The sequence below is a fragment of the Nilaparvata lugens genome, chromosome X (assembly GCF_014356525.2).
Source record: "Nilaparvata lugens isolate BPH chromosome X, ASM1435652v1, whole genome shotgun sequence".
NCBI lineage: Eukaryota > Metazoa > Arthropoda > Insecta > Hemiptera > Delphacidae > Nilaparvata > Nilaparvata lugens.
In genome coordinates, this window is record NC_052518.1 from 85828472 (window position 1) to 85900560 (window position 72089).

The following is a 72089-nucleotide window of genomic DNA, read 5'->3' on the forward strand; positions in this document are numbered from 1 at the left end:
GCAATTCATGAATGAAAGGTTGCGGATTCGAGACCACTCATATTTCCCTTTGCTGAGAATGTTCAACTGTGATGAAGATTATTCACGTAATTCTAACAAAATAATGAAAAATTATCACATTTTTCTATGTTTCCTATACATAAGAAGATTGCATTTTACAGCACCAAAATTTTGCTGGTGGAAAGCACCAGGGTTACCTGCTAGTATGAAATAATATTCAGAGTATCTTGAAAACAAAACTCGTAGTCTTGACTTGTAACTCATTTTCTATGTACCTACAATAAAGCTCAGTTTCAACAACTCTATGGAAGACCTTCCACACCAAATCTCATCATGATCTAAACAAATGTAGAACTAGATGAATGAAAACATTGTAAAAACTCGACCTAGTTTTAAGATCGTATTCTTGTCATGAAACAGAGAATGATTCAGCACAGAATATGCAAACTTTACACAACTGTCGCTACCCCATTCATGCTTTCAGCAAATAAACGAGTTGGTAGAAGCAGGAGAGCACGACAAAGCCGATCTCCGGGGAGCACGCATATGTCCTGCACTTGAAACCGTCAAGCACCTAGCTCGAGTACCCATTTTCAATGTCGACAATTCTGATTAATTCAATATGTCATCGATGTTTTCACATCGCATTCAAGTCTTCCATCTTCCATGCGAGTACAACCTGTTCTGCACGCTTGGTGCTATTACTAATACAAGTGCATACAGACGGGTTCACACAGTTAACATCTACAATGGACGGCAAGGTGCACAAGTAAGATTGTACACTCTGATTTCGTTGAATGAAGATGAAAATAAATATATTCATCTTATAATGCTTGAAGTCAATTATGCTCGTATTCAAGTTACATAATAGGAGCATTATACGTTATTTGGATTAATTATTATTTGAATTAAACCTGTTAGAAACTTAACCTCTTATTGTAATAGAAACTGATAGGATGATTTGTTGGTGTAGTGTATTTCCCAGAGCTCAATATGAGGTATCATACAACCTCAACCTCATGTTGAGGTCAATAAAAGCAAAATGTGTGTGTAGATGCACTCTAAACATCTAGAGTACCATAGCATACTGACACGTGATTGGTAAGTAGTGTGACTTGGTAAATCATTGAGCTAATGCTAAAATAACACCAGCTAATAGCATTTGAGAGGAGCGTTCCGTGAGCTGAGAGATCGTTTCTTACATTATGAATGTGTTACAATGGTATATTTTTCTTGAAATACTTGATCACTATATGCATTCTTGAGTATGATGAACATTTATCAGAGATATGCACTCTGGAATCATTAGAACACGTAATGTCAATGGGATTTGGTAATATAACCGGAAATAAATATTTTACAATTTCCGAATTCCAGCCCAGCTCTAGTAATATAGGATATAATATGTGAACAATACATTCCAATGAATAAATTAGTTTGAGAAAGGTTTTCGACTCATAAAAGCACAAATATAGGTAATATTTAAGATAATAGTTAATTTTGTTAAAAAATGGCTTGATATTAATACATTGAGTATAAATACATCAAAACTAAATATATTACATTTTCTCCTACAATAGTTGGTCAACCAAATGATGCTATGAATCTAAAAATACATACAAATTGTGATTTTGAGAAATGGAAGGATTGTGCATGCCCTCAACTAAAAAATGAAAAATCTATAAAGTATCTGGGCATCATGGTTGATTGTAACCTTAAGTGGGAGCCTCATATAGAATGTATTGTAAACGCTTGAAATTGATTTCCTTTATCTTTTATAAAGTCCGTAAAATATTAGACATTAAATTACTTAGGGTCCTTTACTTTGCCTATGTTCAATCGGTGCTGCAATATGGGTTAGTGGTATGGGGAGGAGCGTATGATGTTTTCATGAATAAAATTTTTACATTTCAAAAAATGATAATAAAAGCTATTCTTAATAAGCCAAGGGCTTTTTCTAGTAGTGGAACATTTGCCGAATTTGAAGTGATGACAGTACGTCAAATTTATATAAAGAAACTTCTCTACTATGCATGGATGGGGATAACGTTTCTATGTATAACATGAGAGTTACATCTCATAACATTTATAATATTAACTATTCAGATTTGACAATAGTGCGAAGACAATTGGGGTATCTTAGCTCGAAAATAATAAATATCATGCCAAATGCATTGTCAGAATCTCTACAAAAATTTTTCTTCGACATCAGTCAAATATTATAATTATCATTATAATTACTAGTAATTTATTGTTAACTTCGATTTTTTGTAGCTTTGATTATTGGTAAATAAATTTTTATATTGTCTAAACAGCTGATACTCTCACTCAGCGGTCAGGGTTTTGCCCTTGCTGGGTGGTGCCATGTAATTTTAATTTATTTGTAAAATAGCATAATATTATAATCTAGAATATTTCTTCTGTAAGTTTTTATTTTGTATTTTGTTTTTATGGGCAATAAAGATGTAAAAAAATTAAAAAAAAAAATAGTGTACATGTGTATGATAAAATGTATGCATTTATTAAGTTGAAATGTAAATGTAATATTTATAGGTAATTTACATATTATTGAGGTGCGTAGAGACTCAAGCGCCACGAACACGCGCATTTCACTATTCATCGGCTGATTCTATGCGTATTACATTTGTATCTTACTGTTTCTGTACATATGCAGATATAATAACAATAGCACCAGCTGGTGAGAAGTGGAATGCGCGTGTTCTTGGCGCTCAAGTATGTACGCACCTTTCCAATTACATTGACACACTCGCATGTAGATTATTTGAACGAGCGTAGCGTGTTTCTACTTTTGACTTGTGGCTATAATAATAATGTTTTATTTTCAACAAAAGTATGGCAAAACAATGTAATACAGTTGAATAACGTCACAGATAAATAAAAGAATAACAGAAAATATCAGTCATAAAATAAAACTCTAATAACATTTAACAACTCATGAAAGTTGCAAAATTTTGATAATAATCTTTCTCACTCTTAACAAGAATTCGTCAACATCATAGAAAGCCTTCTTACTTAGAGAAGAATATAGTTTTGTTTTGAATTGTTTTTCCTCAAGAATACTTCTCAAATCAGCCGGAAGTTTCGCAAAAAACTTTTGTCCCCTGTAAGTAGGTGTTTTCTCAAATACACTCAGCCTATGTCTCTCAACTGAAATGTTATTCTTTTTGGCTCGAGTCGTTGTCCGTTTGTGGGTTTGTTTGTATGTTCGACGGTAACTTCCAAATGCTTTCATCAACTTCAAATTTTAACACATTTTTTTTTGAACCATTGTACAGATCGATTGAACATTTCTGCGTTGTTGTGGTAAATATCCGTATTAAATGAAAACGACTTGATGATGGCAAAACCACTGATTCATGGAAACAACATGAGATACTAGTTTCGGTTGTTACACCATTATCAATCTCCAGTAACTAATAATCCCTATTCAATATTCAATTTACTAGAGATTGATAATGGTGTAACAAACGAAACTAGTATCTCAGATTGTTTTGATAAACTAGTGTTTTTGACAGAAGTCGTTTTCATTTTATATCAGCAGCATTTTGAGAGAGCTCTCGAGCTTGGGGGGCTCACTAGTATACTTGATGTTTGACTTCTCATTATTTAGGATATTTTTGGAGTTGAGAACGACTTGAAATCCATTTCTCATTAACCGTTTGCAAAGAAGCATTCCAGTTACTTTTTATGTCTCCATGATGTTCAAAATTCTTGCCCCATATATAATATCATTTTTTGTCATAAAACCATATTTCTTTTAAACAAATGAAGTACAACAGCATCACCTTTCCAGAACTATAACTGCTCCACATTTATAGAGGTGATAAAAATTTTTGAAATGAAAAGGTGGCGGATAGGGGTTCACACAGCTCGGTTTTCATTGTTTTTGAGAGGCGAACGTGCGGGATTTAAAAGGAGGCAAGTGATTTAAAGCCACCACACGCCTTTAGAATATTTAACTAGCTTGCTGGAACCAACGAATGCCTCTGTGGAATTGTTGTACTTTCATGGCTTCCCCTTCCCTAGGTGTTATCATCCCTTGATGCATCGTTGGACCGAATAGAAACGTCATATTATAAAAAAGTCGCGCCATAACGCTTGTGGAAGGCGCGAGGTGTTCTGGGGGATTTTATTGAAGTGCAATAAACAGAGCAGCTCAGTTATGTATTCCTGCAGGCTTTGAATCCATTGCCTTAGTCAACAGTCTGGGAGGAGGGTGAGGATCACTGGAATTCTGACGGCGGAATGGGGATTTCAAGCTGAAAATATAGATTTTTGGCTACAATCCATGTGAATTTCATCTTGGTATATCATTATTGGTATCTGTCTCTATACTGAGATTGAAATTTTATCCATAACGTTCCAAAACACCCCCATTTCTGAAGTGTCCTGATATACACATAAATATGATGTTTGCAAAATTAACGGATTAAAGGTACCATAACTTTATATTCATTCATTTATTTATTCGGTAATTGATTCAATGAAATACAGTAACTATTCATTGAATTGATTGAGGGAGGACCAACATGAACAGCCCAAAACTGTATTTCCACCGAACACGACAATTACCCGATAATTACTTGCAGTTTGTAACAAACAAAGGATAGCGGCCCTGCATGTGTACGTTCTATTTTATTTTTGAGTAATTTCTCTAGATGAGTCAAAAATAAAAAAACCCAGGATGAATGATGGTGGAATTTCTTGGTTTTCTTGACAAAACTACTCGGACTGATTATGTTGGTAGCCGGCAACCTCTCTCATATTACACTCTCACATTATTCATATTACCCTCTCAAGTATGGAATCTACTAGAGAAATGTAGAAAAATGCATTGGAAACTCAATACAAAACTGGAGAATAGAAATATCTGATTTACACCATCATTACCTAAGCTGAACCTGTGTTCCGAGTTTACACTTTCAGGTTCACTTGTTCCTGAAAACCCTGAAAAAACTTCAAAGAGCATAAATCTTCAGCGAAATATTGAAGTCCTCTCAACATGAGATTTCCCAGTGGAACTAAAATTTCTGAAGAGCTATTATTTTGATTTCAAGATTGAACTCTGTACCTTATTTAAAAGTTTTCTGTTGATTTGGTCTCTAAGAAGCTGAGAAAACACAGAAGAACGCTGACACCGATATTGGGCGTATCTCTGGCGTTATTTTAAAGCCCTTACAATACAACATTTGTACACCTCAGATGAACCTGTTTACCTACCAAATTCGAACATTCTCTGACAATTATTAGTTTTTGAAAAAGCTAAGAAAACGCAGAAAAATTCTTGAAACGCTGGGAAAAACAAAAAATACGCCAATTTTGGATTTATTACGAATTCTTTTTGATACAGCATTTTCACACTCTAGCTTAGCTTCTGTACTAATTTTGAACATTTTCTGTTCATTTGTTCTCGATAGAGCTGAAACGCAAAAAACGCTGGGAAAACACAGATGTTGAGTGTATCTTTGTAATTTTTTTTTCAAATTCGTTCTAAATGCGTCTCTAGAGGACCAACTGAATATACCCAATTCAATTTTTTTGGCCTGGTATATTTAATTATGTTTATGAGTGAGTGAGTAGTGCTATTTCGCTTTTTTGTTCGTAGATATATCTAATGAACCGTAAAATTCAAAGTGAGCAAGATGTCAACTATTCAATATTATGAATAATTCATGTGTTAGCAGGTTTTTCGTTCCTTGATAGAAAGTTTCACATGAATATTCAATAAATATATCAATACAGTTCAAGTTTAATCGAGTCAATGTTATTGGTGAGTATTTTTTTCTTTAAAAAATTCTATTGAATTATTATATCCGTTATTTCTGTCTATAATAGAATGAAGAACTTATTAAATGAAATTCATATGGATAACCCAGTGAGTATAGAATGTGAGTAACTTTATTACATTCTAATAACATTTTAATGAATTTATAACATTTAGTACATTCTATACTCACTGGGTTAACCACTATTCCATTGTGAATGAATAATACACTTACAAATGTATCATTCCTTTGTTTATGATCAAAGAACTTTGTCTTGTTTTTCTATTAATAAGAAAAATGTTGCCTAGGCCTACTATTGTTTTGAATTCTCAACCTTTAAATATAACACCTATGAAAATAATACTTATATGACACTGGGGTGTAGTACACCCAAAATTATTTACGAATATATCAACATTTATTTTGCCAAATACAAGAAATATTTTCACAAATAAAATTAATCATTAAAATACAATAATTTTTGTAAAAGTTTTCATTTCTTATAATAATTCCTATAAATTTAGAAAATTTCCGGAAATTGTTCCCACAGATCTTTTTTCTGTTATATTTCGATGGCCTGATACCACTTTTAGTGAAAAAAAATCATGTATAAGATCTTATTTAAATTTTCTTTGATCATTGCACTTTCATCCACTAAAATGTATTGGTTTGAGAGAATTATTTTCTACAATATTCATAAATTGATTTTCTATAATTCACCCACATCATTTGAAAGTCGAAAAAATGGAAGTATTTCCATTCAGTACTCATGCGTCTGCATAAAATTATAGGTTTTTCTTATAATACCCAACTTAATGTTCAGATTTTTCTATGGAAATTATTGAAACACTCATGCATATTCATATTCATATTTCATACCTGAACTGGTAAAATATATAGAAAATCCATAATAAAATAACTATTTTGCATATCCATTACTTCTGTAACTAGATTTATTATTTATTCAATTTATAAGTTTTTTCTTAGAGAAATCAAGGAGAAGTCAAATCTGGATCATCCCGTGAATTGTGAGTAATTCTGTCAAGTGGAACACTAGAACATATAGATAACTAACAAAAACCAACTAAGAAAAAGTAATTTTTCAAACAAAGAAAAAATCTGGGGTGTACAACACCCCAGAGCCGACAGTTTTCTTCACTGACTGAGCAGTAGCAGACTGAGAGTTTGTGCCAATGGGGCAAATACATCAGAATAATGCAAATTGAATTTACATAGGTGTGAAATATCCCAATACTTTGTTTTAAAGGGGAGAGAACTCATATAAAAATGTCGGGGGTGTGATACACCCCAGTTTTATAAGGTTAGTGATTGATAAAATTAATTGTATATTGACACCTGGTCATATGGGACAAATATACATATATAATAATATACTTATCTCATATTGATCAGGATTTTAGAGTTATAAATTGTTACGTGATATTCAACTGTAGTTCCCATTGGTGATGCAAAGCTAATACAAGCAAATGGCTGATACAAAATCCAACAGCTGAAAAAAGAAGCTTACATGAAACATTTTTGAAATTTGTCAGCTGTTGAATGATTACAAATGAAAATGAGCTTTCTTTTTGTAATTATAGTGTCCAGCTGTTAGATTGCATATATCACTACATACTAGGAAAAATCCATTTGTCTGAATAGGACTTTAGCCTATAGTTGAATTTAATTTTTATTCAGTTTTGTGTAAAATTATTGTAAAGTTAGGGTAGAGAATTTACTTCACATTATATTGTGGTTATTCAAAAGTTTTATAAGATTTATAGTTTTTTAATGTAAAAATAAAGAATAATTCTTTTCAATAATTGAAAAGGTTATTTATTCAGAATAATTAAGGTAATCCTTCTCCATCTTTTCACGATAAAATATTGTAAAAATGTATTTTAAAAACGTTATTTTCATGTGAATTTTTGGAAATTTTCATGTGAAAGAAATGACCAAATGTGGGACAAGAAATGCAGAAAAACCCGTTTTATTCATGTTCTTTTCTGAGAGTTCAGTATAACGTGAAAATGTAGAAACAAAAAAAAACGTTATTTTCAAGTTTCAGTTTCACGTACTTTTCACGTGAAAAGTTGGAACATTTACACTTTTTTTCACGTGAAAAAATGTGATTTTCTCGACTTTTCCACCAGAATATGACGTTATAATGTAAAACTGTGAGGACATAATTTTCACGTGAAAAAAACGCTCTTGTGTTATCTTGGACTTTCCTTTCAGGAGAGGGAGAGTCATGCATATTTAAATACATTTTTAGGTTATTAAATAAATTTGCTAGCAGGTTAATTCAAGAAATAAAATCCTTATTTTCTAATTTGTAAAGATTGTATACGTTGAACTGTTATTTGTTCTAGAAATGTTCAAACACCGGATCCTGGAGGAAAATCTGAATGCTACAAAAATTGAGATTGAATTGAGGTGCAGTAACATAAACTAGTATGTAGCTCAAAAAATTGCTACTTTAAACAGGAAGAGATTAAAGTATTCTGGAGCACCACAATAAGGACCTTTCTTAATAGATAAATGACATGCATATGAGTTATTTCAATAAACAAACTTCTCACATTATTCATGTCTTAACTATTTACATCCCTTAAATTTCCATCAATATATCAATAGACATCTATTCACTGAATCCAATTTACTTATATTGATTATAGATAATTAAACAGGTATACTCTCTTGTCTGATGCCAGTTGCAGCTGGGTTAAAATATTATAATCCTTGCAAATGTTATCTTCATCCTAAGCTGCTCTCCTAGATTTAAAAGAAGATTTTTTCTATAAAGGAGACAGGCTGCTTATAGATGGCTATTGATATCAATACAGCTGGTTATGTATTGATATCCATGGCTACCTACTGATGTGTATTGATATCATTAGGTATTTGGGCCAATACATATCCATGGAAATGTATTGATGTGTATTGATATCAATATAATGTATTGATATCCATGGATATGTATTGATTTGTATCGATATCAATAGGTATTTGGGCCAATACACATCAATACATATCCATGGAAATGTATTGATGTGTATTGATATCAATACAGCTGGTTATGTATTGATATCCATGGATATGTATTGATTTGTATCGATATCAATAGGTATTTGGGCCAATACACATCAATACCGTACATATCCATGGAAATGTATTGATGTGTATTGATATAAATACAGCTGGTTATGTATTGATATCCATGGATATGTATTGATATCAATAGGTATTTGGGCCAATACACATCAATACATATCCATGGAAATGTATTGATATCAATACAGCTGGTTATGTATTGATATTCATGGATATGTATTGATATCAATAGGTATTTGGGCCAATACACATCAATACCTATTGATGTGTATTGGCCCAAATACCTATTGCTATCAATACATTTTTTTTATTGATCTCTATTGATCACTTCCACTAGGGTTATTGTTGTGTGATAACATGTTTATGCTGGGAGTTATAATAACCAAAAAGGAATAGGAAACTCAATGAGCCCAATAACATTGAATGTGGTACTTTTATTGAATAGTATTTGTGCATACACATGAACATGAACATGAAACATACAATAGGTACCCCAATCTATATTGAAGGGTATGTTTATCCGCACAGCCCTGCATTGACAAGCTCATAAGAATATGTTTCTTTCCTCTACATACTATATTATTCTAATCATATCATATACAGTAGGTATCAATACTATAAATAATCAAACTTGGAATGAGTTTCTCAATTTTTTTACATTGTTTCTTTCTAGCTTTACATACTCTTCGAATCAAACAATCAACCAATCATTCATATAATATCAATAATATTCACCATTTCAGATTAAAATGCAATCCAATAGTTTACAACTTTTAATAGTATTACCAATTCATGAGTGCATTGCAGACTACTGAGACAGTAGCATATTCACAACATTTATACTAGCTACTATCAATGATAAAATACATTTTTTTAATAATTATTTTCATTTATAACACATTATAAATGACTGAAGAATATTCAATACTATTATCAAGTAAATCACGAGCATAGTTAATATGATTTGCATTATTACATCCATGAGACATATTGTTACTAGGCAGGTACTTTAAAAATTAAACGCATTCCTTTGCTATGGATGTTCTATACATTATCAGGGGTACATTAATTGGTGGATCTTGATAGATTACTGTAAAAGTCTTCTCCTTATTATGCGATTATGAGACTAAGATGGGAAACATTCCATATCAATACAAATTATAAACGGTGTTTAAGTAGTACGGTAACTTGGGAATTATTTTTTTCCTTTTTTGGAATTGGAAGAATAATGGAGTGGACCAATTGACAAATCAACTCACAATTTTGGTGTAAAAAAATGTTTTGTTTTTCTTTTAATTTGTGTGTTGTCATGATGAATTATTGGATAACTTGATAAATTAATGCATTTTCCAATGGTTGGAAACCAGAATGAGAGTTTTATTATTTTTCACTCTGAAACTATTGGATTGCATGAAAAATTCAAATATTAACTTCCCAAAAATTTAGTCTTAACTATGATTGTAGCAGGAAAGATATAATTTTTCCATGAAAATGCGTTTTGACAGTGGGCTATATTAAGAGTTATTGTGAAAATAAATGAATGCCATGAGTACAACAGAGAACTTTAAATTACATTTCAAGAAAGGTTGAATTGAAACACTATGTGTATCTTTATAGTTTTCGTTGTGGTATTTCATCAAGAAAGATTATTGATTCTCTCTTCATATCAGTGTATCTTCCACTTAGTTGTCACATGTAATACTAATAGTTCATATTCCAATACCTTTTATGTAATCAACAATTACTTAACTCTTTGGTCTAAAATGAGATATTCAAGCAAAAAAACATATTTCAGGCACGTGTATTGAATAATTTAAAAGCTTTGATTGCCCAATGTTATGGGAAAAATAAGTTTAGTATCAAAAGTTTAAGAACGTTATTTCATACAATTATTCTGAATGAGGTAAAATATGGGGAAAAACACGGAATTTATCTGATTTGATTTCATTGCTTGGTATTTTCGGAATATGCAAATAAAATCGAATTGCAGACCTCTACAAGATAATGTAATTTTTTCACCGAGATCATTACTTAAACATTTGTGACATTTCAATCGGATTATTAAAATAGTTATAAATGATAGAGGAAATGAGTGATTCGTGAAGCTTTCGTTGGAAAAATGAAAAAAAATATTGGTAAACCTAATTTGAGTTATGTTTTTAAATTGTGAATGAAATTGAATTTCAAGTAAAGTTGGTCTACTCAAATAAAAAAAATAAAAAGTAAAGAAAAATCTTTTGTTTATTACTTTTAATATCGTCCCTATTCCACTCGTAAAATGTGCAGGAGTAATGAATGACTAAGGTGTTTAGAAGTTGATGAAATAAAAAAAACTTGTGTGAAAGTATTTTGAAGCTCTAGTTCATTATTGTACGTTTTAAACAAAAATAAATTCATCCGTATTATGACATCAACTTCCATTTAGCAATTGTCTATGTATTTCCTTTGACTACTTTACATTTACCAACAACATCCACTGCTCTAATCATATAATTCAATGTGCATGGCAAATTCAATCATAATTTTCCACATTTTCTTTGTATGCTTTCCAAGGATTTTGTACATTTATGTTTTTCTATATGATTCAAATAATGGTAACTCATCAGATAGAATAAGAAGTTCAGAAGGGAATGGGGAATTTGAGCAAGAAATTTGTACTAATACCTACCTACATCTACGTCTATGATAGTTTGGAAATGTTTACTATAACATCAATAAAATCACATGGACTCTTAGAAATGCCACTTTATATAACATACATGTTTTACATACTATAATTTTCTTTGATGAAGTTTTTACATTAATAGTAATATGCCTCTACTCATCCTAAACACCAAATAGGCTCCTCTACAGTAAAATCTATGGAATCTTCTCAAATCGACACACTGATAACACTGACATTTATTTCATTTTTGATCGACAGAATATAAGATGAAGTAGCGTCAATTTAGTTGATGACGTCTTGAAATGTTTAGCACCTTTTGAAATTCAGCGCAGAAATATCCAAAGATATTTCATAAACCTTCGAGCAAAATTATTTTTGATAGAACATTTTGCCGTATTATTCTATTCTTTCTCAATTTAGTCGATTTCCAATGATTTTAATGATATACCAGCATCTTTCTTGTCATCTTTCTTCTTCTTCTGCTTTTTCGGGCGCAAATTTTCTTTCACAGTAGAAGCAAGTTCCTCTTTCAGCATAATATCAGTTAGGTCTTTCATCTTGGAAATGTATTGATCTGGAATTGAAGGAAAACAAAGTTAAAATTCAATAAAATCATCCAATATTAATTCAGAAATTGATAAAGCTAATCTATGCCAGCAATGATTGTTTGTTTTCAATAATAATACTGTTTTTCAGGAAGTCCAAAAAATAGTTATTGGAAATTGAAATAAATTCAATAAGAAATGAGCTCTGTAAATCATTGATTTATCAGTTTGAATTCTCGAATAAAATATTGAAGTACCTTGATTCATTCATGAAACTGACTAGAAGTACACTTAGTATATTTAAGACAAGTTAATTATTTCATGCCATACATAAAATACTCAACTTCTAATCTGATTTATTACTATCTATTTCAAATTGAGAGAATTAGAAACTCTTCAATCATTTCTAATAAAATTGAATTTGTCACAATAGTGAAAATAATATAATTAATAATTCATCTCAGTCATTCTTTATATGCAATACTATAAATACTGTAAATCATATTTTCTATAGATATTTTGTACTCCATCTACATTTTGTCCTATTGCTTTGAAATAGTAAAATAAAATTCAAATAGGCTACTCTTCTTATTAACTCCTCATAAGATATTTTGGATTTGGATTAACTGAAATATGTATTCCAAGTTCATCTTGAAAAATATTCTTTTTTCAAATAATTGAGAATCTATTATTATCTTTGGGATGTAGAGGATAATTCATTAATTTTCTACTGATGTATCACCTTTAAATAATATTCAGTGGACATCAGATGTTATTTTTGATCATTTATCCAGAAAATATTCGCTTTTCTATCAATAGTGTTATTTTTAACATTATTTTTCAAAATTCAAAAATCTCTTTCCACACATTTAAGCATTCCATTTTTTATTTTAAAACTCCATAAATGCACCTAAAAATAATAGAACTTGAGAAACATGTTTTTAATTGAGACTGAATCTCCATGGATCCCCATGGATCTTGACTGGATCTCGCTCCATTATCATAAAGTGTACATTACGACCCACCATGAGAGAGTAAATTATTTCACACATTTCAAAAGTTCAGGGCATGATGAATACAATAAGAATTATTATGTGGAATATAATAATTAATTAGTGAATTTATACACATAAAATGTTTATTTATGAAGGAATTATTTATCTTTGACTTGTGTAATGCCCTTGATGTCCTCAAGGGTTTCTACAAATAAAAAGTTTTTGAATTTTGAATTTACAATAAGGCGCACCTTTCAGGTAATGTGTGGTTTCCAGTGAGCCTCCATAGTCAGCTGGGAGACATTCAGGTGGAATGAATTTGTGAACCTTTTCCAGTTCTCCTTCCGGATAGAAGTGGATCTGTTTTATTGGAAAAAAATATTTCAATTGTTGATATCATTAGTTTTGGTACAATAGCGAATCAACTTATAGTAACAACAATGGATTTAAAGTAGAAGTAATAAAGTAGAATGGAAGAATTTTTGTATAGTAGCGCTCATCAAATTTCCATATAGCTGTTGACCCTGTTGTCAATATTTGCAGTAGTGGAAGTCTTCAGGGTGATTTACAGCATTTAATTGGGATTTTCGTTTAAAAGATTTTTTTTATTAATTAACAAATTTATTAAAGATGCAATGGAAGTTCAATTATTGTGATTTTTAAATAACTATGTGGTGAAATTACATTATGCTCAAAAGTCAAGAGATTATTATGATTCATATTTTTAAAAATTATTTTTGAAATAATTCATCCAATAAATACTCCATGAATACTCCACTCATTGATTGATGTTTCGTTCGGATGATTTGGATTTAAACGTCACTTCACTCTTAAATTGAAGTTCTCGATCAACCCAATAGTTACTATACAATTGAACAGCTTTAATTTTTTGGTGAAGATTTGAGTAGTGTGTCAAGAGTATCTTCCTCTATGGTGGGTTTAAGGCCGAAGAAATGATACTCGATCTGCAATCTAGCAGTGATTCATACAACTAGCTTCTGAGTAGGCTACTTCCCAATGTAATTTTTAGAAGTCTGGTTATATGAAGGGAAAATACTTCTAAGTTTGTCTTGGACATGTATTATTAGCTATAAATTCCATATTACTGATGAGAATTCATGCCTATAGTCTATTATTCACATTCAGTAATCAGTATCATACTCCAATTAACGTTTTTGCATCCAGTACGCCTACTGTTCTACTTTATTTTTGTTGATGAATTTTATATAAATCAATATAATACTTCATCATGAATAGTGAACAAGAAGAAACAAATTTATTAAAATTTTGTCACCTGAATATCAAAATAAAAATATCGATAGAAGAATACTTTACCAGGTTATAAAGCTCTTTGTTCATGAAAGGCTTCACAAAAGACATCACTTTCTCAATAAAGTAGTTCATATTGATCATGTGGATGGATTTAAGTCTGACTGGAGCTGCTTCCTAAAAACGTTATATAAAAATGTATAATTCTTATCACACTCTAATTATTCTTAGTAGAGATAAGTCTTTATAAAATCATTATACCTTAGATATGCTACAATAATGTACATTTCTATCAAAATCTCATTGACTGTAACAATAAATAAATTAACTACATTCCATATTTTCAATTTTTTGGGAATTATTGATTTTTTCATGAACTGCTGGAGATGTGAAAATGACTGAAATGGAATTCAAATAGTAAAGCAACTAGAAATGTAACTGCAGTGGTTTATGCATACCGTACAAAGAAAAAATACAGTGTTTATTTCATAACGTATAATTATTCCAGAAAATATAATATTATTTATAGGCCTATTATAAATAATAATAAATTTATTATTCATCATTTATATTATATTATTTTATTTCATAACAATATTCAAACTTATACGAATTTCCAACCAATACATATTTATGTAGCTGCACTTTTGAGACCTGACTCAAACGCTTATAAAGCTTATTCTACAGAAAAACAATATCTAATAGCAATCATTCAACACCTCAACAAGTTCATAAAAAATTTAGGTATTGTTTTTCAATCAATTTTGTAATCATACGGTAATGATGGATATAATGTAGGTGTAATGATCTAATGATATTGAGCCTCCAATGCTAATACGGTAATGGATGGGTTTTTTCTTATTTCTTTGAAGAGATAGATACCCAATCCGATATTAAGATGGTTCGAATCTCGTGGAGGGTAGAATCTTTTTGTCGTATTTACAGTTATTGATAATTACCAGTTTATGATACTTCAATGTCATATTCAAGTAAGAATGACATGTAGATGCTGTATTTTACCTAATGTATTTAATACACGATTATGTTTTTGTTTTGTATTCCTAATGATGCATAGAAAAGTTGAATTTTTCAATAATTGTTTTTGTGATGTCTTTTACTGTAAGCATTTATAATAGAATAGTTTTAATTCATTGTAATACTTGAGAAAATGGAAAAAAATCTTAGAAAATATTATTATAATCCAAATTTGAGAACGATCTAAAGAATTCATATACAATATCATAATGATGATAGTGATTTTCTGTGATTTCAATGAAAGAACATGGATTTAATATACCGTAATGAGTGATTAATAAAAGCTGGTACCTGATACCATACTGTATTTTCATGTTGAAAACTCTTATATCCATACAGTGAATATCTCAAATATTTCAGAATAATACAGTCATTAAAAAACTATCATTGTAAAAATAATACGTATTATTATGTATTAATAATTATTGAATTATTATTTACATAATATATAGGCCTAATCATTGAAATATCATTGGTTCTCTAAAAATTATCCAATGGATGATTAGCTTCACACCTGATTATAAAGTAGGTCCACCTACCCAATTCAATACATCACTGGTAAAAAGTATTTATACAACTTATTTGATGTTTTTTTTAAATGTATACATTTAGCCTAATCTCATAAGACTAATTATAGGCATATTCATTGGAACACACTTTACTTGAACTCTATGTTATAATATAATATGTGTGATTTACCTGTATGTACTTGAACATTTTCTTCAGAGTGGACATATTCGTCTTAGCCAAATGTCCAAGCCGGACATTTTTGTAGTCCAAGAGGATCATGTAACCTGGCAAGGGACCTTCTTCCCTGATTACTGAATCCATACTCATGATGAAAAGCTTGCAGGCTTCATCAAAGTTGTAGATTGAATAATCTGTACTCTGGATTTTTTGGAACAGTACTTGATAGCCTTCTGGTGTTTTCTTTGGGATAATCACGTTTGTTCTGTAATTGAAATCATTATTATTAGATTGAAAAACATCTATAGTAAGGTCCACGTTATAATGACAGTGGAGAAAGATGTGAGAAAAACGTTGCCGATCCTCTGTCTTGTCAATTCCTTCTATAGACGGTAGTTGATACAGGTTCATTGATATGATATAAATTGTTCATTCTCGTTTAAGATAATAAATTATATTTTTCAATAATTTAATAATGAATTTTCATAACTAAGATGAAATATTTTGTTTATCAATAATTAATTCCACATTGTTAAAAGACAAACTGGCAACAGAGCAAAGTGAGAAAGAGATAGCGCCATCCGCTTTGTTGAATGATAGACAAGGATAGCAATAACATTGCTAATCAAACACTGCCATCATAACGTGGACCTCACTAAAGTTACATTTTTCCTCCTGTGGATTGGAAGAAATTTTATTCACAATAAATATTCATATGGAAATGAAACACATACTTGATTGCAAACATTTAGAATTGAATGAAGAATAATACAATATAGCCTATTATAAATTGAAGATTAAACCGTTCATGAATTTCTTTTTACATAAATATTCATCAATAGATGAAGATTCATAAATTTTCTATAATATGCTTATATTCAACATTAATGAAACATTAATAAATTAATAGATAGTTACCGTACTGAAAAATATTCATACAGGAAAGTAATGAAATTAATGTTATTCAATTACTACTTTGATAGTGCTTTTCTTTCAATCAGCTACTTTTAAAATCAAATTTAATCAAAATATCTAAATATTTCCTTTGAAAAATGAGTCTCTCAGTGGAAAAAACTTCACTTTAATATGAGTTTTTTTCCTACATAAACGTTTATTATGACAACTATCCACATCCCCTATCTGATCACAGACTATTCATTTCTGCTTTATTGGTTGTTTATTGTGAATTAGGTGAAATAAACTGACTCTAAAAAGGTCATTAAAGCATTCCACTATAATTTATCACTTATTAAAATAAACAATAAAATAGTATGTGTATGTGATTTTTGGCGATAAATTCAATTCAATTAAAATTCAAAAGAGAAATATTTCCAATTCAATACTCTCAACTCATATTCACACTTTTTTGAGTTACGTTTGGAGTAAATTTTAAGTAATAAAAAAATGTTGTCGAAGGAATAAGCTCAAGTCATACATTACTCAAGTCACTGAACTGAACACTAATTGAAGTGGGCTATCGTATATTATGCTTTGTCTCCCTGATAGGACAGGAATGGGAAATTCCCTGAATACTGAACAATAAGTTCTGGTACAATAATTCATCATTCTCATTTGTATATTCCTTAGAACTTCAAGGTCTTATAATTCACTTTTTTATATCTTACTGAACTTGTTGAGATTTATGGTTCATTGTGGCTGACTGGAAACTGATAAATACACCAACAGTACTAACAATTAAGATAAGAACAATGAACAATTTCACATCAACCGTCAAGCTCTCATTATTTTTTATACTGATTCCTGCCAAGCGTTGAGTCGTTGGGTCTTATCAAGCTTGTTTATTTTAATTTTTTTCAGTTGTCTTCCAAAATCAGAAAATTCTGAGTACAAAACTTGCATTCTTCTATTCACCTATAAATAAGTATAGATTAGTGTGAAGATAAAGTGAGAGGATGATTCTCAAGTGAGTGATTAAAAGGTACTTGTTTCAATAAAGTACATATACAAGGGGACTCAAAACTGCTTCGTATCCTGCTCTGAGCTTGCATTAGCATAGTACCCTATTTTTCAAATATCTTCTAGAGAGAAATAGCCTACTTCTCATAGGTGGCAATATAAGTATATATTTATCTCATTCTACCAAACTATTCAAATAATAAATTATTTTAGAAATCTAGGTACCTCAAGTTATACTTAATTAATGTACACATAGATATTTTTATAAGAAAAATTCTCAATCTGATAAATAATGTTCATTAGTTTCCAATGGAAATTTAGGAATGAGTGGACTCACATGTTTCCAATACTAGTTTCTATCTCTTTCTTGTTCACATCTCGATTGCAAAATATTTCAGGAAGATTTGCACGTAGAGAATAATATGTGTCAATACAATCCTTTGTTTTTGCCAGTTCAAAAAAGCAGCTATGATGGAATACTCTCAGCATTTGATCTGTAAAAAATTGGATTTTATTCAGTAACTTATTTTTATATGCTTAATTATTAACCTTGATAATTTTAGAAAATGATACAAGAGAATCAAATGTGAATGTTTTTCAAACTGTGGAAAAATATTTAAAAATAGAGTGATATTCCGTTTCTGCAGTTCAAGAGACAAAAACTGACATATATATGAAGCACAATAGGAATAAATAATTCTGTATCGTAATAAAGTAAAGTGTTAGAAAGGATTCTTTCAATGATAGCAAATCCTATTAGGTTTGTTGACTCAGTGAATTGTCAGTGGTTATGCATTCACATTGGAGTGAGAACATGCACGCAGCTTGAAGTGAGATATATAGCCTATTGTGAATTCAAGCAAATATGTGTGTGGCCTATAAATAAGAATAAATAAGTATATATTCAATCGTATGGTGACGCAGTGGTTTAAAGGTCAATAATTAAATATGTATGTGCAAACATACACACAAATAAGCAGCCTCCTAGAGGATTTGTCAGAATAAAAATAAAATAAATGAGTAAATGAATAATGTGTGCAAGTGTAACCCAATTTGTAAACCAAGTGGATTCTACATTGATGCTTCTTAATAAATAAAATTGATTCTCATTGAATTTTAATTGAGAAGTGATACATATCGTCGAACAGACATAGCCCAGCTAAAAACAAAATAATATGGAAAAGACGAAAACTTCATGACAATATTTAAATTTAACAGTAGCCCATGGTGTAGTAGGCCTACTTATATCTATCAAACGTGCTTCTACTATTCATTTCAACAATCCACACATATTATTTATTGTTCTACTAATGAAATAACCAATATATTTACTATAACAATAATTTGAAGATATATGCAGTATTCAATCCATTTAGAAAAAAACAATATTTATTAGCAATGGAGTGGATGAATTATAAGAAATAAATAGTACCTACAATAGGTATGATAAAAACTTTACAACTTCACATCCTTAATGAAAAATAAAATTCTCTTTGGATGAAGTTAGTGTCTAGGTGGGCACTATCTGGTATAGTTTTTTAACTAAGTATATATTATAGTGAATGGGTTTCCAACCGAACGAATATGATAGATCTCTTTTATCAATACGCATTTCTCAGCAATGTGTAGCCTATTATTTGCACTTATTGTCAATCTTGTTGAATATAAATATTTTTGAGTTCAAAAGGCCTATTCATCATGAAAAATTCAGATTGTTTCAAGCATGACACCATGAGTTTTCAAGTCCATCTGAATGTACTGTAGTAGATTAAAATGATTTATATGTTATTATTATTTTTTTTTTCAATTGATAGATTTATCCATTAACTTTTTTTTGTAGGCTCAGAGTCAGAAGCAGAAGTGATTCACGGAAGTGTTTGTGCTCTATCTAGCAACACTAATCGTAAACGCACTCATGGATATAGTGTTTACTGGTTCGATATTGAATTTTTATCGTACACAGATTTTCACCATACTTATGAGCTTCGAAGACCACCAATCTCCATACAAGAGTAGAAATTATTTTAATATCATTGTCCACTTCATCTTTAATCGCTGCATAAAACAAAACCATTATTTTTCAATCGCCAGACATAAAAACTAAGATTATTTATGTTTCTATATCAGTATTTTGATTAAAACCTATTGTTTTTGTCACGTTCTCGTTAATGTAGCAGCACTTCAGTCACGATCAGTGATATTCATCACTAACATTTGATAGAACGGCGTTTCATGTCAAACTCCATTACAGATGATTCATTTAATTTGAAGAATGATTAGATATGAATAATTAATTCTCTATTAAATGAGTGATGAGTCATCTATTATTTTTTAGTACAATTGGTTAATTTTTCTATACTGTTCCAAGATTCTCATGTCACAAATTCAAATTAAAGTTCCACTTTATCTTACTTATGTTAGATAAAATATGTTCCACATTTCATCAAATAGGAATAAGTATCCAAGGTTCACCTTATCATAAATTATTATAGAGATCACATCAAAGATGAGGAAATTGGCCAAGTGACTTGTGACCTATACCTACGTTGGTTCCTCTGGGTGCCAAATTTGTAATATAGAGTGGAATTAAGAGACATCACTATTCAGATTTACTTTTCTATTATAAAGTGAAACATCGGTCTATTATAGTGAATGTTTTTATATCCGAGATTCCACTTATAGGTTGAAATCAGTCAGTTATTGTTATTGCAATAATAAACTTATTTCAAAAAAAGAGATTTTCTTTTTTTCATTAAGTTTCAGTTTTAAAAGTTATTCATAACTTTGTTTTAATAAGAATTTCTTTAGCATAAAAGAATACCAGTATCTGTATATTTCTGTCCAGACATACGACATACCGGTAGGAAATAATTATTATCTTTGCTCACTGATGTTGTTAAACAATTTGACAATGTCTCTTTCATAAGCATGTATAGTACATTCATAATATATTTTGTTCATTCTTTATATATATATATATATATTATATTTATTTATTTACTTATTAGGTTAGCACAAACAATACAATGATCGGAGAAGAAAAAACAGGCTATTGCCCAAAACTTTATTGGGGACACTTCACTCTTTCTTTCTACTGTAATGTTATTTTTATGTATATTATTCACACTTTTTCAAGTAGTATGTTATACTTGATTTGCATTATATTTATTTTAACAGTAGAATTTGTCCAAGCTCGATAATTTATAGAATAAAATACACAGCATTCAATGATAGGTTCAATTTATATTAATAATCCCAACTTCTTTTTTAAAGATTGATGTTTTATAACACACCTAGCCGTAGACCACTTTCAAATTCATTGAATAATATAATCAATTATTATTTATTTTATATTGTTTAAAAAATATTGTTGTCCTGTTATTTAAAGTGGATCAAAGTTTTTGAAGTTGTATATTATCAATACAACCGAGTTGAAGCTATAGTAACGTTGTAATCCATAAAAATATTAGTGATTGAACTGTAGCCCTTATTCAAAGCTTATCACATTCAACACTTTAAACACTCCATCAGAACATATAAATCTAGATTTATTCAGTTCTTGAAAAATGAAAACAACTTCTCAGACGAGTTTGTAAGAGCTCTTTCAAAAAATGAAATAAAAACACACATATATCGTCAAATTCTACAGTTTTATTTAGTAAAAAAAAATATTTGAAAAAATCATTGAATAATATCATCAATTATTATATTATATATTATTTCAAGAATATTGTAGTCCTGTTAGTTGAAGTGGAACTTCTTGAAGTTCAATATCAAATTATTAATACAAGGACATTGAAGCTAGTAACGTTGTAAAACATAAACAATATTAGTGATTGACCTGTAGCCCTTATTCAAAGCTTATCACATATCACACTATAAACAATTCATCAATTCATCAGGACATATCAATCTAAAATTCAGTTTGAAAAAAACTTCACAAATGAATTTGTAAGAGCTCTTTCAAATCTTAAAATTATTCGCTCTAAAAAGATAAACATTTATTTAGGTTTTGTTCCAGCTTATTGTTGATTCAATTTATTTTTGTAAGTACCAGGAGCTGAGATAAATTGCGACTCTATACTCAACATTAAAACATGAAAACATTCAAGCATCATAAGCCGTTAGGTAAGTCGCGTGCAAGTTACATCAACTGATATCAACCTTGGAAATACTCTACAATAGGCAGTTAGTAAGTGGATGTGTAATGTGAAATTGAATAATCTAAAGTCTGAGCAAGAAATAATAGAATTATTTATATTTTCCAGGTGCTTACCTGATATTGGAGGAAGATGTGGCTGAGTTGCTAGCCAGTCTCGGAGCTCTTCACTATGTCCCTTTGGCATTTCTGTTGACATTTTTAAGTGCCTATGTTTTCTCAACCTGAAAATTACAAACTCGGTTTACTAGATTTACTGTATAATGGTTGTGAAATATGTGATGAGAATTTAAAGTTGTTTGATGGAAGCAATCAAAATAATCGTCGAACAAACAAACGGACAACGACTCGAGGCTCTAGTCATTTGTAGGAACTCTCGCTAAGCTCGTTCAATTAAATGTTGAACAAATAAAATTCTATAATCCAATTCAGTCTATGATTTTTTTGAAATAAACATATACTAGTAGTTCTGTGAACAGTAGACCTCGCGCTCAGTAAGTTACATTGACCTGTTGTTATATTTCCTCAAAAATTAATAAATAATTTATCAATTTAAAATGTCTAGAAAAAATCCTAAATAAACATAGAGCTTTCTGTCCTATCGTACCGTGACGTGTCGTCCCGGAATGTGAGTGTGAGCGCTGTTATCAGGTCTGGCTGCAACTGTCTACAAAGTTGATGGAAAGATAATTTTCAAGATGTTCGATGTTTTTTGAACGGGTAGTATTATAGTCAACTGTCTACTAGCGTTGATGGAAAGATACATTTTCAAGATGTTTGATATTTTTGAACGGGCAGTATTATAGTCCACTAAACAGCTGATTTATGATGAATAATTCTATAGTATGATTTTTACTCTAATATTGGCGTATGAAGAAGGCTCCTTTTTCCTTTTATATTATCCTTGAAATGCAAAATTTCCAAAAACCTTGTATATACGTCGACGCGCAATTTAAAAAGGAACATACCTGTCAAATTTCATGAAAATCTATTTCCGCGTTTCGCCGTAAATGCGCAACATATTATAAACATTTAAACATTACGAGAAATGCCAAACCGTCGACTTGAATCTTAGATCTCACTTCGCTCGGTCAATCATAGAGATTATTAATTAGAAAAAAAATGACTGTACTTAGATTGAAGACTACATGAGGGCATATAAAAGTTCTACTGTTCAAGTCAAATCTTATTGCAAATCAAATCAGAGATTTTTCAAAATGCAACGATAACCAACTCTTTTAATAAACTTGATGTATCAATCAATTCGCAAAGGTATTGATCGAAAAAACTCATTTCCTATTTATATAATGATTTTTCATCTCTTATTATATCTCGATGGATTTTAATTGGAGTCGATCGCATGATTATTCACTCCTTGTCAAAGCTTCCACTTCCTCCAGAACTTCTGTTGAGTTATTTTGCTCTGACCTAGGATATGGCAAAGTTTAGTTATCCTATGCTGGAAAATAATTTCATGTGTGATATGGGTCTCATGGCCCATAAAAGCTTAATACACACTGTAAAAAGCAGAGAAATAAATAGAAGTATTCAATATTAGAATATATTATCACAAATATTCAGGTAACCTTTATACTTATCCAATAACTTGATAATACCTTAAATAATCAACTACATATTAACTTGCTTCTGTATGTTCTACTAGATTATTTTAATTGATTATATTTTTATCTGGAACTATAAACTGCATTGCTGTTTCCTTTTAAAACTTATATATTATAGTTCATAATATATGACTATTTTTTTCTTTAAATGTATGTATTCAGGGCTATTTATTTTTATTTATAAAATAACATCATAGTACCCTTTATTTTGAAAAGTTTTTAATATAGAATAAAAGATTAAAAACACATATTAAAACAACAAGTTTCGATGTATCACACATATTCAGGTGAAATAAATTTCAAATAAACGTTTAACTCTCTTAAAAAAAGAGACAGTTTTATTTTTTAAACTATATAAATACTAGAGAATCTATTTAATGCCCACCCCTCCAACCTTATGTAGCCCAAGGAAAAACATTTCAATTAGTCCCAGCAAGATTCGAAGGTTTCTAATAATCTAAAGGGATCTTGCAAAGAATCTATACAGACCACTGCAGACTAACACAGATTAAATCAATCACAGATAAATCATCAATAGGAAGATGTTGTAGGCTTACACAGTCAGTACAAGATCAACGCTAAATTTGATCGATTCATAATTTTATTCAAAGATTGAATAATATAATCATCATCTATTCTTGTACTCTATGGTGGCATTATATCTCACCTCACATTTCAAGCTCCTTTGACATTGAAACAGTAGAAGGAAAATGATATAGGCCTATAACAAAACAATACTGTATGAGCCATCATACATGAAAAATACCACTCGATCTCCTCCAACAATGCTCTACCACCATTTAATGAAGTAAATAAGTTATCCACTTCAAATGTGCGTGAAATTTCAATTTCCTTCCATAGTCTAAAGGAAGTAGTACTAATTGATAAGAAAAAATATCGAACGTGAAATACGATCATATTCCTGCCTTGGTGTGTGTTTGTTTTACAAACATCCAATTAGCTGATATTTTGCAGACTGTAGGTACATGCAAGTGAAAGTGGAAGATACTGGTATTGACGAGAAAAAGTTTCACACTGTAAGAGCCCGGAAGTGAATGGAGTGAATCTGCGGACTGAGATCTGCACAAAAAGTGAGTAGTAGACCTTGAGACATGACAAAGTTGTTCCATCCAAGAATCGCAACAGTGGACCGGTTCCTAGATAGTGCCTTGTTTCTCTTTTTGAGATTTTGGCACACTAAATCAGCGGGATTTAGTGTGGAAACTTGCAGATCTCGCTCTAATATTATATCCTTACATATCCTTGTATGATAATAAAATCGTAGCCCTATCGAAATACTTAATAATTATAAAATCATTGTTCCTAATATCACAACCAAATATATGAAATACTTTTTCTCAAATTCACATAATTATTGCAAATATTTCAATTATTTATTTATTTATTCAATCATTCAGAATTACAAAACTTTCAGAAGAGTACCACAGGCTTACGCCCAAAGCGGTTCCAATTCTAATTTATACAACAGTCCAAATGTAGCTAGGTTATCTGTCACTCATTCTCCTATATTACACACTCAATTTACAATTCAAAACACACAAAAATTATTTTTAAATTGAAAATACTTCAAATATACATATTAATATATATATACATATTACATATTGTGACTTGCTTTATGGCACTGTAATTGAGACTCTCTTTTATGTATCCAACGTTACATTGAAGCCTCTCTCCATTGTAGTTTATATCCTGATATGTTGATAACACTATTCATCAACAGGATGTTGAATAATAGAATGACTGTTGGTTTGTGTATCTGAAATGTGTATCTTTGTATGGCAACCAGTTATTGTAATATAGTGGTATTCATTACTATAGTGAGGTCCATGTTATAAAGGCAGTATTTGATTAATATTGGTGTTGCTATTTTTGTCTATCATTCGACAAAGCAGCTGGCGCTATCCTTTTTTAAAGAGCTGACAAACTCTAAATCAAATAAAAATTCTAATAAACGTTCCTTTAATCAAAACATAATCATCATTGACTGAACAAAAACAAGATAACAAACTTTTCTGTAAAGGGTTGCCAGGCAACGAACATTAATGATATGGTACCCATGAAGGGGACTCCCTTCACACTTTTCTAGCTCCGCAACGTTGCCAGATCGTTTTTCATCAATTCAGAGATATATAATCAATTGAAAAATATTTGATCTCAATTATAAACATTTTATTGTTGAATCATTGAAAAATATAATTTATCATTTTAAACAAGAATGAACAGTTGATATTACATCAGATATAAAAGGCACAAGGCAGTGATAATCGGCAATGCTGTTCTCCTATCTTTCTCCACTGTCATTATAAACGTGGGGTCCCATCTGACCGAATCCCAAAAGGTCGAAGAGTATACTTTCCCATATGGTCGAGTCCCATCTAGCCGATGAGATTCGATCAATTGCGACAAACTTCAACATTTTTCTATCAAATGGGATCCGACTGTTTGAGAATCGGTCAGATGGGAAAATCAAATATTCGACCTTTTGCGACAGTTGGGATTTTCGGCCAAATAGGATTACTATTAAAACTTTTCGATCATTTGGGAAAGTACAAGTTTGGTGGCATGCCAAATGACCGATTCCCATTTGGTCGAAATTAATATTTTGTCGCAAAAGTTCGAAAATTGAAGAATCCCAAATGGTAGAATTGAAACTTATACTTTCCCAAATGGTCGAATCCCAAATGATCGAAAAGTTTTAATAGTAATCCCATTTGGCCGAAAATCTCAACTGTTGCAAAAGGTCGAATATTTGATTTTCCCATCTGACCGATTCTCAAATGGTCGATTCCCATTTGGTAGAAAAGTGTTTTAGTTTGTCGCAAATGATCGAATCTCATCGGCTAGATGGGATTCGACCATATGGGAAAGTATAGTTTCGACCTTTTGGGATTCGACTATTTGCGAAAAACTACATAACTCTTCTACCTAATAGGATTCGACCATTTGCGACGAACTGCAACATTTTTCTATCAAATGGGATTCGACTGTTTGAGAATCGGTCGGATGGGAAAATCATATCTTCGACCTTTTGCGACAGTTAAGATTTTCGGCCAAATGGGATTACTATTAAAATTTTTCGATCATTTGGGATTCGACTATTTGGGAAAGTATAAGTTTCAATTCTACCATTTGAGATTCTTCAATTTTCGATCTTTTGCGACAAAATAATAATTTCGACCAAATGGGAATCGGTCATTTGGCATGCCACCATTATAAAGTGGACCGCACTATATCATACAGCAGCCCTGTGATATATTTCTAGTGCTGAAAGTAGAGAGTGACTTGAGTAAGTAAGAGAGTGTTGGAGAGTAAGTAAACCTACATTTCCTGTCAGGATCAGGAAGAGGGAGAAAGTGGCTTATAAGTCATAGACTTCAAGAAAAGATAAGGGCTACCATTAAATCATAGTAATGATGTTATTAGTATTGATGATGTAGGAATAATTTTATCATTGATTATATACTAGGAATAACATCTGTAAAATGTCAGTTCTATCTTTTTTATACATCAATACAATAATAATAATATAGATAATGACTGAACGAGAGCGTGAAATTTTCATTAGAAGATTATATTTTTACATCTAAGAATTTGAGTGCCATTTTATGTTCAAAATAAAAAAAACTGAACCATTTTGATCCAGAAGGCTAAAGCACTGAAATAAGAAATTATAGTATTACACTTAATAAATAACTGATAACTTGATCAATACATTCATCTCCTGTGGACGCTGTGAATAGATGTCCTCACTTCTCTGATGCGCTGCACATCTACGTCATGTTTGTTGATGTATTCACATGCTTCCAGGTAGCCCATAAAAATTATAAGGTGACAGGTCCTGTGACTGAGGAGGCGAGTCCACAACATGTCTAAGCAACGAAATGGGGAGTCCAGGGAAGATAACCTTGCAAAGGCTAAAAATAAACTTTCTACTTGTGATATTTTTCAAAGTTTTTCGATTTGTATATCATCAAGCTATCAAAGTGAAAAAGTTTTATCGGGATAACATTTTTTTCCGATCAGTACTTTTTGAGATATGAGCACCTGAAGTTTGAATTTTTGGGACAGAACATTTCAAATTCGGTTAGATATAAATCCATGAGAATTGGAGGATGGATTCTTCATGGTATTGTTGATCTAATAAAACAAAAATTTTCTGAAAAAATAATATCAATTTTTGAAAAAGTTATTCAATTTACCAGAAATAACTCAATTAAAGAAAGGCTATTTTCAGTAAATTGAATAACTATCTTAGAAACTGATATTTTCAGAAAAGTTTTGTATTACTAGATCAACAATACCATAAAGAATCTATCCTGTAAATCTAATGGATTCATCTCTTACCGAATTTGAAATGTTCTGTCCCAAAAATTTATACTTTAGGCACCCATATCTCAAAAAGTAATGGTCAGAGAGAAAATATTTTCTTGAGAAAACTTTTTCATTTTGATAGCTTGATGATATACAAATAGAAAAACTTAGAAAAAAAACACGAGCAGAAAGTTGTGCAAAGTCTAAAAAATTTTCTACTTGTGATATTTTTCAAAGTTTTTCGATTTGTATACCATCAATATATGAAAATGAAAAGGTTTTCTAAGGAAAACAATTTTCCGATCTTTTCTTTTTGAAATATGAGCGCATAAAGTTTAAATTTTTGGGACAGAACATTTCAAATTTGGTAAGAGATAAATTCATGATATTTGGAGGATAAATTCTTCATGGTATTGTTGATTGAATAATTTTCTTCAAATATCCATTTTTGAGAAGGTTATTCAATTCACTAAAAATGACCAAAAATAACTTCTATTTGAGCTATTTTTTGGTAAATTGAATAAATTTTTCAAAAATCGATATTTTCGAAAAACTTTTGTATTATACAATCAAAAATACCATGAAGAATTTAACCACCAAATCTAATGGATTATCTTTTATCGAATTTGAAATGTTCTGTTACAAAAATTGAAAATTTAGGCGCTCATATCTCAAAAAGTAATAATCGGAAAAAATGATTGCTTGAGAAAACTTTTTCATTTTGATAGCTTGATAATATACAAATCGAGAAACTTTTAAAAATATTACCAGTAGAATTTTTATTTTAAGCCTTTGCACAGCCTTAATGCCTTAGTTTTTTCTCGAATTATGGCATGTTCGAACAATACAGTGATAAAGTTGGTATGTCGTTTTCTCAATTGTAGCGAAAAATTCACGCAGCATTATTAGATAATTACGTTTACTCGAAAAAAATAAAGAAAATTAAATTATGCGATTTCGACTAATGCCACACAAACGGTGAATTATATTATTCGTCATTGCTACAAAAACAGCGGTAATGAACAAAAAACATCAACGTTTCTTCTATGGTAGATGAGGCAAGGTTATCTCTTGCACGGCACTCTATCAAAAACTTCTCACAACGTTTCAAGAGTCTTTGGACAAAAACAGACGCCATTTAATTTCACAGGTTTTGTTTTAGTATCTGGTCAATGATACATTTTTCCCCTTTAATTATTTAAATGGCAACATTAAAGAGACACATCATAGAAAAAGATGAGTTTTATTAAAAAATGAGCGTGTGACTGCTATTTTAGATTATCTATACTTCTTTCTTATCAATCACTATGTATAGAGTTTTTCATTAGGAGTTTCCCAACTTTGACAATTGATTGAGGCCGTATGATTGAAGATTTACATGTAAAATATTGGTTCTCATCCATCCAGTATGACTTGACAAATTAACAAGAGAAGTTATAGCGTCCAAATATAATTAGAAATGCTAAAATTGTTTTATGAAAAATTCGTGCAAGCAATGCCTTAAGAGCTTTTGCTCATTGTACGGTCGCAATAATCGTTCTACCGAGAGGACTGATCGCAACCGTCGCTATGTGGTGGACAAATTTGAGGAGATTGTTCGGAAAATTATCAAACAACACCCTTACTTAATGGTGAATTATCAACACCCCTCAATGGAAGCAAGGTCTGTCAGGAATATTGTCGCTGTACATGGGAATGTGCAGTGCAGGAGAATCAGCGGCAGTCATCACGCATTGGCCTCTCTGACTTCAACTGGCGGATATATCGACTATCGACTTATTGATTATCAAGTTCTTGTCACCTAAGCTATAGAGAAAAGAATACCATATTATATAGTATTATATATTTATATAGTATAGAAGAATAGTAATACAGTAGTTGATCTCTGCCTGAACTGAACGATATGAATGTGGAAAATACGGCAAGACGGTTCAATGTGCCAGAGCAATTGACGTTCTGAATGTGAGATTCTCATCTGTTTTGCAGAGGCGATGTCAACTGGCCACAAAGATCGTGTGATTTTACTCCGCTAAACTTTTCCTTGGAGGGGAGACCTTATGCTAAGTCACATATATGTATGCCTATAAACCGTGGACCATCGTGGCCCAGAAAGTCAGCACTACTCAAGCTATCAATAAGATGCCCAATTTGTGTGTCAGATAAATACGTAGAAAAATGGACTTCTCCGATTCCCGCCACTACAGCCGCTGTTTCAACATTTGAATATTTCATGCAAAATGGCATTGATAGACCTTTTAAACGAGCAATAGTACTCAATAATATCTCACACGCAGCTTATTTTATTAGATTTCAAAGATTGGAAACTGTTAACGGAGACCCCTTTATAATCTATTTTCATATATCCAATTCTAATTCATGTGTACGAAATGAATTTCTAATTCATGGCGAACGCACACAGTAGTAGACAGACGGAGGTGGAATCAAGTCTGCATCCAGACTTGAGCAGAAATGCAGACAGACAGCCGGAGGTATGTGTGCGTTGCAACATTTGAACACCTGGAGAGAGATTCATCCTTCGTCTGTCTGTTGAGTATGCGTTTGCCTTAAAAAAGGTAATGCAGTGCTTGAGTGATGTATGATGTCACTGGGATATTGAAGTGATAGATTCAACAACCGTTCGAACTGGAACAATATTATTGCAGTCTCATATAGCTTGATGTAGAAACTAAAGCATTTTAGATTTTAAAACCGAAATAGAAATTCCTCAAACCTTGAAACGAGACTTTTAGCTACTTGATACTTGAAAGTAATCATTTTTAGAATTAGTCCAAGTTTCATATGAGCTACACAGTTTCCATTCTCGTATGCGGTTTGATTCTACTGCAGTGGAAATAGAAAATCATTGGTGTAGCAGTAAAATACGCATGTGAATTGCAATACACCGAACTGCAGAGACCCAAGACCCAAGTTGGAGTGACGTTAATTGAAGAGCTTTTTAACTACAAGTTGTGAAACCTTAGCGATGCTATTTCGGATTGTTAAAAAACAACAAAACGCGCGAAAGAACCGCTATTGATTTGTCGAAGCCGTACGAATTATTGTTACTGTTTGTTTTAACGGATGTTATGAACGAGTGATCAAAAACATACTATAATTGAACGGTAGAGTCATATAAACAACCTACATTGAAGTTATTGTTTGAAACATATTCAGCAAATATTTTCAAGACGGAGAATGCATGCCGTTTAGCCGCTCAACCATATGCATCATGATAAACATAGAAAATTTTTGTGTGTATTCTCAATCCACGAACGAATTCTTGTGAAAATCTCCAAAAACATCTGATAAATTCAGAATGGCATTCAGTTGATTCGTTGCAGATCAGCAGATCGATGATGAATCCAGCAAACTTATTTTGCTTTATATATTATTATGCTCATCTTGAGAATCCTGATTCATTCTCTTAGTGCCGTTTGCACAGTGCCAGTTAAAACTGAATTTAATTTTAACCTGGATTAAATCCAAATGAAGTCTCTTTTGTTATAATGTGGTTCATATTGAGTTAATTCTCTTCAAATTTAATTAGTTATTCAATAAATTCTCTCAAAAGATTTGCTCCAAATCACAGATTCTAAGACAAATTTGGAAACTACAGTTTTATTCTTTAGATCAGACCTCTTTACTGTATGCCTGATACAGAAATGAATAGTAGGAATGAATATTAATGACCCACCTGCTGGAAAAGCGAGAAAAATATTTATAAAAATAAATATCATGTAGTATCATTCATCATGAATATCATCACAAGAAGAAAATCTGGTAGATAATATGATTATACTTAGGTCTACATTGTGAGGAGGAAAAAATTGTGATTATTATATATTATATTATATATATATATATATATATATATATATATATATATATATATATATATATATATTATATATATATATAAATTCTACTAAGGACAGGAAATTCGAAAAAATATAACTGCTTTACAATAGAAAAACGACACAGTATATCAATTCGAATTCAAATCTTGGAATGTTGAATTTACTGAACTGAAAAAGCATATTTTCATTTCCCAAATTTCATTTAATATTGGAAACACTGGAAAAAGGCTATTATATTGTCACGTGAGAAACATTAAATGTTTCTTTGTTCCTTCAAGAAGAACAACCAGTTCACCTTCAAATATCAGGAGTTTTAAAGTATTCTAGTGCAATTTTCCCTCATCACAGTGTAGACCTACTCTATAATCAAATTATCTACCAGATTTTCTACTTGTAATAATATTCTTGATGGATGATATTGCATGATATTTATCCTGCTTGAGATTATTTAATTTTAGAGAGTCTAAATATCATTAGACTCTCCAACTTGAGAAGAATGATGGAAATCTCTACTCATCATGGTAACGCGTTCATGAATCTTCATAAAATGTTTTCACTTTTTGAGATTGATCAAATTGTATAATTTGAGATTGTATAGAATAGGAGACCCGCAACCAACTAGTTGATCATTCAATCGTAAATAATTTGGATCGTTTCAATTAGTGTAGTTCAATTTGCTAAACGCTACACCACGTCAAAGTTTGTGATATTGATTTACAATGAAATCAACGACAATGCAACACAGAGGTGGAAATGAAATTAGTTGTAAATCACTTTCCCGTCATCAAGAGCATCCAAATTTAATTGAGTATTCATCATAATATTTATTTTTGTGATTTTGGAGAGTCTAATCAATATCGTATAGTTGTCTATTTTAGTAGTAAACGTTGAGATTTACAACTAATATTGATATTTATTGAAATGCTGGGTCTTATTTCAATCTGATTATTCCAATGAAATGTGAATTTTTCTATCTAGAAATCTGTCACTCTTAGCACGATGTATTTTCGTTCTTATAGTCTGGCATGCGAATGTGAAAATACATGTGAGCTTATGATAACCCATATACAAAAATAGAAATATGAACAATCAATGAGGTGGAGAAAGAATGATAGAAATTCATATCATAGAATTAAGTATAATATCGTATATGAAATATTTCTAAAATGCATAACCTAGCATTAAGTAGGCCTATGCCAATTGTTTACTGAGTCAAGTTATGTACTGGCGGTTCCATCGTTGGAAATGGATCACTTCAGACGAGCTACGCTAATTATCAGTGAAACTCACTCAGGTGATCTCTCAGCCAGGTTTACAATTCACCTAAGAACTCAATCAAGTCCTTGTAATTAAACTTGTCAATTCATTTTTCAGTCTCTCATCATCATTCCTCCAATAGAAAATGAATATTCATGCAGAGGAGCTCAAAAGTAAAATACAGTAAAAGCATATTTTTGAGTACCGGTATCATAGAAGAGCTTTAATTATGAAATAGATATTGTAGTTTCATAATTAATGACTAATGATATCTAAGAACTACTAAGTGTGAAATATTGTCAAAAAAAAACTTTTGTTCAGTGATTCACGAAATCATTTTTTCCACTTTTTGTTTAGTTTTCACCAGAGATAACTTAAAAGATTGTTTTATTCTATGGTTTCACATGAAATTTCTATCGGACAAGGATGAAACATTCAGGCCAGGATACATTCTGAGCGATATTTCCGAGAAGCGTTTACCATTTTCCTTATGAGAGCCAGTTATGCAGCTGAAAAATATACCGTAATTGATTACAGAAGAGTTGAGTAATCGATTAAGTTATGTAGTTAAGTTATCAATTTTGGCTGATCAACAACAACGACTTCCTGCTCTTTTTTATGATTGGTCACTACCAAGACAAATATACTTGAATAAAGATCTATTATGATTCTAGAGCAGAGATCATTTTCTTCAACCTTTATTATCCTATCCCCCACGCTCCATTCATTGAAATAATGGAACTGGTTCTGAGTTGTGAGTTGATCACTCTGTAATAGTACGAGCTTGTATCACAGCTCGTCAGTTAAATGCATTAGAGGGCAATACCACTCACTAGTTAACTATATGATTAATATCAAACCGGTTGATTACAATGAAGAGGTACGTGGTTTCAACATTATTTCTTACTTGCGTTTATGACTGGAAGACTCATCAAATGAATGAGTCTGTTAAACGAGCGTAGGGAGTTCTTATTTGGACTTAGTTTGACTCGTGACTCGTGACATGCAGCGTTTTATCATGCTGATAAAAGACAGTGATACTAGCTTGAAAATGTAAATGTAAACAATTCATAAAGTTGATTATATCTTCTTTTGTAATAAAAACATTTTGCGATACCTGAGTTTGGAGTTGGTTTATCGGGTCAATTTACTTTGTTCAGAACTGCAGTTTTTGATTGAAGTTCCAGTAATTATAATGGCTTTCTCTAGTTCCTTACAATAGGCATCCAGTAGGCAGAGTGGGCATCCCAGAGTGCAGTAATTTAACAGGATATTGATATGCTTTTTTTACGTTTGATAGATCAGAATGGTAATTTTTATGTTTAGGCTAAGGCAGTTTCCCCAGACAATTGTGCCAAAATTCTTATAATAAAAAAATTAGGAATTTTGATAAATATGTAAACCTGGACAAAAAATTCATAATCTTCCTATATTTATATTTTTCATGATATATATATTAGAGATTCATGAATTCAGTTCAAGTCTCTGTTTTCATTCAGAGCTCATTGATATGTAATTACAAGCTCCTTGTTTCAAATTATCTCGTTCAAAGTAGTCTCATTGTATGCCTAACTACTTTTTCATAGTGTTTCCAGATTTCACAGCTAATTGAGCTCCATAGGCCTATTGCAGTAGATGTTTTGGACAGAAATTATATCTGCTCACTTTGAAAATGAAAAAATATCAATGAAAAACCATTGTACAACTCTGCTCTTTCAATACCTTGTCCAAGAACATCTTTATTCTTCTTCAGTTATATGCAAAGCGTTACAAAACTTGTGAAATTATGCGAGTTTCAATTGTTCGACTCTCCATTTAGATCTGCTTTAAACAAAAAACAATATACAATGGTCATTTAATTCTTCTTCAACATTATTTTTTCTTCCTCTTTCACATTAATGAACAAATTAATGAATTTAGCATCCATTTTTTAGTATGAATAATATTTGAATAATTTCTCAGTATCAGAAGATTCATCGATTTCATTTTTAATTTTGACATTTTTCTTGGATGCAATTCCAATTAAATGGAATGGTAAAGGCCAGCGCACACAGCAACAGACGGACGAATGCAGACAGACTGAAGAAAATCCCTCTCCATGTTATCGAATGTTACAACGCCCAACGACGCCCATCTGTCTACCTATGTCTGCTCACGTCTGTAAGCAGACGTTTGATTTTGTCTGCATACGTCCGTTGATGTTGCTGTGACCGTTTACTTTGAAATGGCTTTGAAAAATTGAGAAGCGCTGACCAGAGCCATAAAGTATATTTAAGTATGTTGAAGTGAAATTTACTGTAATTTTTATCAATAAAACATTTTTAATAGAAGATTGTTAGGTTGAAATCAACCTCTCCACCTCCAGGATCTTACTTTGTAGCTTGTTCTATAAGTCTTTTGTTCTATTTATTGATTTTTTTGTCGTATGAGCTCTTGATTGTTCGATAGTGATTCAGCCTTCCCTATTTACACGATTATTCTACATGACCTTCAATCATCATCGCCAGTAACTAGTTTCATCAGAATGATGCATTTTATTCATTCATAAAATCCACTAAAAGTTGCTTAACTCCAGCTGAAACTAATAAATTCAACTCATGTAGGTCATCACTATGTTATTGATTATATTATTGCGAATAGTTAAATATACATTCTCCTTCCTAATAAATGAATGAACGATACATGTATATTAATAATAAGCTTTTTAGTGGTATGAGTAGGTATAACAACGGTAATTTTGATCAATGAATGTTGTGGGTTTTGAGTATTTAGAAGCTAGATGAAGAATCGATTAATATTCTTTAGCTTCATCGTTATTATGAGAATAATCGAATTCATAGTAATCCATTACTGTTAGTATACCTGAAATGGAATAAAGGAATTCCACAGGATGAGCAAAATTGTTGCAAGAATACACACTGGACCAAAATCAATGTTCAATAATTATTGGAAAAGTGCTTCAGTGAAATTCAGTGAGGTGCTGGAAAATGCGGTTCCAGTCACATTCGCGGTCAGACGTTTCAGATGAGAGAGAATATCTCTATATCTCACCGTGTAGATGACAATACAGCGATCTTTCAATTTCAATGGCTTCTGTGGATGAAAAAACTGAAAAATCAGAAGACTTATCGGAATTCATTTTTCATCTTTCAACGCTGATGAAAATTGTTTCTAACATGGAAAGCGAATGAAAACCTCAACCGAAAAACCAACGGAATGATATAGCTTTCCTACCTTCACGTCGGAATCATTTGATCACCTCGTATCATGTTGATGATATTGAAATTCCTTTGTAATCTAGAAAAAAATTAATTTGAAATCTTTTCAAAAGAAAAGTGCACAGTAGCAGTCGGCTTCATTGAATTGATGGCCCATAAGATCAATGTAAAAACAGGCAAATAATCATGCATTCTTTTTGTAACACATCACGTCTACAGTGTTTTACACAAGATTTATTTGAATAAATGTTTATTAGATGAAGTATTGAATTAAGCAGGGTCAAATTTATTACTCAATTGATCAATGACTCTTATTTTTTCAATCTTTTCATAAAAATAAACATAATGGAGTAAATTCAACATTTTTACAACAAAAATTAATTGGTAATAGATCAGTAATTGTGAGTATTCTTCTCGGTGTGTCATTTTCTTATATTTGCATACGGGTATTAGAATATACAGTATTTCCAAATAACTCCAATTCAAAGATATATACTCAGCATTGTTGATAGGAAAGGGAATATTGATAGAGTGAATGCACGCATTACACAACACAATAAGGTCTATTGAATTTCAATATTATTTGAATGAATCCGTTTTAGTGAAGAATTGCTTTTGTTCTGTAACTTTTCTCAAAGCACAGTCATGCATTGGGGGATTTTCCCGCATTATCCTCTTTCAATTCTTCGGATTCACTCCACATCGATAGACTTTGCTTCTGTAACAGACTGCATCATTATTACAAAAAAGCTTTTATAACAGAAAAAATCGATAGCAAAAAGTTGTTCAGATTCGAAGTGATTTGATTTTGGCTGAATGGGCATTGTTCGTGCGGGATGCAATCCTCGGAAAAGTGGAAGCCATGTTAACAAGATCAGGATGGATGGAAGCTCTCATGAATAAAATGGTATTTTGAGTGGAAACCTCCACTGACAGCCATTAATCCTCTGAAAAAAGGATGTAACCGTATTGAGAACAATGAGTCATGGCGTTTGATCATTTGGTTTCACGCGACGAAATATTATTGAATTCAAAATCGAGTCTTACGAGATTATAAGAGAGACAGACTGGGATTATGGATACGATAGAAAAAGATCACAAAAGAGTGAGCTTCCAAGCTTACAACGTTATTCAGTTGAATCAAGAATGACCACATTTTTTCGGAAAATTTTTATTTTGCATCAATTTTCTCACAATCAGTATGCAATAGTATTACCAGAATTTCAAATAGATTCAGCGTTTCAGCCCTACAGACTAAAATGCGTGCCTAGAGCTTCAGTATTCTAGAGTGAAATAATAAAAATGATCTATTGAGTATGATTATTTAATTCAAAGTATTTATCTATGGAGCATTGATGAATTACAACAAAAAGTTCTATCATATCAGTGACGAGATCAATATTTTTCTTTTAAGTGGATCTTTTCTTTTCAATAGTTTAGCTAGTCTAGTATCATTTCATTTATCATAATAGTCTTATCCCCTATTTGAAAAATTAAATTTCGTTCTGCATACGGAAGGAAGGATGAGTCATGTAACTGAACTTGTTAGTGACTCCAGTCATTAACAACCTAACTTCTAGACTAATAATCATGTGTACTGAGTTGATAGAGCTCTAAGTTGAGAAGTTTACGAGTAAGCTACTTATCTGCCCACTAAATCTGGTTCTCGGTAGTGCTTTGAAACCTTTCGAACTTTACAGGCAGCAAAAAACAGGAGTCACGTCTCATTACATTATATAATGTTAAGAGTATTCGATACGGAGATGAAGGTGATTGGAAAAAAATCGAAGACCTTAGCAAAGAAAATGACGTTGAGCTTAAACATAAACCTCCAATTGAGGGTGTCTGTAGACAGAGAGCGGTCAGGCGTTCCGAGTTCTGAAAAAATATTTTCTTTGTATGGACAAAAATTACTTGAGCGCTCGTATGTATTTTCAAATGATAAATATATTCAATAAAATACAAGCTTTCTACAATTATTGGAAAAAATACAAATTATTGTAAGACAGATAGCTGGTATCTGTAGTTTCGGTATCAAGTCATTAATATAACAAACTTATGTATACACACCCTGAGATGACATGCCAAAAGAATATAACGTTAGTTTTTTAGGAGGATCATATTTTTTCAGCATAAATATTTATAGAGGTTTTGGAATTATGAGTAACGATATTTCATTTCAATCTCAACAGTGGAAATAAGTTTTACGACAACGAACTCACCAATAATATTCCAAATATAAATAAATACTCAGGAGACTAAGGGTATGTGTACACACAGCAGTCAGCGTTCAGAGCGGTCTTAGTAGGATATAGAATGGTATAGATATCTTAATATCTCTCTGTGTGCACAGCCCCATAATCTCTTGAAAAACGTGATCTCCACTCAATCTCTGAAATTCCGATTCCTCATACAAGTGAATGTATAAGAGAATATCATCCTTTCAGAGAAAAACCTTTTGTTTGCAACAAATAGTTCATTTTTGTAAAACATTGTTACAAATGGAAGAGTTCTTTTGAATGTGTAGTATGTTTCTGAAGAACATCATTGAAGGTAATGCGTCAAGTAGATTCTACTGTAGAAGATCTTCGGAGTTTATCCAAGTCCACGAATATTTTTCACGAATTCGTTGGCGAGAGCTTCGCTCCGCTCCATTGTAATCCTCTTTCATCCCTTCAAACACCACCCAGGATTTAGCCTCACTCGGCGCTATTTTCACTCACGGAAAATGTTTGATATCCAACATTCCACCTATTGGAGCTAAGGTACTCAGCTTCATTGATTTTTGATTTGTAAAACACCGGCGTTTTTCTACCGTTCACTGGAAAAAACCGTTCTGTAAAACAGAAACCATTAGCCCAACAAAATTGGCTTCATCTCTGTCATGAATTCCGGTCTTACTTTTAGGCTGCTCCCTGTTTTCTGTTGCACTCGACTTCCAAATCATGTTAACCCATTATTCATGCATTCCTGAGTTTCACAGTATGTTACTTTCAAAAAATAAATTTTCACATGAGGATTAAAAGTAATTCATTTTTTCTAGTCGAATGATTATTCATCTATCAAAATAATGATCGTTTCCTGTAGTATGTTATGAATCAAGAATTAAAGAGGTTCATTCATGATCTAATGTTAAATGATTTAGAAATATAGAGGTACAGTTCTTTGTTGTTGCTACTGACGATTTCGTGGTGTTGAAGTGGCCATGTACTGAATCTATAATAATTGATTCTCAAGTCTAGTTCTTCTTCATAAAGAAATCATGATTCAAGTGAAGATTTTCATTACATGAGTCGACAGAAAATTCTGCTTCAGTTCACACTAGACCAGAACCTCATCAAGAAATAGTTACGAAACATTTATTTCTGATATCAGTGTGAATATTTTCTATTTCTTCTCCGATGATAATATTCAAGTTTATTATTCAAAAAAGTACACTTTTTCGCAATTCATGAGGTGGAATCTCTTCTCAAATCTTTATTTCTTCAGAATGTTTTCTCTCTAGTTGTGTTTTATTGAGATGCTTTTCAATTTTATCAAATGTATATCCTCACCTACTCTAAAAGTATTTTCATATTACATTCTAAATGTGCGTTTTCCCTCTTTTGTAAGTATTTATCTATCATGGGAATAAACTAACATTCTACGCAAATCCTTTGGAGAGAAGTAGAATAAATCCATTTTGAACTCTCTGACCTTTGTATGGACATTGTAGGCCACGTGTCTGTTTCAACTTGAATAATATTTCAAATGCTTTTTTCAACCATCACAATGAATATGTTCAAAGCAATTGCCTCATGAACTACTCATGAATACATTCATGGAAATTTTCCAAAAATATACATCTTATGCTCGTCAAATATTGCTGAATAGGTTACTAGTACATCATAAATGATGTATTTGAGACTATTTCAAGAGACGAAGAGAGGACTAGTGTCACAGAAGTGTTCCATAGCGTCAAACACAAATGTTTCAAAACTAAAATCGCTTATTTTCAAGTTATCATGATTCATGCTATATTATTAGATGGTAAATGGGTATGCTTCATTTATCAGGCGTGCCCAGAGAGGGAGAGGACGAAGACGCAAACTGCGTCATTGAATTTCGTGATGGTGGGGGGGATCTTGAAAATAATTCTTGGGGTGGTCCCAAAAAAGGTCAGAGGTATAAATGACTACTGCATTATTGGAGGGTGCTTCTAAAATTTGGAATATTTTGGGAAGTGCATGATTTGGCTAGGGGGGTGGGAGCCACCGCATTCATCACCAGATTTGTGAATAAACACAACAGAATATAACCGTATTGTAATTTGTCAGGTACACTCACTTTAGGCTCAAGGCTCTGAATCAATATTCTCTCAAAAATACTTCCAAAATTGAAGCTTCTGTGCGTTTTCTAATATTTTAATGATTCGACTCAGCCAAAGATGCTCTTATTTCGGCCACTGGTTCAGCTAAGATAGAGAAGGGATTTATTTCCGAGGGGTGTTCCAGTCGTCTAAGAATTACAATCAGAGCAAACCATTTCACTGTGGATTTCATGTTTCATGAAACATTTTCTGATTTCATGTTTTTGATACGGTTCAACAGGTTCCTCTAGAAATTTCAGACAAAAACTTATATTTGATTTGCAGAGTTTTAAAACTGTCGATATGCCTAGTTGATGTGAAACTCCCGCTCATATTGATGACAGCGGTGACTGAGTGATGCACACACTCTTTATTCATGACTAGCAGGTAACCCGTGCTCCGCAAGGGTCTAATTAAAAACTTGAAAAACTGAAAACTTGACCTACTGGAATCTTAAAGAATTTAGAATAGGCTAAACTATCATCGGTAAATAAGATTTATATGCAAAATTTTAAGTCTATTAAATCAGTAGTTCAGACGTGATGATGCGTCAATCGTGAATTTCCTATCCCGTACGCTTATAAGGCGATTTTTCCCTTTATTATAGTATAGAAGAAGGATAAATTTTTCTCATTTTATTCTAACTTGAAACATAATATCTCTGATTCCAAGTATTAGTTTAGAGAGGGGACTTGAATTTTTAGGGAGTTCAAGAATATCGCTTGTGATTTGTTCACACATTAAAACTTTTAATCACTTTCATCATACAGCATGATTCAAAAAGATTGTGCCAATTTCAAACAATTACATTTCTTAAGAAAACGGTGCACACAAACCAATTTTTTATCTATATACTCACAGAAGCATTCAGTTCTCGATTGTTTATTGTAAGTAGTGTTCTATGTACTTCCTTCAAGCCTCAGACCCTCGAACGACATTAGACAGTAGCCAAATGCATCCCAAACTCTTCGCAACCATTATTGTAGTTTAATGTAACATAGATACGTTAGAGATCGGTTTATGTTACTCCCTTGGCACGTATCTTAGATCTTTTGACGTTTCATTGATCAGTTTACGTTCCTCCCTTTGCATGTGATATTGAGGAGCTAAAAAACTGATGCACTAGCTACAGTCTAAAGGCAACTTGCGAAATTAAATTTGGCCACCGTCCAGATGTCGTCCGAGGCCCAAAAAAAGGAAAGCACATAGAATACGTATAATACAAATCATCCTTACCTCGATGGTTCTGTTAGTAATTTGATGTGGAATTGGTTAGCGTGCACCGTTTTTTTAAATACATATATTTGTTTGAAATTGGGTATTTCTCTTCAAATGTCTTTCTTATTCAATCAAGCAAAATGATACCACAAACATAGAGTATAAAATATACTATCATACATTATATTAATATGTGAAGAGAGTGTAGTTCTGTAGTATTCTCTGACAACAAACTCTTGACTGAAGAAGAAGCTATGGTTTATTGAGACTGTGATTCACTATTCATAATATTTACTTGTTTATTCCATCAACATTTATAATGTAGTTTTATAGGCCAAAAGTATTATATCTAGCTCTATAGGTCATTTTTTTACTGAAAGCCCACATGAGCTCTAGGCTTGTGCGGGGCTAATGAGACGAATGCTGATGAGAGATGAGTGGATCTATGGCTCTAGTTGGGCTCTAACCACCAGGGTTCTCGTCAGTGACATTGAGAGGAGTTCGGCTTTTAAAGTGGTCACCCTTTCAGAAGGAGTAGCATGCGCATGGAGCTTAACTTATCTTATCGATAGTTTATCAGCGCGACCACAAAACCAAATCGCTTTCCGTAAATCAATATACCCTACATAATATTGCGTTCACATTCTAGTGGCTTGATAGGACTTAAGAAAATGTGAGAAGAGTCTTTCAAGATTCCACCGGAAAACCTAAATTTTCAGCGGTCTTTTAAGTTTCATGAAATCAAGTTCCTGAATGAATGTGATCTTTTATGATATTCCAATGCCACTTTATTTTTGTTCAAGAAATAAAAGAATTATTGCAATGAATTTTGTAGATAGTAGGCCTATCATTAGTTTTCCCTTTCCATTCTTGTTTTATGACTAAACTTTACTATTAATTTTCGAAGAAAATATGAATACTAAATAGAGTATAGATTCAAGCTGCTTCTTGCTTCCTACCTTTTATTGAATCTATAAACATATTTGAAGAGAACCAACAAGAGAACGGTAAATGTTTCCACTATGGGAATGCTTATCTATCAATCGATACATTTCATTGCTCAAACATGGAAGTTTCTATTGCCGCACAAAAATGATACAGTAGGCCTATGAGACAGCTGTAAATAACAAATAGTGAGTAGGTTTTTGATTCTGTATTCAAATTTTTTAAATAAGTGCAATATTTCTTAAGTTTTTAATTTATTGTGATACATTCTGTGATCTATTTAGAGTATAAAATCAACCTTCAAAATTAAAAAATTTAAATCATCATTCCTGGACCGAAAATCAAGTGACGAAGTAGTGTGAGATTACATAACCTTATCTTTTGGACAACATTAACATTTTATCAAAAATTTTGGAGAGAAATAGTACAGGCTCAGCCTAGTTTTTCCTCCAATGTCATAATTGTATTATGATTATAGTATTTTATACAATAAATGAATAAATGAATACATAAATGAAATGAAAAATGTGTGGGAATTACTCCACTGGCATATCATATTGGAATATTTCCAATTCATCTAGGATTCCCGTGGAGTACTCAGGAGGAAAAAGATAATCCATAAAAATAATCTTATGTACATTGATAATATTCCTATAATATACCACAGATCTGAAGACTGAATAAGATCTGAGTCAGATCCTCTTTGTCTGAATATTCCTATTCAAATTTATGCAGTTGCTCCAATGTCATTCAATAGTTTTGGCCATAGGATGTTGGAATAAATAGCCATTTAGACTAGCAAGCATACAAATAAATGTGTTATCTATAAGAATTCAAGGATTACTACTTCAACTTGACAAGTCATATTTTTATGGAGTTTTGAAGCAAATTGACGAGATAACCAGTCCTTGAGAACAGCTCCAGTAAAATACAAATTGAACTAGTATATTGAGAGTAAATCTAATAAAATATTTTAATAGGGCTACTTGTATAATTGATTCATATAGAAATAATTACATGGTACCCATTTTTCGAAATTTCTTATAGTAACATTCATGTAAAAAAACATCTAGTTTCGGCTTTCAAGGCATTTGCAATTTTTTCCAAAATAATAACTAATTTTGGAAAAAAACTTGAAAATAGCCGAAACTAGTTGTTTGTTTTTTATATTAGTGTTGACATAAAAAGTTTTGATAAAAAGGGTACTATCTGATTATTTCTATATGACTTGAGAATAAATAATCTCATCTCATGAAATATGACAACTTATATGATTGACATGATCTAAATTGGACGATGAATCAATTTATGTATTAAATTGAAGTATTAGATTAAAAAAAATAAAACGAATCTTGAGGACCTCACAGATTTAGACGATCGATTTAGCAGCAGATTGAGAATGGAGTACAACGTTAATATATTATTGCTATATATGTAAAAGTGTGTTTGTAAGAGTTATATAGCTTCCATGTTATGAAACCGACAGAAATGAGTAATCAAACAACATATTCCAAGTAACTTATCTGATACAATGGTTCGCATGCTAGAATTTTTCGAATTGAAGGTTATTCTATCAGTATAAGAATCAAGATATTATCGAATAATTGGAGCACAATAATGGAAGTCTCCTACAATATCGCTCGAACAATATTGGTAGAATGGAAACCGTGTCACATCCTAATTCTACCATCTAGCATCATCATTAGATGAGGTATAATCAATCGTTTTTTCAAGTAGAAAAAATGAAGTTACAGATTTCTACCCATATAATAGTGAAAATATTCTTGGGTGAATAGAGAAGGTTTATTGTTAGTATTTAATAATACGGAATTCTCGAATCTTCCGTGATAAAACAATATTGTTTACGATACATTTTAGAAATGAATATGAGGTAGATATTGTGTAAAGGAGTATGATTTCAAAGCGTTCTCAACCCAGGCAAGAAACACTTCACGATACTGATGTGAAAGCTCAAAATTGAATGAAAGCAAATAAATACTGTAAAACTGTAGTTTTTTGTCCAAAGTTGAAGAAAACTCATCAAAATAGATACTTATATAGGAAAGAGAATGCATTGATAAGTATCATTAACTTGATATGATAATAAGAGTTTACTGAGTTGAAAAATATAGATTTTTCGATGGAGATGAAGGTGTTTTCCATGAGAAATATCATAAAAAAGCTATGATAGGAGAAGTAGACGAGAGCTATAGGTGAGAGCTTTAGGGGAATGAATTATTCAAAAGATATGTAAGAAGCACGCAAAATACTACTTGTTACCGTAGAAAACTTGGCAAAGAATACACATGTGCTCTTGAACACTATTGAAAACGTGCAATGAAATTTAAAATGTGAGTTTTCATAGCACGTATTGTACAATATGAATAAAAGAGATTCACTCAACTTCGATTTTTAAACAATATTGAGATTAGGTGGAAATATTTTTGAAAAGCACTTACCGGCCGTGAGAGTTGTTTTGTTACTTGTACACAAACACAGACAGGTGTAGCGCGGTCCACACTGGATTGATGTGTGAAGAGCTGCCTGCTGTTCTCTACTATCAGTGGAAGGTACTTGGAGCTTCAACTAAGCGATTTACTTGAATTCGCGCCACCTGCCGACTGATAATCGAACTACTGACAGGAAACTTACCGTACTTGTCAAAGTTCCACGCAAGGTCAGCTCCATCACACAGATTCTCGCTTTTTAGGTACAAAAGCTTGTTAATTGTAAACTGTAATTTGAACAAATCAACAGTCAAATACACACTGATTATCATTAATTTGGTAAGCCTACGTTTATGTAACGAGCGTAGAGGTGAGGTGTATTTAGTTCAAACCAGCCAAGCACAAAATTAGATAGGTTGGTTCTGTTGAATTACTATCAAGTCAAGACATAGACGACTATACATCTGAAGCAGTCTGGCACACAGGAAGTGGCATTTTTGTTTCGTGTGTCTAATATCGCTCTAAATTGTGGTTTATTAGTTGTGATTGATAGCCTGTATGTTATGCAATCATTCCTACGACGATAACGTATGAAAAATTAGATATTCTGAAACCTATTCTCAGAAAATTTGTGCTGAACTCTTCATACATTGATATAGTCTTATTCGTACGATAACTTATTCTGATACTTGACAAATGTGATATAGATATCAACCGCCCTTGAAACAGGTTGTGAAAATTGAATAATTCATTTTAATACTGTGAAAAGGATGTCATCAGCAGAAGCCAATTGCAATTCCACCTCATAACAGAACAGAACCAGGTGATGACTATAATTATTCTCATTTTGTCGCAATATACTTCAATATTTATGAATTATCATAGCCTATGAGTAGTTTGTGCCTTATTGTACACAGAGAGTTTGGTTGTATAGAGTATTATTATTTTGAAAGACCTAATAACTATTATGAACCTACCTTCTAATTAATATAGTACCTTCTTTACCATGTGATGGATTGAATATAAGTTCATCTTAACAAAAAAAGACTAAATTGACCGACCTAACTGTCGATAGATGGATTGGGCTATGAAAGTAACTCGAAGCTGCGCAAGGTTAAACTGACTGAAAAATAATATACTTTTGAGAATTTTTATTGCGAATTGCAATTGCTCTATGGATGGATGATATACTCTGGACTCTCAGCTCATATAAACTTTCATCTATTGTAATATTCTCATCATTTTTGATCATACTTAGACATTTGGAATCATACAGAATGGCGTTTTAAAGGAATGGTTATGACTGTCGCAGATAGAGAATTTGTGCACGATTTTTTTTCACACAGTGAAAACACAGATTAAGCCCAAAATGTACTACATTATTTGATGTCATGAACAGTTTCTCTGTAGGCATATCAAGGCATATGGTGCACCGAACATGTCCTTCATCGATCCATCAACTGAAAGATACATTTGAACGAAATCACTGTCATTCCAGGGTTTTCATAATAGGCATAACAGGCTATAGGAACGCAAAAATGAGAGCACATCATTCTTCCCTATTTTGCCTTGAAAAGTGAAAGGCACTCTAATCTCTGAGGAATATTGATCAATATGAATGGCATACTAAAAACTAGATTGGGTGGATGGGCATATGGGCTGAATGGGCTGTAGTCATGGGTGGCAGATTTCAGGGAGCGGCAAATTTTGGTGAAAATCATGTGAAACAGATTTGTAAATATAGCCTGTCACTTGTCAGCCCAAATTTTAGATAGTCTAGGAAAGGCAAAACTTCAAATCCATGGTTGAATGGACTCGAAAAATAGGCGACACAAATATGTAAACATAGTCTGTGAATTGGGATTTTCAGCCCCAATTTTGTATAGCCCAGATAGTAAAAATCTTCAAATCCATCTCTGGACATGCTGGATGTCATTCTATTGATACTCTACCAGTTATATAAATATATTTTTATGGAAATGGCATAATTTCAAAAGTTCTCGTTTCCCTGTGCTAATCTGTACTTCGGTACTCAGTGAACACATAATTTGTGAAGCGAACATTACTACAGCTACCTATTCACCCAACTTTATTCAAAATACATTATATTTTATCACCTAGTTGAATTTTTCGTGTTTTTCGTAGCTCTGTAATCGCGAAACATTGTTTACGCTGCAAGTTAGCAAAAGCGAATGGGTTTGTTTCATAGTAGAAACTTTCTGAAAGTTGTAAGTTCAGTGACTCCTGTTTATTTCGGGAATGGATTTTAGTTGTTTTTAGTTATTGCAACGGTGGAGTTGAGTAATTGAACCCGAGACCGGAAAATGAAGTTAATCCTCACGATGTATTGGCAAAACTGGGATGTTTGGACAGTGTATGTACGGATGAAGAAGTGATTAGAAACATGGTGGAAAAATGACGAAGGGAATCGGCGATGCCTAGAAGGAAACTCAAGAACTCAGAGACAATGTGTCAACGCTTGAAAAAGGAAACATTTTCCTGCGTCATAAGATAATCTGGAGAGCCATTCAAAAAAGTCAAATTTGAATCTCTTTGATGATAGAGAACAAACAGGGAAATCATTCAGGGATGCCGAAAATCATGATGAGCGATCATGCTCGAAAGAGCTTGCATATGAGTAATGTTACTTTTTGTAATACAGTATTGTAATAGAATAAATATTTTTTTATCAAAATAATCAACCAGAGAATGAGAGTAAAGCTGAGACTAGAGAATATAGGGAGAGTGCATAGCTTAGTAATAAGTACAAGGAGCAATCGAACCAATTATTGTGCGTTTTTGAGATTCAAAAATAAACTCGAGGTTTTGAGAGCGAGTAGAATAATCTAGTAGGAACAAGGATAATAGTATTCGAAGTATACGTTTATTATGACAATTTTTTGGCAACGACAGCACCTACACACTAGCATATTTGGAAAAATTGATTAAAATGAGGAATTTGAGAGCTTTGTTTTCCTGGAAAACCCTCGACAGAGAAGTATGTGAATAGTAGAAGCATTAGTGAGAAGAATCCAGTGAAACACAACTCACATCCTGAATTAGCAACTAGCACCAGTCACAAGTCTGCCTATCTGACTCCAGTAGGAAGCAACGAGTCAGGCACATCATATGTGAGGCAGGAGGCGACTTCACCTACGAGATGATCTGCACACCTCAGGAGAAGTTCAAGTGAAACCGTTCTGAATGAGAGTTACCCTGCTTCAAGAAAGGGAGCTGAGACCTTATGGGGCCGCTGCCAAACGCTGAGATGCACCTGCATTCAACGGGAAAATGTGTACAGCGAATGAAGAAGCCGAGGGATGAGGGTGTGGCTCGCTAAAGATCGTATGGCAAGAGAAGGCTCTAGAGATAAAATAAATTATATGTGAAATGTGATTCAATCTGTAATATAGATATGTGATTCAACTTGTGATTGTTTTGTTCCAGCATTATTTTTTTATGAATTATTCATGATGTTTGTTTGTTTGATTTGTTCTGGACACTGAACACGACTCAACTCCATTTGTATGTTTTTTGTAAACAAATAAATTGATTGTTTGAATTTATTAAATAAATTGAATTTTCATCTTCAATCACCTATCCACTTTTCTCTTACCTCTCATCTAAATAGCATAGATATCTCTATCCTCTTCCCAATCCAATCTTGTATGAAAATTTATCTATTATTCATTCTCAATTCTCTATTTCTCTTCCTTTCTCTTTCAATTCTATATTCTCTATCCTATTTTCACTGAATAAAAATTTCAGAATTATTATATAATTTAGACAACATTTGAGTCACACAAGGTGAACAATGAGCAAAGTCATCTCAAGTTTTATTTAGATCAATATTATTTCTTCCACCATAAGCATATCGGCAATTATTAGAAATAGACGTAAATGACACTCAATTCTGAAGAATTTGACTGATTAGAAACAGAGATAGAAGTGTTTTCACTATCCAATTCATTTTCCAAATTATGGTAACATACAATGTTCAATCCGACATCGGACCGTGAATAGGGTGGTTGGATGTTGGAAGTCTTGTCGGATGAGTTGGATCAACTAGGAATCCAACACGAAGGTCCGATATCCGACTAGGCTTTGTTTACATCGATTAGATTGAAGATGGAGAGCAAACTGGAGCGTGAGTTGAATCGTGAGTGGTGGAACGATCCGACTACTGGTTCACAAAGTTGGGCTACCAGTCGGATAGTGAATGGCCAGAGAAGCAGTACAGTTAACTAAAAATTACAGGGGAATGGCTTGTAACACCAATTTTAACTTTGCAGTTGTGTTTAGGCTGGTTGGGTGGTTGAATTTATATGAAATAAATATGAGGGGTTCTAAGAAGATGAGAGTGGCTCAAAAGTCGCATTTGATATACTCTGATAATACCGCGGAAACAAACATCAATATGCACATTACGACACCATTTCAAATTCAAACATTGTGCTTCAAACATTTCTCTCTTTACCTTTTCTGAGCGTTCGTTGTATTGACTGACATAGGAGACACAGTCTAGTCAATTTTCAGGTAAATAATGTGCAGTCTATCAAGTAGACCCACCTATCCTAAGTAGTCAAGCATCTTTGAGCTATTTCATGACTAGAGCTCAAATCAATAGAAATGGAGTCTAGAATTAGTCTGGAAATAGGACTATTTTTCAGTCAGGATTAAGGATTTATGATACTCAAAAGCTCCATATAGAAAATAGGTATAGAATAATCAAATAGATGAACAAAATACTGACTATAACTGTAATATATGATCAACGTTTTTGTAACATATTGTATTACTAGTAGTTCTGTGAACAGTAGACCTCACGTAGTTTTGTCACCTGTTCTAGTTGATTCAGTTGAATCATAATTTACTCTTAAAAACTGTTATTTGTTTTCTCCAAGATCAAAAACTGACTTATCTTAATAAACTCAGTTCACGTTTAAATTAGTATCCCATATAAAGATAATTTATCCAGTTCCGTGATAATCTTTCCATCTGATAGAAATATTTCTTAACTATTTCAAATTTTTTTTCAATCAAGAATATTATAATTTCTTCAGCATTATTTAGTTCATTTAATCATTTTTTATTTTACTTTCAATCACCTATTAAATTTGTTTTTCGAATGTGAGAATATTTATACTGATGGGCACGCATCATGAAAAATAATGAAACCCTACCTTATAGAAATAGACACGGCCAGACATAATTATGTGTAATGCATGCCATGAATAATCCACTTGTCAGCTGATTGATTATAAATAATTCTATATTCTGATTGATCCTATCTTAAAAGTAGATTATATATATATATAGTGATATCAGAGTATTGAGCAATTGCTTTTCTTTTCATATCATCCTTGAAATGCAAAATTTCAAAAAACCTTGTGTATACATTGAGGCTCAGTTGAAAAACGGAATATTCCTGCAAATCTCATCGATTTCTATCAACGCGTTTGGCCGTAATCGCGTTACATACATACAGACAAAAGAAAATCCGAGTTAAAACATAGACCTCACTACGCTCGGTCAACTATTGTTTATATTGTGGGTTATGTGATATATTTTATTCTTAAATATATTTTCCGCCACACTGCACAGAAAGCAGCTGTTTTCCAGTCCCTACGTAGATCTGAAAGACATTGTTTGCAGACGACTCTCGTCTGACGTCGGAACAGGTTTCTTTCCGGCCTAGGCCGGAAAGAGTACCCTTTCCAGCCGCTAACATGGAACTAAGAAAGGTGATCAAAAAACTTTTCATTATTTGTGTTCATTATTCAATAATTAAAACATTTATAATAATATCATCTTATTGTCATTTGAAAGAATAAAAAAGTATAAACTCAACCTCCCACATAATTGAACATCATCTTTTAGGTTATTTAGACAAATCAGAATAAAAAATAAAAATACTTGGACAATTTCCTGATATTCAGATTACCTCAGATTTGCTAGAGCTATCACCTTCCACTTCTGCTTTCGGAAGTGCTTAGTAAACAACTATTCTCATATATATATATATATATATAATGTTTATTTTTGTGTGTGGCGAAAAATAGCGTCCGCACCACGGGCAAAAATGTTTTTCCGGCTCTCAATGTTTTTCGGCTTACAGCCTCGGAATTGAAAACCGACTTTGAGCCGGAAATAGTTATTTGTGCAACTAGTGCGCAAAGTGACAGTTTGCTGCATCGAAAGAAACGTTTACGCCCGAGCCGTAGGCGAGGGCGGAATGGTTTCTTGAGTGCAGCAAACGAACTTTGCGCACGTATTTCACATTAAATTTTTCCTACAGTTACCATTGAATATGAAAAGTGGGTAATTATGGGTAAAATTGCCTGAATAATGTAGTAGTGTTTGAATGGCGGGGGGCAGCTGTGTGGTGTGTGCTGTGGTGGCACTGTGCTGTCGTTGTCCTTGGTTTATAATATCTACTTAATAATTAGCGCGTTGTGCTTCGTTGCACCTCTGCTCACTATAGCAGCCACAGCAGTCACTGTTACCAACTTAATTTTGATTTTGCTGCACTGGTGCTCCATATAACCTACTAACTATTTTGCGTTGTCATGCTGCAAATCTGGAGTACGCAAAGTACTCACTTTGCGCACTAGTGCGGAAAAGTGATTCTTTGCAGCCTGCAATCAGTGCACAAATGGTCACTTTTCAGGGTATCTGTAGGAAAAATCTCATTTTCTGCTCTGGGTGCGAAATATATACTATATATGGTGGGAAAGCGTGTTTTCCGTTGCAAACAGTACATTGTTCTCTTTTTCTAATGACCCCTAGCTGTGGAAAATGGACTTACAGTCCTCAACCAGATGCCATTTTCAAGCTACGGGAATATTATATAACACTGTCTCAATAATTGTATTTAATGTCCACTGGAAATACATTTACAAGGTGTACCTTTAGCCTTTCTATAATTGAGATGAGATATTTTAGTAGTTCTTTGTCTACATAGTATGTTTCATGGTATATTTCATAGTCTAGTTTGGTATATTTCTACATGGTTGACAAACAATATTTTGCAACTGTGCGAAGTTAGTAAATAATAATAGAAAATTATCTAAATGATAGAAAAGAGTATAATATATTTTATTCTTCGTCCAATGACAGACGTGGGTAGCAAACCTATGCCCCGTTTCACCAACCTTGGTCAAGGAATTTGAACATGGTTATAGTCTATCAGCTGGTCAAATCAGAAATAATTCGTTCCACCAGCACCACACATTTTGACTGCCGCCGAACGGGCGATCAAATTATTTGAACACGGTCAAAAGACTGGCTCGATCAATTTTCTTGCTTTTCTTAGGTTTGTTCTCGGAATCCTTTAATTATTAGTAAATTATTATAGTATAGAAAATGAAGGAAGATTTTGAAAAAGATTTGCTTTACTCTTCTATCACACAGTAGGCCTATGCTATTCAATCCTTACATCAACCAATGTATCTCATTAGAATTGGAATGTTCTTTTGTTCATAAAAAAATTGTCAAAAATGATGGTGATTTGTAAATTCTTTGTACGAAAGTATTCAATTCATATTTGAAATATTATTATAAATAAATGTAGATGTGTGATTATACAAAACGTCTGTGCCAGGGGGGTATATAAGAAGATGGATCAGGGGGCCTGCCCCGAAATAATGAATATGGAGAAAAATTAGTACAGTAATTACAAAGAAAAGTACAGTAATATGAATTTTTGACGGCCTGACGGTAAAGTAAAAAGAGCATTCAGCAGCGAACCTGATATTGAGTATCATGGGGTGTTACTATATTCACTATATTACAGAATTAAATTTTGATTTTCGTTTGATAATAATTTCTAATATTAATTCATTAGCATTTGAAAAATTGCAATATCTCAGTAATTTCTATCCATAAAAATCAGATGTAGCCAATAGCAAGCCAGCAAACATGTTGGCCAACTTCAGAAAAGTACAGCTACAAGAGTTGACCATGTTCAAATCGACGGAGTTTTGATCAATCCCGAGGTTGGTGGAACAGTTGTATGTTTGAACGAGTGATCAAATTTTGACAATGATCTAATTGACCATGGCTACGCTATATTTGATCGAGGTTGGTGAAACCGGGCATTAGAGGAAAATGCTCCTAATAAACGTTTTAGGCCGTTTCTTCCTGAATCCAATGATATATATATAGTTTGAGGGTTCCGATCATAGATGCGGTGATGGGAGGGGGATTAGTAGCACTGTTACGCTGCGGCGCGGTCCTCCCCCATGATTAATGAGCGTAATGGCCTGTCTATCGCATCGCTCCTACTAGTCTATGCATTCAAATGATGTATTTCAGGAACGCTATCTTATGTATTTTCGGTCGCTGAATACGATTTTTCAACTCTCAAGACTCAATAATTGATAATTCTCATCATACTACACAAATTATGGTCAAAATTACAAACTTCATCTCATTATCATTATTTATTTATGATTACATTGTAATGATAAACCATCTTGTTAGGGATCCTATATGTGTTTCTCAATCGATAAAAACAGATATTCAATTAAGAGAGAATAATTATTCGATTTAGTTCAATGATCACTTTGGAATTGCGAAAGTCAAGTAATGGAGTAAGTTAAACAAATAATATAGGCTACCACATATAGAGCACCGTGTAACAGGAGTAAAATATTTTCTTAATATAAATTTACAGTTGAAGCACAAATAATGCCAATTACTCCCATGTGATATGACTAAATATTTGATTACAAAGGAAATACAACTCTAAAGCTGCGTTTACACCAAAGTTATTAACGAGATGTTAATATAACTTAATCTTTATAGATTCTATTAGATTGAACATAACTTATCATACACATTGAATTGAACTGAATTTATTGCCAAAAATCACATACAAATACTTGTACAATACAATCACTAAAGTATGCAATATACAATTACCTACAAATAGACATTGATTGTAACTTGCACAACAATAATATTATCAATGTAATATTCGGCACTGCCAACATAAGAGTCCTTGTGTGTTGGCATTGAGTTGCAGTTTATTACTTATTCTGCTTCAATTCTATTCAAGTAATAAGAGATATAAAAATTAAATAGAGCTAAAGAAAGTATTACACCAATATACAAAAAACTCAAAGGCTCAGAAAAAAAATTAAAAACTTTAGAATAGTACATACTATATGACAAAGTAGAATCCAATTAACCACTGTGACGTCTTGAGGCCATCATGAAGTGAATATTTCACACAGGGAATACATAAAACAATACAATAAAAAAAATCCTGTAAGATGATGTGGGAACATTTACAATACCTGGTTCAAGAACGCGAAAATGGAAAAACCATTGCTCAGTGTTTTCAGTAACAATGCTTGTTGGATACAATATTATACTTTATACAACTAGTTCAAAGAATATGTTATGCTCAATCCAATAATCTATGCTTTTGCTTAAACTACGTGTCATTTGTTTATCTATAAAATCGTTTGGAATTTTATTTATAATGTAGCTGCAATATGTAAATTGATGCCTGCATATGGTTAGTTCAATGAGTTCTGTGTTAAATCTATTGTTAGGACGTGTGTTATGGGGTGTAATATGTGCAGGAAAATTAGATTTATTCTTATTGATATGGAGTATTATATTTTTTATATAATTCTGTCTTATTGTAGGGACCTTAAATTCAAGAAAAATTTCCCTACTAGGATAGAGTCGAGGTCTTCCTAATGCTGCTTTTATAATATGTTTTTGTAAGATAAATAATTTCTTTAGATGTGTATCATATGCAGCTCCCCATACTTCATTAATATATTGAAATAATGAGTGAGCGTATGCAAAGTAAATTTTCCGTATAATGTCTATGTTTTTTATTTTATTTATTTTGTAAAAAATGTAAATGAGGTATTTCAACTTTGAGCACAATAATAATCTATGTGTTTGTTCCATTTTATATGTTGATCCAATAATATACCAAGATATTTAATTGTGTGAACCCTTTCTAATGTTTTTTGTACTTCTGTATTATCTGTAGTGTTTTCATTGTTATTATTTGTTGTCCCTATTTTAAGATTTAAATCTGTTGCTGGTTGTCCAGTTATATTGGGTGAAAAGGTGTTATACTTAGTTTTGTCAGCATTTAAAGTCAGGATATGATCTTGAAGCCATTTTCTAACAATTATTAGGTTTCTATTGGCTATATTGAAAGTTTCTTCGCAGCTTTTGCCGCTGAAGATCAATACAGTGTCATCTGCAAAAGATAGAGTGGTGCAATCTTGGAGGTTTAGTTTGAGTAGGTGATTCACATACAACAAAAAAAGAATTGGTGATAGCACAGAACCTTGAGGCAAGCCGAAACCTGACGTATATTTAATATCAGTTTGACCCTGAAGATGTAGGTATTGTTTCCTTTCAGTCAAATATGAAGAAAATAAATCATTTGCTGTAGCTCTAATTTCAGCCCTATCTAATTTGTTTAATAATATATTGTGAGGTATCGTATCAAAAGCTTTTGATAGATCCATGAACACTGCAAGAGTTTTTCTATTGCTATTAAAATTGTCAAAAATTATTTTGTTCAAGTGGATGACTGCATCTTTAGTAGACTTTTTTTTAAACCAAATTGCTTTTCATTTATTATATTTTCTTTTTCTAAAAAACTCATAATTCTGTTTTTTATTATTTTCTCTAATATTTTGGAGAGGTTACTTATCAAGCTTATCGGTCTATAATTTTCTGATTTTTTTAAATCTCCGGTGATAGACACATGATGGACATATGTGTTTGTCAAGTTCCGTTCAATCTAATAGAATCTATAAAGTTTTATAGATTTATAGACTTTATAGACTTAGATATAGATTTATAGACTTATAAATTATAGATTTATAGACTTTACAGTCTATAAAGCTGTAAACGCAGCTTTATCAACTGATTTCTGTAACTTATATCTACGAATAGATACTTTTCATCTGGCTGAGTTTGACTGATTGTCTTGGGGTGGTACTTGAATGAAAGTGGAACAGGAGATATCTTTGTTGAATCTGAATTATTTGGAGAGAATACTGTTGGAAATCTATTGAGGGGAGATCAGTATAATTAAGGTGTGAGAGCAAGCAATCAATTCAATGAAACAACTACAAGGACTCATGAACGGTTCAAATATAAGAGATTGTAAAGTATATTTGAAAGAAGTCAGGAGCTATTTGTGGAGTTTTTTTAGAATCACAATGCAAAATCAATGACTACTTGAAATTTATGACTGATTATTGTAACATAGTTTGTATTATCTTAAATTGTATTCATGCTCGTAAGGAAAGACTCTGGTATTGCACATAGAAACTATACGAGAAAAGATCCCATACTTTTTTCATTCAATCACACAAACTATGTTATGGAGTCTGTGTTATATCTAGAATGTGTTATATCAAAATTCTCAATAAAGATGGAGTGATACAGGTGGACATAGCTTTTCATGTCTATGGTCTAAAATCAAACAAAGGTAGTGAACATATTAGAAGCAGCAGGGTAAAAGAATCACTCCAATAATATGCTCTCCAAACCATCGAGACTTGATTTCTAAATCTGTGGCAGAGATTTATTAATGTGACATGCAAGAATCTATAAAGGAATAATCCATACGTTAGCTACATGCAGGAATACATACATTCATTCATTCATTTGTGGATAAAATTACAAATCATATAAATATGTTTGGGAAAGAATAACAGGCATGGCCCAAAACTATTCGAATCCCTAATTTTGATACTGAATAACTTGTTACCATTTCAAAACAGTCTGAACGGGAATACCATAATGGATGAATCAATCAAAAGTTAGTGGAATATCATTATAATAATACTGTTAGAAATAATATGAATGAATATTTAAATTTTCATTTCATTTTGATTTGACACATATCTATTATTATATTGGATATAATTTCTCAAAAGTTCACGACAAACTGAAGATTCACGAAAGATTAACATTTTCATACCAAACATAATCATTATGATAATGGATGAATGATGATTTCCATTTCCACCATAAAGAACTAAGAAATTCCACAAATTTCTTGGAAATTAACTGACCACTATATCAAGTAAGCGTGGCCAGTGTGCAATTAATAATATAATTTAGCCTGCAGCGTATCACAATAGATTAATTTGAATAAAAAACAATAAAGCATAAACTCATATAAATATTATCATTATTCTATCTTAATATATTTCTTGAAACCAAAGTTTCGTTTATTTCAAACAGTAATTTCTTAGTTTCCTTGCAGAATGAGATGAAGTTTGTAATTTTGACCATAATTTGTATATTATGATGAGAATTATCAATTATTGAGACTTGAGAGTTGAAAAATCCTGTTCAGCGACCGAAAATACATAAGATAGCGTTCCTGAAATACATCATTTGAATGCATAGACTAGTAGGAGCGATACGATAGACAGTCCATTACGGGCATTAATCATGGGGGAGGACCGCGCCGCAGCGTAACAGTGCTACTTATCCCCCTCCCACCGCCGCATCTATGATAGTAACCCCCAAACTATATATATTATTGGATTCAGGAAGAAACGGCCTACAACGTTTATTAGGAGCCTTTTCCCCTAGGTCGGCTAACGACTTGAATATTCAAGAAATAACAAAAAGTCCATAATAAAAAAATACATTTTTCGAGATATTTTATTTTTTTACGGAAAAACTATGCGGTTTATCGCAAAAATGTAGAGGACCACATTAAAAGCCAGTTATGTGAACATAATAATATATTGAGAAAAAATTAAAAGCTGTACTATGAATAGTTAATAACTGCAGGACAGGCGATTTTATAAGCGCGCGTTTTTTACAACTTACCCCCCTCCCCCTCTAAGCTGTCGACCACCCTGGGACGTGACGACATCGAGTTTCATATACATTAAAGACCCCCTAACAATAATCCGAAGTCAAATTCTCTGCCTCTCTAATGTATGCTCAATGTAAGCCAGCGCCTGGACTATATATGTCCTTTATGTCCTTAAAGATTAGAGTACATCTATGTTTCAGTGGTATAACGCTTTAGTTCATCATTTCCAATTACTATTATTGTTTTCAAATCTCAATAACGAAGAGCTAAACATTTCTGGAAAATTGAATTTTTTTGTGTTGATCATGGATGATGTGGATTAGAGGATAAAGGGGTTCTACAAACCCCTAGTAACTAGTAATTAGTGGTAATTAGATCGTTTAGGGGTCCAAGCTATTCTTGATGCTGAGTGACTATCTGAATAATACTTCACTCGTAGACTAACCTACTGCTCGTCAGTGGCGTAGCCAGAGAAAAATATTGGGGGGATCCTAACATATTGAATAGAAAGCAACTAAACTTTTGTGGGACACCGGGTGTTGTGGGGGGAATGGAATACAAATTAAAAAAAAAATCTATCAATTTGGTGCGTTTTTACGCAATTTATATTATTGTTATATTTAAACTATTGGTTAACTTGGCCTGACTACCTCGATTTTTATCAGTACTTTTGTTCTTTGAATTATATTCAGGATAGATTTTTTTTTTGTATTTTTTAGTTCTTATTATATTTTATTGTATTTATTTTCTCAACTTTAATATATTTTATCTATTGTCATTATTATTTATTAATTTAAGTTTTGCTTGTTTTGAACTGTCCTTTAGTTCTGTTCAGTGATGCTCCTGCAATGCGAACGTGACCTTGTATCAAGGTCTTTGCATGCAGTATTTTATTTCGTGCATTAATTATGGTGTATTTTTGTAAAACAGTGTAGCTGTGCTAGATTACATTCTTATTTGTTATCTTCTTTTTTTTAGTTTTGTGCGCTGTACTGTTGTTGTAAATTGGTTGCGAAATAAAGAATCTTATCTTATCTTATCTTATCTTATTTTCACTTGAAAACAAACATTGCATTCGATTTTTTTTGGTGTTCAGTAGGCCATTTATTATTTCGATTTTACCTTGAAAATTTCATAGGCCTATGGTTTTTTGATTAAATAACGAATATAATGGAATATAGTAGAATATTATAAGTCATTCAAGATTGTTTTGAAAAATAGTGATTTTGCAGGAGGCCCACTCAGTATTAGCATAGAGGAAAGATACAAGATTAGGATAGAGGAAAGGTACACATAAAGATACTTGTATCTTTCCTCTATAGTACAGCTAGAATAATTTGATTTTGGCTCCAATAAGCAACCAACTTCAAATCATTAGCTTGATTAACAATTTTTCAAATTTTCATTACTTTTACTCTAGTGCTCAAACTTACATTTTTTGGAGGAAGGGAATAAAACCTTTTTTTCAAATATTATTGGGATGTGTCTCCCCTGTCTACGGTAGATACTACGCCCGTTCATCATAACTACTGTGACATTTTGAGGGGTTCTCTCTAGAAGAAGCTGCTCGAGCTTTGTTTAAGGACATGCATGAAATTTGATAAACTATAATCAACTAGAGCAATATGAGTTATATTGAATTTCTTTCAAATGATTGATGATAAAAAGTGAACTAATTTTAAAATGCTATCTGTAGTTTCTCTATCTCCTGCTATCTAGTCCTTATGCACTAGACCACTTACTGTCTATTGGAAAATAGCTCATAATTATTGATAATTAATTATCATTGCTATTTCCCTTTTCCCTCATCCCTTCTCATCCCTTATAAATTTCACGACTTACATAGTACAATAAAACGAAAATATGGCATTGGATGACTAATTTTTGTGGCTGATTCAGCCACAAAAATTTGGGTTTCATTTCGGGGGAATACATCCCCATATCACCACCCTGGATACGCCACTGCTGCTTGTGGGACCGCGAGGAGACATTATGGAGTAATGGAGATTACATAACTGATATGAACCACAGATAAGACAAAGTGACACTACAGGTACTTGTTCTGTCTCTCATGTGCAATAGTTTAATACTTCCCTTGCCCTATTACCATAGGTAAGGAAAGTATTGCTATCCAAAAAAAAAATTAAGTTACACTGATTCCAGGTTTTCTATACGTTTCAATGTCCCCTGAGTCTAAAAACATGATTTTTGGGTGTTGGTCTGTGTATGTGTATGTCTGTGAACACGATAACTCCATTCCTAATTAACCGATTGACTTGAAATTTCAAACTTAAGGTCCATATACCATGAGGATCCAACAACAAGAAATTCAATAAAGTTAAATTAAAGATTTAGGATCAAGGCGGAAAATGACTTAAAAACTATAATTTTCACGGTCTTCTCGAAAACGGCTCTAACAATTTTCTGTAAATTTATACCATGGATAGCTATTATAAACCCTATCAACTGACATAAGTCTCATTTCCGGGAAAATTGCAGGAGCCCCGTAATATTCTTGAGAAAAATAGATTTTATTAAATTTCTATCACGATTTTTTCAAAAATGACTAGACCGATTTTTCTCAAATTCATACCCTGTATAGTTATTTATCAGCTCTATCAACTGCCATGAGTCTCCTTCCTGGGAAATTAACAGGGGGTCCACCCCATCCTTGAGAAATGGACTTTGTAACCTCCTTCTCGTGCATGAAATAGGTAGGTAGAGCAGTTTATTCAAAAGAACACACATTCGAGGTATTTTACCTGTAGAACAGCTGTTTTGACGACTTTTTAAAAATCATCGAATTTTCCAATTTACAAAGGAAAATGTACTCTGAAAACAATATTACAATAGTTTGATCATATGGTTTAAGATATGTTGCTGCCAATCGTCATTAAGTTATTCCCCTGAAATTGTTCTCGTTCGCTCTAGCATAAATTAAAACGCTCTAGCAAACAGCTGAGAGATATTGAATACCTCAAAGTCATTGAAAAGCGTTTCAGTTGGGTATCTACGGTTTTTCTGCAATGCTGTTTTTATGATGGATTTTTGCATGATTTCCAAAGGTTTAATAATAGTTTTAAAAGCTCCACCCCACGCTAATATAGCATATTGTAAAATGGACTGGGCGTATGCGTAATATACGCTCTTAAACATATCTTTAATCGTAAATTTATTCAAGAAATTGAATACATATAGAAGTTTCCTTAATTTGCCTCTAGTATATGTGATATGAGCACTCCATTTCAATCGCTTGTCAAATATAACTCCCAGATATCGATATTCAGAAACACACTCCACTCGATCACATACCAAACAATTATCGATTGATCCACATGCATGCAACCTTAAATCGATGCCCACAGGATCAGTATCTGCTCTAAGGGAGATTGGCATGTACTTTGTTTCCTTCTTCCGCTATTATTCATAAGCACCGTGTATTTTATTCCATTTATATTCAATGAACAAGAACACTTCATTCACATGGGTTACTTTTTAAATTAATAAAACAATATAAAAATCTCAAAACACCCTTTATTTTTAAAAAACTTTAAAATAGTTCAACTATTAAAATATAATTTTAAAATTCAAACTATTAATAAACAAAATATTGAAAATCAAATTCCATGCTTTTTGTCTAGCCTAACCACAACTTCTTGCCATGACGTAATGATTGGTAAATAGTACAATATAGGTGCTTTCCATTTTTTTTTCTTTTTAAGATTACGTCCTAAAGACTCCAGTCATGGAGTATAAGACAAGTCATGTTATTACATAATAATTCTAACACTAAGTAGTTCAACCTAGTTTAGGTTTGAAAGGAATTCTTGTACACTATAAAAAGCTCTATCAACTAAATATTTTTCAATTTGTTTTTTGAAAATCTTCAAATCATCATTACTTTTCAAGATTTGAGGTAGCTTGTTATAAAATTTCCTACCAATATAATCTGGTTTTTGTTCAAATAACCTACTATTGTGACCCATTATATGATAATCTGGTCTGTTTCGCGTATTATACTCATGAACATCTGAATTCTGGATCACACCACTCGTTTTCACATGCATTACAAATTCATATACATACAAAGGTGGCACAGTTAATAGACCAAGCTTTTTAAATAAAGGCTTACAAGAGTTTAACCTATTCACTTTCTCTATACATCTGAGTGCCTTCTTTTGAATCTTAAACACCCTGTCCATATTTTGTTGAGATGAATTACCCCATACTAAAATAGCATACCTAATATGAGATAGTATAAGTCCATGGTAAGCAGTTAACAGTAGTTTTTTATCATTCAGCCTAGCAAGCTGCCGCAGGACAAATACCCCAGATGATATCTTATTACATATCCTCTCAATGTAAGGATGCCATGTTAATTTCCTGTCCAATAAAATTCCCAAGAATGCTACTTTCTCTTCTTGGTCTAATTCATTTTCCTCTACAAACACATTTATTTCTCTATCCTCTACTGAATTATATTTACTTTTGAATTGTAGGAATTGACATTTCTTACTATTTATTGTTAATTGCCTTTGCTTCAAGAATTGGACAATTGACTGTACTCAAGTAAAAGCATTTATTTCTAGACTATCTAATAAATAATTGTTAAAGATAAGCGATGTGTCATCAGCAAACAACAGAGCTCTGTGATCTTTTAACTCTCTTGGTAATTGGTTCACATACAACAGAAACAGTAAGGGACCCAGAATTGAGCCTTGAGGTACTCCAGCCTGGACCTCCAGTTTTTGAGATTTAATTTTTACTATTTCATTCCCATCCACCTTGGTAAGCTCAACACACTGGTTTCTACCTATGAGGTATGATTCAAACCATTTTAGTTCTATACCATTCACACCTACAGTTTTTAGTATTTCCAATAATATTCTATGGTTCACACAATCAGAAGCTTTGGATAAATCAAGGAATATTGCGGCTGCCTTCTCACCTGAATCTATTAGTCTTTCAACAAGGGATACTATTGCAGTCTTAGTAGATTTCCCTTTCTGGAACCCATGCTGTTCATCACATATGAAATTAATTTCTTCCAGGTGCATCAATAGCCTATTTAAAACTACTCTTTCAAAAATTTTACTTATTACATTTAGAATACTAATGGGTCTATAATTTTCAACTCTTTCAGAATCACCGCTCTTGAAAATTGGCAAAATTTTTCCTTGTTTCAGATCGAACAGATGCTTACTACATACAGAAAGAACAAATTAAATTCGTAGCATCGATCTTCTATTAAAATAACACTATGCTAATTCACCTCTCATTGATGTCATTCACACATCATTCCTCACATGAAAGCATCACAGAAGTGAGATAAAAATTCAAAATTCGTCACCAGTTGGGAATTTTGTACTCAGCGCTATCTAGCCGCCAGTTCTAGAACTACCAACCAGCATTTTCCAGTGATTTTGTAAACTCTCGTTTGGGTTTTGTGCAAAATCAGAATGACCACAGCTTCCATCACATTACCTACTTGTCAAAATACATACAGAAAAAAACTCTTATTTCTTACTTATTTTTTCATTTATTTTGTTTCTTCGTTGTTTGATTTTAAATTTAAGTTCACAAAAGAGTTATTAGACTTTTCTCCTGTATGTGTTTTGATAAAACTAATTATTCCATCATAGGTACTGCGGTGCCGACTCCAGAAGGCCTCGGTGGGCTCTGGGTTTTTGAACTCAGGCCCGGCCGACCCAGAGCTAAAATCTGGCCCCTGGTTCACTCAGAGCCCATATTATAAGGGTTGGTGCTCACCCTAAATAAATTTACCTGGTATGGAGCCCACCAAAAAGTTTTTCATCCAAGCTTTTTCTAACCCAACATGCTTGACTGATGCATGCATGAGCTTAATATGTTTGAGGGAGGCAAGGGGAGGGTTTCGTGGTTCAATTAGAGCAAAAAAGGTTTTGAGAGCCCCTGCTATAAACTTTAAGATTATTCATTAAGTTATAAAGTTAATAAATGTGAAGTAATAGAACGAAAAGAAAGGTGGGCTTATATTATTTTGAGATTTTGGTGCTTTTGTTTATTGAAAGATCTTGGGTAATTATTATGGGCCTATAGAACTTTGTCAATAAAAAGAAACTATTCAATCTCCTTCAAATTTAATTAAATTTAGATTTACTTATCTTTGACTGTACGACATGAATTAGCTAGCGCACAAGTTTATACTTATGCGAGCCACAAAAGTATGTTAGTTTACTTTTGTAAACAATGTTAATAACATTATACAATAAACAATCATTTCAATATAAAATTGAGCTATTTCCAGAAGCATTCTATGTTACTGGTATATTTATAATTTAATGCATTTTCGAATGTTGTAATTGTAGTGAAACTTCTATTGAAGATATTATTGGGACATATTGAGATCAAAAGTGGGGGTTTTGTTTTATTTAAGATTTAATCTTTTCATATCCTAATTTTCCACCTTTGTCAATAATTTTGAGATGGCAAGCGGGAAATATTACTGTAGGTTCTATTGAATTCTCATTATCTATCGATTGGGAAGTAGTATTGAAATTTCAAATATTGTATTGAGAGGTCAATTTTATTAAATTCAAGTTTCTATTGAATTTATTAACCAATTGCTCAATGTAACAGAATTAATGTATTATGTTTGTATGCTATCTTCTCAATCACGTTTTTATCAACGCTTTTTCAGGTGCAAACGTTTTTTTATTCTTCGTATAAAAGGAATATTATTTATTTTATTACTGTTGAATTCTCATTTGAATAATATTGAAGATGACTGATTGAGGTGCTCAGGAACCAAGCCCATTGTATAGGATGCTTTAAAAGAGACTTACTTTTTTATATTCGTTTAAAACAATAAAAAGTAGCCTACTCTGAATTTTTCTTGAATTGAAAGAATTAAGAATACTATGCCAATTTTTGTTTCATACAGTCTTGAGAATGACATCAGTTGAAATAAAGATTATCTTTCTATCAATCAATTTATTAATAAACACACATTCACGGCTTGATTGAACAAATATTACAGTTAGGTACTATATACATTGGTGTTTTGGTACATTGGGCTCTATCTCATATAGATTAACAGGTATACCTGACAACAATAACTTACTCCTTGTATTTTGAAAAACACCTAAGTTTCAGCTTCAACCATCAAAACCAACCCCAATGTCATCACATTGAGATTTCGCACAATGATATAATAAGCTCATGTTCTATGAGAATCACCCGTTAGATGCACTTTATTTAATAAATTGGCGTGCATAAGAACTCCTCAAGGATAACAATTCAAACAACCACAACTTTTGATACAATCATCGGATCTCATCGTACTACAGCTCATTCTTCTCGGCTCGTCGTGGTGGTACAAAATCATGCATCATAAGTCAGAGTCGGGTTACGAATATATAATTCATACTTTAGTGTATGATGTAGCCTATGTCGACTAACACAGTTTTCATCAACTGTATTTTGATTGAACGTTTTCCCAACATTGATACTTATCATTTTTTGTGAATAATTATTCAATTTGATTGGAATGGATTTAATAATTACACATTAAGAACACAACAGTAAGGCGCGCATGAATTTGAAATATTTAATCATACAGGAATTTGTAGAAAAATTATTACTAAAACAAAACTCTTTTAGAAAATTACAAAAAAAAACTAAGAATAACAAATGGATAATCTATTAGTAATTCAAAACTATTTGAATTCTTATTGCTAATGCAGGGTATTGATGTAATTGTTCATAATTAATGGAATCTTTTCAGAAAACCCTTTACCAACAATAATTTTTAGATCATACTCTAGTTAAATGTTTGCTATTCCATCAAAAAAATTGTATTATATCACTTGTACACTTACAAATACTGTCACTTGTATGAACAGCTTATTATAACAATGTTGTATTCATAATAGAAGAAGATATTCGCTTTGTAGCACAGTGTTGCTCCTCACAATAAGTCATGAATTTGAAATATTTAATTGAAGTTACACTTACTTTATTAGTGTAATGGAGTCACCGGAATATTCTATGATATTTCAAGTATTTGAGTGATTCAACATTGTATAGGGGACGATCAAGTGATCAGACATTTTTAAACTTCGTGTTCTAATGATATAATTCATAGTACGATACAAAATTTGAATTTCTGTTTTGCTGTTGAAACAAGTATTCACAGAAAAATGATCACTATAACAAAAATCTTATAGAAAATTACAAAACACTGAGAATAACAAAGAGATTAATCTATTAGTAATAGGAAATATGTGAATTATTATTGCTAGTGCAGTGTATTGATGTAATTGTTCATAATTAATGGAATATTATCAGAAAACCCTTTACCAACAAGAATTTAGATTATACATTAGATAAATGATTGTGATTTCATAAAAAAATTGTATTGTATCACTTGTACACTTACAAATATTCTCACATGTATGCACAGCTTATTATCACAATGTTGTATTTATCGCATAATATATTCACTTAGTAGCACAGTATTGCTCCTCAATATCACATCCAAAAATGCATGAACTGGTAGTTGATGAATGCAAGTTGTGTTGAGCGTTGTATGTATAAGTTGATCGGGAAATAATAGTTTGTGCTATTTTCTAGTGAACTATACAAATTTGAAATGATATAAGAATGTGTACACAGTGACACATCTCTTGAAGTCAAGTATTGCACTTTACAATACAGCAATAGGTCATGGCAAAGATGGCAGTATCCTTGAGTTTAATTTGCCACAATTAGGTTCGGGAAAATTATTTAAAATAATGAGTTTTACTGTTTGCTATTGAAGTTATTATTAATTATGAAATAAATTTATTCTTCATACTCAAAAGCAATAAAATATTAATTTCTCATAACTCGAATTCACCATTGAAATGTGAAAAAATCTGGTGTGATACACTCACAGAACATTCCTTGCTCATTGAACTGGAAATTTGTATAAATGTTTACCAAAGTTGCTATGCAATATTCTTTTGCAATAGAGAATTCATCAATGATATTATTATTCAACTTTTTAAAAGTAACCTTAACATTTACTAGTAGTTCTGTGAACAGTAGACCTCACGCTCAGTAAGTTACATTGACCTGTTGTTATGTTTTCTCAAAAATTAATAAATAATTTATCAATTTAAAATGCCTAGAAAAAATCCTAAATAAACATAGAGCTTTCTGTCCTATCGTACCGTGACGTGTCGTCCCGGAATATGAGTGTGAGCGCTGTTATCAGGTCTGGCTGCAACTGTCTACAACGTTGATGGAAAGATACATTTTCAAGATGTTCGATGTTTTTGAATGGGTAGTATTATAATAGTCAACTGTCTACTCACGTTGATTGAAAGACACATTTTCAAGATGTTCGATATTTTTGAACGGGTAGTATTATTTATAGTCCACTAGACAGCTGATTTATGATGAATAATTCTATAGTCTGATTTTTAATACAATATTGGCGTATGAAGGAGGCTCCTTTTTCCTTTTATATTATCCTTGAACTGCAAAATTTCCAAAAACCTTGTATATACGTCGACGCGCAATTTAAAAAGGAACATACCTGTCAAATTTCATGAAAATCTATTTCCGCGTTTCGCCGTTAAATGCGCAACATATGAACATATAAACATTTAAACATTTAAAATTTAAACATTTAAACATTTAAACATTTAAACATTTAAACATTTAAACATTTAACATTTAAACATTTAAACATTAAACATTTAAACATTTAAACATTTAACATTTAAACATTTAAACATTTAACATTTAAACATTTAACATTAAACATTTAAACATTTAAACATTTAAACATTTAAACATTTAAACATTTAAACATTTAACATTTAAACATTTAAACATTTAAACATTTAAACATTTAAACATTTAAACATTTAAACATTTAAACATTAAACATTTAAACATTTAAACATTTAAACATTTAAACATTTAAACATTTAAACATTTAACATTTAAACATTTAAACATTTAAACATTTAAACATTTAAACATTTAAACATTTAAACATTTAAACATTTAAACATTTAAACATTTAAACATTTAAACATTTAAACATTTAAACATTTAAACATTTAAACATTTAAACATTAAACATTTAAAATTTAAACATTTAAACATTTAAACATTAAACATTTAAACATTTAAACATTTAAATATTAAGAGAAATGCCAAACCGTCGACTTGAATCTTAGACCTCACTTCGCTCGGTCAAAAAGGCAAAGCCTCCCTTACTTATCGTTTAATATCTTATTGAAATATTTGTCATGTAGCTATTCGTGATGAAATGGTAGTAGTTTGATAAACATGTACTGGTATATAAATATTAAAAACTTTAATAATTGTTTACTACTTTTCAGTCCTCCGGTACAAAGAATGGGTGCACTGCTATTCTCAAAAATAATATCAAAAAGATAATTTATTTCTATTCTACAAAAGATAAGAAACGATGGTATATATATTTTCTAATAATGAAAACAGAAAGAATTCCTCACAAGACCAAAGGTAAATAATGTCGTTTGGAAGATTAGAATGTAAGATGTCAATTTTACTGTCATACACTGACTAATGTTAAAAACTGAAGGGTTAGGAATTGGGGTACTTTGGGGGGGGGGGGTGCATTACACTTGGATTGGGGGGGGGCATGCGTCATTGCCCTTGGGGGGGCTGGGCACCCCTGATAATCATCCTATGGTATATATTGTTTTCAGAGTACATTTTCCCTTGTGTGAATTGTGAAATTTGATGATTTTATAAAAGTCATCAAAACAGCTGTTCTACAGGTAAACATCCCGACTATGTGCTCTTTTGAATTGACTGCTCTACCTACATACCTCATACACGAGAAGGAAGTTACAAAGTCCAATTCTCAAGATGGGGCCTCATGCCAGTTGATAGAGCTGATAAATAACTATACAGGGTGTGAATTTGAAAAAATCGGTCAAGTCATTTTTGAGAAAATCGTGATAGAAATTTAGCAAATTCCATTTCTCTCAAGAATATTACGGAGCTCCTGCAATTTTCCAAGAGATGAGACTTATGTCAGTTGATAGGGTTTAAAAATAGCTAGCCAAAGTATTTTGAAGAAAATCATTAGAGCCGTTTTCGAGAAAAACGTGAAAACATGGGTTTTCAGTAATTTTCCACCATTTTGAATAGAATTTTATTGAATTTCTCATTGTCGGATACTCATATAAATCTGAGTACCCTTTTTAAATTATTTCGTCACGACACGTTTCGGCTAGTAATGCCATTTTCAAGTCTTGAAAAGCCGAAACATGTTGTGACGAAATAATTTAAAAAGGGTACTCAGATTTATATTTTTATTTAGAAGTATTACTTTCCTTGCCTTATTACCATGGGTGAAGAAAGTATTGCTTTCCAAAAAAATTAAGGTACCCTGAGTTCAAGTTTTCTATACGTTTCAAGGTCCCTGAGTCCAAAAACATGGTGTGTGTGTATGTGTGTGTGTGTGTGTGTGTGTGTGTGTGTGTGGTGTGTGTGTGTGTGTGTGTGTGTGTGTGTGTGTGTGTGTGTGTGTATGAGTGTATGTGCGTCTGTGTACACGATATCTCATCTCCCAATTAACTCCATTCCAATCTTCAATTGATTCCAATCAACTTGAAATTTTAAACTGAAGGTCCTTATACCATGAGGCGAAAAAATGTCGGATAATTACTAAAAAATCATGTTTTTCACGGTTTTCTCGGAAACGGCTTCAACGATTTTGTTCAAATTTATAACATGGATAGCTATTTATAAGCCGTATCAACTGACATGAGTCTCATCTCTAGGAAAATTACAGGAGCTCCGTAATATTCTTGAGAAAAATGGCGGATAATTACTAAAAATCATGTTTTTCACGGTTTTCTCGAAAAATGCTCTAACGATTTTCTTCAAATTTATACCATGGATAAGCCCATAAAGTGACATGAGTCTAATTTTGGGAAAATTGCTCTAACGATTTTCTTCAAATTTATACCATATAAGCCCTATAAACTGACATGAGTCTTATTTCTGGGAAAATTGCAGGAGCTCCATAATATTCTTGAGGAAAATGGCGGATAATTACTAAAAAACCATGTTTTTCACGGTTTTCTCGAAAACGGTGATATTATTTATTATATTATTTCCAGAAGTCAACAACAACAAGCATTGTTGACGTTGACATTCAGATTGGCCGAATTTCAAGTGTGCTAAAACAGCTGATCAAAAAACTTTTTATTATTTGTGTTTATTATTCAAGAATCAAAACATTTATAATAATATCATCTTATTGTCATTTGGAAGAATAAAAAGTATAAACTCAACCTCTTACATAATTGAATATAATCTTTTAGGTTATTTAGACAAATCAGAATAAAAAATAAAAATACTTGGATATAAAAGAATAAAAAATACTCGGCCTACGGCCTCGGACTTGAAAACCAATTTCGAGCCGGAAAAGTCTCAATTTTTCGGCCCTAGGTGCGAAATATAGTATTTCCTCTCTTCTGATGCTCCTGTATGCGGACATAATTTCTCGTGAAATTATTTGCATACCGAATTATTTTCCCTAAGATTTATTGGTGCAATGGAATGCTCTGTTATATCTATATAAAGTTTTTCTTTCTTATTATTGGATATATTGTTTCTTTTATTATTGAATGGACAGCCACTTTGTTCTTTCATTTTTGTTCATCTGCTATACTAATTTTCTTTTACTTTTGCTATTCTGTTAACTTTGATGTTTATATCAATAGAGGCTGTTTGTATTTTGAAATAGGTACTGTACGATATAGACATTTAATTTCTATTTTTACTTTTAATTCTATTGCCAACATATTTTGAGGAAGAAACGAGTTGACTGGAAGGATAGAAGACTGATTGCAAATCTGTACATGTCCCAGGAAGTGAAAATAAAAATAGGAGATGAAATGTCACAAGGAAGTAGAATTGAGAGAGGAGTGTGACAGGGTTGCAGCTTGTCCCCAACATCATTCAACTGCTACCTGGAGGAAATGATTGGAAGGAGTTTGTCAGGTAAAAGGGGGTTGAAGATTGGAGGGAGAAGGATAGAATGTATCAAGTTTGCAGATGACATGGCTGTGCTGGCTGAAAATGAGCGCGCAATGAATGATATGTTAAAACATATCAATCACTGTTGTGAAGAGTATGGGATGAGAGTGAATGTGAAGAAAACAAAAAGTATGGTGATCAGCAAGACTCCAAAGAAAGCAACAATCAACATAGGATTGCATCACATTGAACAGGTGTCATCATTCAGGTACCTTGGGTGTATGATTAAAGAGGATATGCGATGTGATTTAGAAGTAAAAGTGAGAATTGCAAGAGCAAAGGAGGCATTCAGCAATATAAGAAGATTGGTGAGTAGCAAAATGCAAATAGAACTGCGGAAGAAGATGGCCAAGTGTTTTGTGTGGAGCGTGGCTCTCTATGGAGCGGAAACCTGGACTCTCAGAAAGCAGGAAGAGAAGAGATTGGAGGCCTTTGAAATGTGGGTGTGGAGGAGGATGGATAAAGTGAGGAATGAGGAGGTACTGCGTAGAGTAGGAGAGGAAAGGAATATTATGGCAGTGATGAGACGAAAGCGGAACTGGCTGGGACACTTGCTGAGGCATGGCGGACTACTTGTGGAGACAATGGAAGGGACTGTGCAAGGAGGGAGGGTGCTGGGACGAAAAAGAGTGAAGTTGGTGGATGATATCAGGGAGGAGGGAAAGTACTCCAAGATGAAGAGAATTGCACAGGACAGAGAGGAATGGAGAAGGAGGAATCATGTTTAGACCTGCCCTAGGGCAGAACACCAGTAGTAGTAT

The 72089-nt window shown here is 32.1% G+C and overlaps 1 protein-coding gene across 2 annotated transcripts; it reads right to left on the reverse strand.

Annotated features, from left to right (window-relative positions):
* Positions 1-10169: 10169 nt before the first annotated feature.
* LOC111045269 (retinaldehyde-binding protein 1) lies at positions 10170-45597 on the reverse strand. Of its 2 annotated transcripts, XM_022330650.2 has the most exons (8): positions 45432-45587; positions 36478-36540; positions 22290-22396; positions 18351-18507; positions 16109-16361; positions 14441-14551; positions 13357-13465; positions 10170-12139 (listed from the first exon to the last, which is right to left on the reverse strand). In XM_022330650.2, exons 3-8 carry the CDS (start codon positions 22369-22371, stop codon positions 11982-11984), a joined length of 870 nt encoding a protein of 289 aa, XP_022186342.1. In that variant the 5' UTR covers positions 22372-22396; positions 36478-36540; positions 45432-45587; the 3' UTR covers positions 10170-11981. The 2 variants fall into 2 exon arrangements, with proteins under 2 accessions (XP_022186342.1, XP_022186334.1); XM_022330642.2 differs by lacking the exon at positions 36478-36540 and having other exon boundaries at positions 45432-45597.
* Positions 45598-72089: the final 26492 nt, after the last annotated feature.

Coding starts and splice junctions, on each gene's coding strand:
- LOC111045269 (XM_022330642.2), bottom strand. CDS start 22,371: ATGTCAACAGAAATGCCAAAGGGACATAGTGAAGAGCTCCGAGACTGG. Junction 16,362..18,350: donor GAAACTAGTATTGGAAACAT/GTGAGTCCACTC, acceptor TTTCAATTACAG/AACAAACGTGATTATCCCAA. Junction 12,140..13,356: donor AACCACACATTACCTGAAAG/GTGCGCCTTATT, acceptor CTTCAATTCCAG/ATCAATACATTTCCAAGATG.